At 43.8% G+C, this 68,137-nt stretch overlaps 1 protein-coding gene across 2 annotated transcripts; it reads right to left on the bottom strand.

Moving 5' to 3' along the window:
* Positions 1-10,398: 10,398 nt before the first annotated feature.
* On the bottom strand, positions 10,399-60,235 carry FBXO32 (F-box protein 32). 2 transcript variants are annotated; one of them, XM_049853806.1, is made up of 9 exons: positions 59,835-60,235; positions 52,327-52,439; positions 51,404-51,453; positions 49,947-50,039; positions 35,355-35,448; positions 34,346-34,530; positions 28,788-28,970; positions 27,278-27,421; positions 10,399-11,843 (listed from the first exon to the last, which is right to left on the bottom strand). In XM_049853806.1, the coding sequence occupies exons 1-9, from the start codon at positions 59,948-59,950 to the stop codon at positions 11,733-11,735; spliced, it is 1,089 nt and encodes a 362-aa protein (XP_049709763.1). In that variant the 5' UTR covers positions 59,951-60,235; the 3' UTR covers positions 10,399-11,732. The 2 variants fall into 2 exon arrangements, with proteins under 2 accessions (XP_049709763.1, XP_049709764.1); XM_049853807.1 differs by lacking the exon at positions 10,399-11,843 and adding an exon at positions 18,279-26,526 and having other exon boundaries at positions 59,835-60,232.
* Between the last annotated feature and the right edge of the window lie 7,902 nt (positions 60,236-68,137).

The following is a 68,137-nucleotide window of genomic DNA, read 5'->3' as shown; positions in this document are numbered from 1 at the left end:
TGATGGCGGTCTCATCTCACCCCTACCTCGAAGTAGATAGTAGAGGTTGTTTTCCCAGATTTTAGAGTTCCTGGTAGCTGGGCAGTGACTCAGGGTAGTTGTAGGTGAGGAAAAAGGCAAGGAGCCTGCCAACTAGCACAAAAAGTTTCCAAAGCTAAGTAATGTGTTATCAATCCTGACCTCTCCTTCCTCCCCTTTACAAAAGCAGAGTTGGTGAGATAGCTATTTTTTAAAAATAATATTTAATTGTGTTTTTGGCAAAAGTTTATACAACAAACTAGGTTCCCATTTAACGATTTCTGTACATATTGTTCCTGGAGCCCTGGTGTTGCAGTGGTTAAAGAACTTGACTGCTAACTGAAAGGTCAGCAGTTCAAATCCACCAGCTGCTCCTTGGAAACCCTATTGGGCAGTTGTACTCTGTCCTGTAGGGTTGCTGTGAGTCAGAATCGATCGGATGGCAATGGGTTTGGTTTTTTTGTTTTGTGTTTATACATATTGTTTAGTGACATTGATTGCATTTTTCCCAATGTATCAATATTTTCATTATTTCCATTCTGGTTATTCTGTTTCCATTAGTCCAGCTTGCCTGTGCCCCTTACCTTCTCATCTTTGCTTTAGGGTAACTGTTGATCATTTGGTCTCTCAGAAATGATTTTTTTTTTTTAAAGGAGTACAATACTCAGCGATATTGTTTATTTATGAGCCAATCTGTTATTTAGCTGAAAGGTGACCTCCAGGATTAGTCTTAGTTCAAAGTTTAAAGGATATCTCAGGGCAATAGTCTTAGGGGTTTCTCTAGTCTTCACCAGTCCAGTAAGGCTGATCTTTTTTAAAGAATTAAAATTTTGTTCTACATTCTTCTCTCATTCTATCCTTCTATTGTGTCCTTGGTCAGAATTGTTGGTAGTGGTAGCTGGGCACCATGTAGTTCTTCTGGTCTCAGGATAGATGAAGCTGTGGTATCTCCATCTCCTTGAGAGTTAGTTTGCTTTTTTTTGTAAAATGGGGAAAATAAAATTGTGTCTAGTAATTTTTCCTTTGTAATTTATAAGTATCTTGGAGAGAGAACTTTGAGACTATACAAATTTCTTATTTCTCATACTTTGGCCCACTAAATTTAGCATCTATAAATGGTTCTTATTACTGTGGTGTTTGCCTATTGGTGATTTTCTAGTCCTTTAATTCCTTCTACATTCATTAATTGGAATTCTTCAGTAAGGAAGAGTTGTCCCTTCTCTCCCATTTATTTATTTATATTAGTATGGACTCATGAATATTGAGTCCATACAACATGCCCCCTTGGTTTTGAATGCTTTCTTAGTGCTGCTGTAACACAAATACCACAGGTAAGTGGCTTTAAAGAACAGAAATTTATTTTCTCATAGTTATAGAAGCTAAAAGTTCAAACAAGGGTCTCAGCCATGTTGCTGCCTTCCTAGTTGGTAGCCCTCAGCATCCCTTGACTTTCAGACAGTCCTCACATGGCATCTGTTTTTCCTGTGTGTGTTCATATCTATTCTGATCTTGTTATAACTCAGAAGTGATTAGGTTTAGAATCCACTCTACACTGATATGACCTCAACTGATTGATTGATTACATTAGATTGCATTATGGAAAGTGATTACGTTACATTTACTACATTACATTATGGAGGTCATCTGCTGTACTTAAGGTCAACTGATTTAATTGTATATTAACTACTCCATGACAAACAACTGGGAACCATAGCCTACCCAGGTTGACACATAAAATTAACCATCATAAGTACTTTTTATTTTTTAGTACTATCAGATGTTTTAGGCTCATCTTGTATGTTTTCTGCTCCAACTGTGAAATCAACCTTTTCTCCAAAAAGCATCAGTTCCTTTTATTTGAGAACGGATTTAGAGACCAAGATCTTGGCACTGGGTGTGTTCATTGTTGCTGGAGTGGCATTGCTTCTAGACCTTCTCAGTGGACATAGCTAAGGAATATACATATGTATACTAAAACATGCATATGCACTCACCTATATTTATTTCTGTCTACATAAATATTAAAAACCATAGTGAATACATTTATTCTAAGATAAATGCATGAGTATAAGGCGTACTTCTATTTATATCCCAATGATAAAGAGAAGAGGTCCATTGCAATATTGCAGAGTCCATATTTGTTTACATTCAGTTTTTATGTTGTGATTCAGATAGCTGAGGTTGTCAGAAAAGAGATCTAGCCTCATGTAACTCTGGAACCAGAAAAAAGAAAAAGTTGTTAGGTGCTGTCAAGTTGGTTTCGACTCATAGCGACCCCATGTGACAGAGTAGAACTGCCCCAAAGGGTTTTCAAGGCTATAACCTTTACCAGAGCAGATCACCAGGTCTTTTTCCCACAGAGCTGCTGGGTGGGTTTGAACTCACTGACCTTTAGGCAGGCGAGTGCGTAACCATTGTGCCACCAGAAAAAAAAATAGATGTCTCCAATCCACGTTTCGTAGACTGGTATTCCACAGAGCATGTCTACTGGGAGGTGTTTACGGGCTTACCATGATGAAAGGTTTCTGTGGCCCCATAAGTTTGGGAAGTGTGGCATACTAAATGTTCCACACTTACATAACAGTGCCTGAAGATTGTTAAAGGAGTTTTTAAAAACATATTTTCTGGAGAAATTATGTTCAAAAGAAAATATTTATCAGGCAATTTTACACAGCCAAAAGTTATGAGGAGAAGAAAAAGAAAACTGTCAGATCCACGTGCGTTTTCTGTTGCACAAATTTATTTGGGGCTTAATGTTGGTCTGTGTGATTACCTGAGAAAGCTGCCATAATTATGTCTTCAAGTGGCTTCTAAAAACTGGGGGTAGGGGGGTAGGGTGGGGGTGGGGGTGGGGGGTAGGGTGGAGGTGGGGGTGGGGGGTAGGGTGGGGGGTAGGGTGGGGGTAGGATGGGGGGTAGGGTGGGGGGTAGGGTGGGGGTGGTGGAATTACACAAGCTTTATCAAGGGGCAAATATACTCTTGAGAAAAATGGTGTTCCGTATTCCTGCCGTTGAAATACAGCTTCACAGGACTTGCGGAAAAGCTAATGACGAAGACCCCCCGCACCCCCCCAAAAAAATCCTGTTTCAAAGTAGTCATTTTGTGGACTAAGGTAGAAACCTACAATCTATCATCCACCACCGCATTTCATATTTAAAACTTCTATTTTTAACCTGATGGTGGGATTCATGGTTAATGCTTATGAGGTCGGTGTCTAGACAGTGGAGAAAAACAGGAAATGAGTTACATTGTCATAGCTTAGGAGAATTTAACCTTTTGTCTTCTAGCTCCAAGTTGTGCCTGCTTAAAAAAACCTCCTTTCTCTCCTGAGAATTTCAGGACATTTAAGGAACTGTAATAATCCAAGGCCTCTTCAGGGAGCAGAGATAGCTATTTCGGTGGAAAAGGAAATGAGAACATGGGTTTACTGTGCTTGGACCCTGAAACGAACATAGTCGTTTGGAGGAATATGTTTGCCCTTCTTTTCTGAATTGCAAGTATCTGCTTGCAGCTGTCTCTGCATGCTCCCAAAGGACAGGAACTCGGCCTGGGTAATTCATTCTCTTCCGGCTGGACACATTTTTTGATGCTGTGAGATATGAAATGGCCACAGAAGAGCAGGTTAAAAAGAGGTTGTTGTTGTGTGTCCTCGAGTCTCTTCTGACTCATAGAGATCCTATAGGACAGAGTAGAACTGCCCCATAGGGTTTCCTAGGCTGTAATCTTTATAGGTAGTACAATGATTAAGTGCTTGACCGCTGATGGAAAGGTCAGAGGTTTGAACACACCAGCTGCTCTTTGGGAGAAAGACCTGGTGATCAGCTCCTGTAAACCTTAAAAAAAAAAAACAAAAAACCTTACAGCCTAGAAAACCCTATGGGGTAGTTCTACTCTGTCACATAGGGTTGCTATGAGTTGAAAATCAACTCAATGACACCCAGCAACAAAAACTACAAAAGGGAAGACATAAGAAAAAAAAAAAAAAGTGAAATTATTACAAATTGTGATAAGTGCCAGAAAAGAAATAATCAGAGGGCTGAGACATAAAACAATGGAGTTGGAACAGGGTGAGAGGAATCCGTATCTATTCTGCATGGAGTAGTATAGGAAGACTTCTCTGAGGCAAGTGAGGAGAAAGAGCCAGCCATGTAAAGAGCTGGGAGTGGGGTGGTGGGAAGATCTTTATAGGAAGCGGGAACATGTACAAAGGGTCTGAGGTGGGAGACAAGTAGACAAGTTTAAGAACATGAAAGAAGAGGAGTGTGGCTGGAGCCTAAGGGGGAAGGTGGGATGAGACAAGACTAGAAAGAAAGGCAGTACCAGGTCATGTAGGGCCTAACTGGTGCATGATAAGAAATTGGGTTTTATTCTAAGTGTAATGGGAACTCACCAAAGGGTTCTAAATAGGTGACTGACATGATCAGTTCTGTTGCCATGTGGAGAATGGACTAGACAGGACAAGAGTGACTATTCAAAGGCTGTTGCCATTGCCTGTACAAAAGAAGATGGTGGCTAAGACCAAAGTAGTGGCTATGGAAAGTAAGAAGTGGACAGATTTGAGAACTGACAAGACTTGATGAAGGACTGGAAGTGAGAGAAAAAGGGAGAAATTAAGGATGACGCCTAGATTTCAATTTTGGTAAATATAACATCATGGATATTATAGTAATAAATAAATATATGTAATATTATTACTATGTTGGTGAGTTTTTGTTAGGTTATACTCTAGTAACAAATAACCCCCAATTCTCTATGGCTTACACAGTAAAGGTTTATTTTCCTTTTGTGCTGTATGTCAATTGTGGGTCCACTGTGGCTTCTTTAATCAGGGTCCAGGGTAAAGAAGCATACCCATCTGGGAATGCCAATCTTGTGGCAGGAAGAGAAGAGCTGCAGTGGAACCATGCAATGACTTTTAAAACATCTGCTTGAAGTGGCACATTCACTTCTGCCTATATTACATTGGCACCAAGTAAGTGACACTCCCAAGCCTGATGTCAGTGGGTAAGGTAGGCTTATCCTCTTATATGGAGGAAGTATAAGTCATTTGGAATAATACAATATACCCCAATTTCAAATTGTTATGGGATTCATCACCAGGACATGGCTTATTAAGTTAGAAGTAGCACTATGTTTAAAAGATTCCTATGTGCCTTACCTAAGGATAGAAACATGATATACAGAATTTGGGAGTATATAAATGAATCTTTTATGGATTTTCTTGAATAAAGGAAAATAAACAATTTTTGATTTTTTAAAAATTTATTTTTGAATATGTTTTCCATTTAGTAGTGATATGATTAGATATACGTTCTAGAAAGAACTCTTGAGCAGTAAAGTGAATGCATTGAAGGGGTTTAGCCTGGAGATAGAGAGCCAGGCTAAGCACCTCTTTCAAACTTGTAAGCAAGGGATGCTGAGAGTTCTAGTCAAGACAGAGGCAGTGGCAAGAGGAAGAAGGGGTTGATCATGGAGAAGTTTAAGAGTAGAATTGTTGGGATACATGTGTCTCAATCATGTGTATGTTATCACTGTGTTCCACTGAATCTAAGATACGACAGATTGTAAGATACAACCTGAATTCACATATATTAAAGATGAAAAAATGTTCATCTTAAAATTGATGAAATACTGTATAATTGAAAGCTGGAACTGCCAACTCCCATGGGAACCCTGGGCATGAGCTTGCAATTATTATTGTGTAAAAGAGAATCCTGACACTCAGTGCAGATTTAGGGTTCTCAAGTTGAACTCATGCTGTTCTTGATTAAAGAACGTATCTTGAGGGATTTGTGTGGTTGGGAACTCTACAGGCACTCTCAGTTTAACAAACTGCTAGCCAGATACAGGGGTGGATTACCCAGTAAACCAGATAAGTATGGGCGTATTTGTGCTTGTCCAGGCAGGCTCAGATGACTTGACATTTGCCTCTGAAAATGGAGGGTGCCGAGAGACCAAAGAGGCAAGCAACTCTCTTCTCTCTTGTGGCAGCAGAGGAATATATTAAGGAGACTTAGATATGAAGCAGTGGTTGCTAGTAGCTGAAGGACCAGTGCAGATCTCCACACCCTCTGATGGGAGGGCAGAGGTTTTATAGTGGTGGTGGACAATAGTGGCTCTATGCCAGGGGCTTACATAAGAATTTAAACTATAGTGAACTAGTGGACCACATGGGGGTGCCCATGTTCGGCCTTGCAAAGCCTATTTACCCTTCAGTCTACCCCAAGGCTGGCTCTTACAATCTGGCATGCTCCCCCTCTTGTGCTGTAGTATGATAGACCCCATTCCCTCCTTGCTGGGAACAGATATAGAAGTGGGGTTGGCCCAGTACTGCATGGTGCTTGTGCATGTGTGGGAGAGAAGGTTACTCTGTGCCCAGAATAGGGGGAAGTCTTCTCTGATAAGGAGAAGGAACTGGGAAAGAGAAGGTGACTCAGTTCCCAGCCTCCTTATCAAAGAATGTTCTGGGCCCAAGACCTTTACTTGGGAAGCCTGGATGGGCAGCGTACGGGCAGACTATTCCCCCAACATGCTTATTTACTGATCTGTAGTGACTGATTTCACATGGGTTTCACCACAGCTGTGGTAATACATCCCTGTCAGGGATTGTAAATTTGAGAAGAGGCTTTGATTCTTTAGGAAGAAGCTGTGGTTTTGGGAGAGAGACAGGTGCCAGCCATATCTAGAAGCAGAATCTTTGCCATGGTGAAAAAATGTGGAATTGTTCACTACAGATGATCTGGTAAACAAAGTAAGCACCATACACACCTTGCCTATTGGATAATCCGCCTCTGTCCAGATGCGATGATGTCATTTACAAGGCCATGGTCACACTAAATAAACAGATTCTGTTTATTTAGTAAAAATGGATGTTTTGAATGGCAGTGCCGGGGACCTGGTCCGCTACTTCGTTTTCCAGGGGCTTCTGGAGGGAGCTTGGATTCCACAGGCAGATGGAGCTGTTAGCCATGTTTTCCCTCCCCAGCGACAGGCTGGCTGTAAGCCCATAATTACAGGGTGCTGGCATCCCGTGTTTTGGAGCTGGAATGGTTATATAAACACCAAGGGCAAGCGTAGGCTGCCCAGGTCCCACTTGGAGGACCCAGAATTCCCACTTGGAGGGCATGGCAACCAAATCAAACCAGGTATCAGGCTGAGGGGGCCAGGCTCCAGACTGCTTTCTGCAGAAGAGATTGAAGGGTTCCAAGGTTGAAGTTCCAACATGCCAGGGTGGGCATCTATCCATCACACCTGCCAGCGAGCTCATGTCTGTATGCCCAGGACCCCATGATGAATTTATGTCTTTTCTGATTTGAAATTGGATTGAAATTCATGTGAATGTTTTTAAAAAGTTCAGAGCCAGACCTTTTGGTTGCAAGTTATTTTAGGACTGCATTTTATCAGTTGCTGTTTCGGAAAAAATAGTTTCGCCTTTGCGTTCCCAGAAGTGCCCAGCAAAACTGGCCACTCTTAACCTCTATGTGGCACTGGGAGCAGGGGCTCTGGATTCGGACAGCCTGAGTTTGAATCTCAGTTCCCCTGTGTGTCCCTGGGCAAGTTGCTTATCTTTCCTGTGCTTCAGTTTCCACCTCTGTAAAATGGGATGAAAAATAGTACCTCCTTGGTAGAATTGCTGAGATAATTAAATTAGTTAATGTATGTCACGTGCTTAGAACAGTGCCTAACCGTTCAATATGAAAATATGAATAACACAACACCGAACACCTGCAGATGTCTGTAGCATCAATACTGCCACTATGGTTGATTTAAAGTGACCGACATGACGTCACTGACTGTGAATTTGGAAAGAGATGCACACCATCAGCTCATGGATCATAAGCCAGCTCTAGCACACCACGGAGTAGGATTTCAGGCCAGTCATTGAGTTTTTCTGAGCCTCCTTCAAGTTTCAACGTTTGAAGAGTGGAGCTAATACTAGTATCTACCTTACAAGGTTGCTATGAGAGTTCAAAAGAATAATGCATTTGAAAGGACTTGGCCAAGAGGATTCAGTTATTGTTGCTGTTGCATAATCTGGGCTTTCTTATTCCTTACTACCTGGGAGTTTATAAAATTTAAAGGATTTTTACCCACGAAAACTTCTATTAACTGGTGGAGGGTATGTATGTGTGTGGGGAGTGTAGGATGTCAGGAGGTAGGAAGAGGGAAGGGTGTTTTGTGTTCTGGTAAAGAAGAAAAATAAGAAATAAAACAACAATACAAGATTACATAATTTTATCTGAACTAATATATGATTAGGTGCCATGGTATCACAGTGGTTAAGGGCTCGGCTGCTAACCAGAATGTTGGCAATTCAAATCTGCCAGCCATTCCTTTGAAACCCTATGGGGCAGTTCTACGCTGTCCTATACGGTCCCTATGAGTTGGAATCGACTGGATGGCAATGGGTTTTCTTTTTTTTGGGTAATGTATGACCAAGGAGCCCTAGTGGTAGAGTGGTTAAGTGCTTTGCTGCTAACTGAAAGATCAGTGGTTTGAATCCACCAGCCACTCCATGGGAGAAATATGTGGCAGCCTCCTTCCATAAAGATTACAGCCTAGGAAACCCCATGGGGCAGTTCTGCTCCGTCTTGTAGGGCTGCTATTAGTTGGAATCAACTCAGTGGCAATGGGTTTGGTTTAATGGGTTTTTAACGTATGACTTCCTAAAATCACTGGAGGATATTTGAGCTAAAAGAGACCCAGAAACTAGCTCATCCAATACATCTTCGCATTACTAACGGGGAAACTGAGGCAGAGTGTTGAAGTGGCTTCCCCCAGGTTCAGCTCAGCAGTGGCAGAGCCCTGAGTAGAAGCCAGCTCTGCAGACTGGCTACGCAGGGCTCATTCTGCGAGCCTGCCCTTCTCAGCAAAGATCTTTTTTGGCTTTAGCAAGGACTTTCCCCCAAAGAGTGATTGGAGAAAGAGGGACACTGGTCAGGGACAGTGATTTGACTTAATCATCAGAAGAGCTATTTAAACCACTGGTCTCCAAAATAAGGTGCACTGAGGTGCTGGAAGAAAAAATAAATAAATAAAATTTCCATTAGTTTATTTTAATCTTAAAAAGTAAGACCCAAAGCAATTATCAATGAGGTTCTTGTCAAAAATAATATTCCAGTGAAGGAACTTTAATGAAAGGATTATTTGAAGAAGTGTGAATGGGCTCCTGGGTGGTACAAGTGGCTTGTGCTTGGTTACTAACCTAAAGGTTGGTGATTTGAATCCACCCTGCAGTGCCATGGAAGAAAGGCCTGGTGATCTGCTTCCTAATTGACTTGAATGCAGTGGATTTGGTTTTTGCATTGGGCAGGCTTAAGGGAACACGAAGGATGCTGAGGTTCCCAGAGGTGAGCAACAGTGAGAATTAACTCCCTTAGGCATGGAGAGGACGAGTCCCTGTGTGGTGCAAATGGTTAAGCACTTGACTACTAGCTGAAAGGTTGGTGGTTCTAACCCATCCAAAGGCACCTCGGAAGATAGGCCTGGTGATCCGCTTCCAAAAGTTCACTGCGTTGAAATCCTCTGGAGCAGTTTTCTTCTCTGCCCACGTGGGGTCTCCATGAGTTGGAATCAACTTGATGGCACCTAACAACAATAAGACATGGAGGGGAACTCAGTGATATCTGGAGCCCTGAAGAAAGCTGGCCTGGAGGAGGGACACAGCCTCTTCCAGAGACAAAGGGCCAAAGCCAGGAAAGAGTGTGGAAAAAATAGCCTGAACTCTCCCTCCCTCTGCTGTCCTGTCTCCTGCCAGCACTCCCATTGGCCAAACCCAGTCAGAAGCCAACTGGCAAGGGAGTCTGGGGGATGCAGTCCTTTGAGGTCAGTCCCCCAACCCCACACCTGGGAGGGGGCACAGAGCTGGGCTGAGAAGTGGGGAATAGATTTTTGGGGACAAACCAAGAAGGACCAGCACAAAAAGTTTACAAATATTTAATATCTGGATGGACAATGGTCTTCGCAGTCCACCTGATGTATATGAGGTGTCATGAGGCACCTTGACCTCAGTGCAAGTGGGGGCCAGTGGCACCTTCAGCTGGTCATTTGTTTTAGTGTATTGTGACGAATTGCAACTTGTGTGTGCCTGGCCAAATGGACGCACGGATTGTATAATCTGGTTTTAGTTAAACTAATCTCATGAAATGAACGAGGGCTTTGAAAAGATTCTTGCGAGGAAACAGCAGACTGAAGATACTACTATTGTGGGCACAAAGGAACAAGAAAATGTCAGCACTGCATTATCGGCTGCCTTAGCAGGTTAAAGAAATGATAAGCTAATGAAATCCAACAAAAAATTGGCCAAAATTTCAAAATAAGCATGACTATTTAAAAAAAATTTTTTTTATTTGAAATATGAATTTATACTCATTATTGCTAATGATGACTCTCCTCCTAAAAGTACATTATGCTTTGAAATGTTGATGTTGTTGAAAGGTGCCATTGAGTTGGTTCCAACTCATAGCAACCGTAGGCACAACAGAACGGAACAGTGCCAGGTCCTGCTCCATCCTCACACTCGTTGCTGCGTTTGAGCCCATTCTTGCAACCATGGTGTCAATCCATTTTGTTGAGGGTCTTCCTCTTTTTTGCTGTCCCTCTGCTATATCAAGCATGATGTCCTTCTCCAGGGACTGTCAGTTCTGATAACATCCCCAAAGTATGTAAGACGAAGTCTTACCATCCTTGTTTATAAGGAGATATTAGTTAATGATAATAGTATCTGCATATATTTCATAGATAAATGAATAAATACACTTATATTGGTTTTATGCTTGAAAAATGTTTACTAATGGGATGGTTGGAGACCACTCATTTTTAAACAATAAGTGGAGGCCAGGATGATTTGGGGAGCAATGATGGTTCAGTGGTAGAATTCTCACCTTCCATGCAGGAGACCCGGGTTCGATTCCCAGCCAAGGTACCTCATGTGCAGCCACCGCCTGTCTGTCAGTGGAGGCCTGCATGTTGCTATGATGCTGAGCAAGTTTCAATGGCGCTTCCAGACCAAGACAGACTAGTGATCTACTTCTGAAAATCAGCCAGTGAAAGCCCTGTGGATCATAAGGATCTGATTCCTAGCCTATCATGGGGATGGAGAACTGGGTAACATTTTGTTCCATTGTGCATGAGGAAGCCTGCAGCTAACGACAATGACGGGATGGTTTAATCATTGTGCCTTCTCTTTATAGACGTTGAAGGCTACATGGTTTTTTTCTGCTAGGACTTGTTGTTGTTAGGTGCTGTTGAGTCAGTTCCTACTCATAGCAACCCTATGTACAAGAGAACGAAACATTGCCTGGTCCTGTGTCATCCTCACAATTGTTGCTAAGTTTGAGCCCATTGTTGCAGTCAGTCCATTGCATTGAGAGTCTTCCTCTTTTTTGCTGACCCTCCGACCCTCTACCAAGCATGATTTCCTTCTCCAGGGATTAGTCCCTCCTGATAACACGTCCAAAATATGTGAGATAAAGTCATGCCATCCTCACTTCTGGGGAGCATTCTGGCTGTACTTCTCCCAAGATAGATTTGTTCGTTCTTCTGGCAGTCCATGGTATATTCAATATTCTTTGTCAATACCATAATTCAAAGGCATCAATTCTTTTTTGGTTTTCCTTATTCATTGTCCAGCTTTCCCATGTGTATGAGGTGATTGAAAATTACCATGGCTTGGGTCAAGTGCACCTTAGTCCTCAAGGCGACATCTTTGCTTTTTAACACTTCAAAAGGTCTTTTGCAGCAGATTTGCCCAATGCAATACGTTGTTTGATTCCTTGACTGCTGCTGCCATGGACATTGATTGTGGATCCAAGTAAAATAAAATCCTTGACAGCCATAGGAGGCAAAAACAGAAAATAGAAATTAGACTTAAGGAATAATAATAGCAAATATTTATCTGAGCTTACTATGTGTTGGAGCCCTGGTGGTGCAGTGGTTAAGAGCTTAGCTTGGGTTTTTTTTTTTTTTTTTGGGTGGGGGGAGCTATGCATTAGACACTGCACTAACTACATCAAATGTATCTAATCATATAAAATGTATCAGCTCAGTTACTCCTCACAGCAATTCCACAATGTAGGTACTGTCATCACCCCCATTTTACAGAGGAGAGGCCTGAGGCATACGGGCATTTCACACAGTCGAATGCAGTTATAAAGTGGCAGAGCTAGTTCGAGCTCAGACAGTCTGACTTCAGATTCTCTGCTCTCAATCACTGTGGCATGCTGACTTTTTGAAAGAAGTAGAGCTTCCTTGGAAGTAGTAATAATTTTTTTTGGAAAAAAAAAAAAAACGAAAGTAGTAAAATATAACTAAAAGAACTGAATACAGATTTAAAAAGTACAGAGAAGGGGGAGCCACACAAACAGTTTATGTGGGTTAAGAGCCACCGTTTTGTTGCCCTCGGGCATCTGCCAGATACAATTTCTCCGGATGTGGTAGCTGGCTGTGGAAACCCTGGTGGCGTAGTGGCTAAATGCTACAGCTGCTCACCAAAAGGTCGGCAATTCAGATCCACCAGGTGCTCCTTGGAAACTCTATGGGGCAGTTCTACTCTGTCCTATAGGGTCGCTATTAGTTGGAATCGACTTGATGGTAACGGGTTTGGTTTTTGGTTGATAGCTGGCTAACTGCCCCGGCGGCCACTTGCTACAGCTCTACCTCAGTTTTCTTCTCCCTTTCGCTCTGCCCTCTGGAGCCTTTCTCTAGACTTTGTCTGCCCTCCTTCCCTGTCTAGGAGGTTTTCAAAGTGTCCTGGGGTTCATTTGGGCTTTTGATAGTTGTCTAGAATGCTGGCGAAGCTCAAGCACTAGGACTCGAGGGGACACAGAAAACTTCGGTTCCCTCCAAAAGGGAAATCATGGTTTTATTTATTTTTCTCAAAGAATACTATCAACAAATGCCACTGAATGGGCTTGGGTGGTAAGCCTTGGTCTCTGGCTCTCAAGCCGCACAGTCTCTAGTTTCCAGAATCAGGAAGTGTGTGGTGGGCTTATGTCATTTCCACATGATTCTCCCTATTTGAACTCTGCGAGTACTTGGTACCTCACTCAGGGCGCTGGGAACCTCACTCAGGGAACTGGGAACCTCACTAAAGGCACTGGGAACCTCACTCAGGGCGCTGGGAACGTGGGATCTTGTGTTGCAGTTGGCGTATACCTTCCGTCCCCCTTGTGCTCCACCCTCCCCAGGTGGTAAGTTCCTTAAGCACAGGCCGTGCTCCTATTCTGAATTGGCTGCTTGGTGCCCAGCACACAGCTGCTTCATGAACACTGCTCCCTGGAGAAATTTGTAAATCTTATTTTCGGTGCATTAGTTTCCTGGGGCTGCTGGAACAAGGTACCCAAAACTGGGTGCCTTATAAGAACAGAGATTCCTTGTCTCACAGTGCTGGAGGCTAGAGGTCTAAACCAACACGTGGCCAGCCATGGTCCCTCTGCAGCCTCTCAGGAAAGATCCTCATTGGTCTTTCCCAGTGTCTTGTACCAAAGGAGTTTTTGGCCTTGCAGCTGCGGCATAACTCCATCCATGCCTCAGTGTTCACGTGGCCATCTTCCCTCCATGTTTGTGTCTTCTCTTTTATAAGGTCACCACTCAGATTGGATTATGGCCCGCCTTACTCTAATACGACCTCATGTTACTGACAACATCTTTAAAAAACCCTGTTTCCAACAAGGTCACGTTCACAGGTACCAGGGGCCAGGCCTTCTACCTATCTTTTTGGGGACACACTTCAATCTATACCACCCCGCAGTGTTTCTTGGGCAGAATCGTGACCGCTGTCAGCCTCAATTAAGCATCTGCAGGATGGGAAGGAAAAAATGGCATGCCTGTTACCGACAGAGGGCCCATCTCTCCTGTCTGCTTTTTTCGGTTCCACACAACTGGGGTTGGGGGCACGGGCGTCAAAATAATTCTTGTTGCCGGATTAGGCCGTGAAGATGGTTGTGACTTTCATTTGTAGACAGACCCTCGCCCAGCTTGGGGTGGGGGACATGCAGCCTAAGTGTCAGTGGGAATTGGTGTGAAGGGACAGAACCGGTAGGGAAAAGTTTTGCAGGGATGGGCTGCTAGACATACCAGAGAGTCTCTCAGGCTAGCTATATTGGTTTCCCACTGCTGCTGAAACAAATTAACACACATTTAGTGACTTAAAACAATGCACGTTTATTATGTTACAGCTCAGGAGGTCAGAAGTCTGACCTGGGTCTCGCTGGGCTAAAGTCAAGGTGTCTGCAGGGCTGTGCTCCTTTGTGGAGGCTCGAGGGGAGAACCTGTTTCCCTGCCTTTTCCAGATTCTAGAGGCTGCCATATTCCCTGGCTCGTGGCCCCGTTTCTCCACCTTCAAAGTCAGCCACGGTGGATTGAGTCCTTCTCGCATCATCTCACTCTGACCTCGTCTGCTTCCCTCTTCTGCTTTGAAGGACCCTCGTTTTTTGGAATCCCTGGGTGGTGCAAACGATTAATGCTTTCAGTTGCTAACTGAAATGTTGGAGGTTTGAGTCCACCCAAAGGTGCCTCAGAAAAAAGGCCTGGTGATCTGCTTTAGAAAATCAGCCATTGAGAGGTTCATGCGGGGCAGGTTTACTCTGAAAGGCACGGGGGCGCTGTGAGTCGGAATCAAGCTGATTGCAGATTTTTTTTGTGATTATATTGGGACAACCTGGGAAATCCAGGGGAATCTCCCCATCTCAAGGTCCTTAATTTAATCATGTCTGCAATGTCCCTTTTGCCATGTAACATAACATATTCACATGTTCTGGGAATAGGATGTGGACATCTTTGGGGGGCCATTATTCTACCTGCCACAATAGCCTTATGATTTCCAGTTAAAATATGCCATTAGTGTAAGATTGGGTTTTAGGTGAAAGATACAGTCATTTGGCTAACTGTAATAATGTTAGATTTTTTTTTTTAGAGAATTTTAAATCCAATGTATTTATTTTCAATTTATTAAATTTATGAGTTGTTAATTTACTTGAAAATGTTTTGCTTGTTAGTGTTGTAAGTTTACCTGATCAGGTATCTGAAGTGCTTAAAAAGAAATAGTTTAGCTCAACCAGTAAAAAAAAAAAAAGTCTGCCTTGAGCATTATGCTCTTTTAAGAGGTTTTTATATGGGATCCAATTGACAACAGTAACTTGAACGACTAGACAGGAACCTTAGGGGCCAGCGAGTTTACGTTAATGGGGGAGGAACGACTCAGGTAAGGACTGTGAATGAATGGTTTTGCACAACCCAAAGAGCATAATCAGTGTCGCTGAGTTGTCCATGTAGAAACTGTTGGGTTGGTGTGTGTTTTGCTGTGTATATTCTCCACAACAACAAAATAAATACAATTTAGAAGAAAAGTTTAAAAAAGAGAAGCAAATGCATTAGATTTATAGTTGCAGTTTTAAAATGTTTAAAGGAATTTTTATTAAGTCTGTAAAAGGAACTTATTTTTTAAGGGGACTTCGTTCAACTTGAATTTATCAAACATTCATAAAAAGCCCTCTTAGATTGTATTAAAATTTACTAGACTTGTAAATTGAGTATCAAGACTTGTTAGTGGATCTTGAAGGCTTAATGAAAACTGGGTCTCTACATTTGTTACTTATCCACTTAGATTAATTTTAAACCAAGAAGCTGTAAATAAGTCTAACTATGCATATAAACTCTCGTTGATTCTGGTTCTAGCCAAGCCTAAGTATGTGAACATCAGCAAGGCTTTCAAAAGCATTGTCTGAACGTCTGTTTATTCATTCCTTTAGTCCTGGCACTGTGCTGGGTATTGGTGATAGAACCTCAAATAAGAGTACGGTGTAACCAAGTCCATATGCAAAAATGTGCTATGGGAGGTGAGATTTACTCATTTGGGGAAAGCCTCAGCAAGGAAGTCTGTTAAGGAGCAACGGGTGCTTATCAAACAGGGGTGGAGGGTCAGGAAGGAAGAGCATTCTACATAGACAGAACCTATACCCGTTGCTGTTGATTCCTACTCATGGCGACCCTATATAGGACAGAGTTTCCAAGGTTGTCATCTTGGGCCGTAATCTTTATGGGGAACCCTGGTGGTGCAGTGGTTAAGAACTTGGCTACTAATCAAAAGGTTGGCAGTTAGAATCTACCAGCTGCTCCTTGGAAACCCTACGGGGAAGTTTTACTCTGTCCCATGGGGGCACTACAGTTTTACTCTGGACGGAGTAAAACTGTTCATAGGGTTTCCAAGGAGCAGTTGGTAGATTCTAACTGCCAACCTTTTGATTAGCAGCTAAGCTCTTAGCCACTAGGGTCACTGCAAACCCTTGTGGCGTAGTGCTTAAGTGCTAGGGCTGCTAACCAAAAGGTTGTCAGTTCGAATCCATCAGGTGCTCCTTGGAAACTCTATGGGGCAGTTCTACTCTGTCCTGTAGAGCCAACTATAAGTTGGAATTGACTCGACGGCAGTGGGTTTAATGGGTAGGGTCACTATGAGTCGGAATCGTCTCCACCGCAATGGGTTTGGTTTTTGGAACCTTTATGGAAGCAGACTGCCACATCTTTCTCCCGCAGAGTGGCTAGTGCCTTTGAACTGCCGACCTTTCTGTTCGCAGCTGAGTGCTTTAACCGCTGCGCCACCAGAGCTCCTTAAGTAGACCGAGTAGTGAGAGCAAAGAATACATGGAATACTTAGGAAATGGTGAAACTTTGTGATCCTAGTGGAAGTTTAAAAAAAATTTTTCTCTAATCATCCTCAGGAGTCCCTGGGTGGTACAAATGATTAAAGTGCTCAGTGGCTAACGGAAAGGTTGGCAGCTCGAGTCTACCCAGAGGCGCCTCAGAAAAAAGGCCTGGCAATCCACTTCTGAAAAATCAGCCATTGAAAACGCTGGGGAACACAGTCTTTCCCTGACACACGGGGGGTCACCACGAGCCAGAGCCGACTCTGCAGCAGTTGGTTACTGGTTCAATCACACATAAAATGTGCCTTTTATGTCATTTTCTGACGAAGAGCTAGTGGCAGAATCAGGTGGAATTCCAAAGGGAAAGTAGCCTGTAAGTCTCTCATCCACAAATAAGTTACCTGAGTAAATCCTTCCCCAGCTGGAAACTAAGTGCAGTTCCTAACCCAGCTCTCAGACTCTTGTCACTCAGAGAATGTTTTATTGTCTAGCACTGTTAGAACAGAAATACCACAAATGGGTGGCTTTTTTTTTTTTTTTTGAAGTTGGATGCTTTCATTAAAAAGTGAATTTTACCCATATCTTTGTTTGAATAATATATGCACTTATCTGTACATAATTTGAATAAACATGCAAATCATAAAAAAAGGGTTAGTTTCTTTTCCAAGCGTATAAAATCGAAAATAAACTTTCCTGGTGTTTATGAGGTAGGATTCTTAATAGAGAGCGATAGAAAACTATTAAGACTGCACCCTGTCAAAAGCGGAAAACTTCCGAGACCCGGAAAAACAACGCAGTCCTGTTGAGTTCCAGCTCTCACAACTTTCACTGTATTTGCGTATTTACTGAGCAAAAAGAGTCTTGTAAATTTAGGTATAAGCCACTGATTTTGGTGGGTGACATGTGGAAACAGATCCTGTACCTTCTTTTATAATGCAAATATTTATTTCAATAAAGATAGCTTATATTGGGCAATGTTTTTGTAGCCTTCTGTGGGGCAGGTACTTTGCCATTTATCATGTCTGAAGTACCTAGGACAGTATTTGTCAAGCTTTCAGTGAATAAATGAGTGAGAATCTTTATTCCAGACTTTCGATGGTGTCAGAATAAGTCAGAACCAGCTTTTCTTCCAATGTTGAGACAATTGAGGGCTTTCATGTTTTCTGGTTCCAAGTGTCTTTTCCAGGTCTTCTTCCTCACTTCTGAATGAGTGTTCACATGTGTGACGTTACCTACAAGTGGATGGCTTTAACAAACAGAAATTTATTCTCTGGCAGTTTAGGGAGACTAGATGTCTGAATTCAGGGTGCTGGCTCTAGAGGAAGGCTTTTTCTCTCTGTCAGCTCTAAAGGAAGGTCCTGGTCTCTCTTCAGCTTCTGCTGGTGGGTGATCTTCATGTGGCTTGGCATCTCTCTTCCCTCATCTCTGCTTGCTTCTCTGTGTGTAATCTGCTCTTTTTATATCTCAAAAGAGACTGATTCAGATACACCATACAGTAATATCACCTCATTAACATAACAAAGAAAACCCATTCCCACATAGGATTATAACTATAGGTATAGGGGTTAGGATTTACAACACATACTTTTTTTTTTTAATGGTAATTTAGATGAAGATTTACCGAGCAAACTCTTATCTCATTAATTAATACACATATTGTTTTGTGATATTAGTTGCCAACCCCAGGATATGTCAACACACTCCCCTTCTTAACCTTGGGTTCCCCTTTACCAGCTTTCCTGTCCCCTCCTGCCTTCTACTCCCTGCCCCTGGGCCAGTGTGACCATTAGTCTTGTTTTGTTTTATGGGCCTGTCTAATCTTTGGTTGAAGGATGAACCGCAGAAGTGACTTCATTACGGAGCTATAAGGGTGTCCAGGGACCATTCTCTGGGGGTTTCTCTAGTCTCTGTAAGACCAGCAAGTCTGGTCTTTTTTTTTTAAGAGTTAGAATTTTGTTCTATATTTTTCTCCAGCTCTGTCCAGGACCCTCTATTATGATCCCTATCAGAGCAGTCAGTGGTGGTAGCTGGGTACCATCTAGTTGTGCCGGACTCAGTCTGGTTGAAGCTGTAGTAGTTGTGGTCCATTAGTCCTTTGGACTAATCTTTCCCTTGTGTCTTTGGTTTTCTTCGTTCTCCATTGCTCCTGATGGGGTGAGACCAGTGGAGCATCTTAGATGGCTGCTCACAAGCTTTTAAGATCCCAGATGCTACTCACCAAAGTAGAATGTAGAACATTTTCTTTATAAGCTGTGTTATGCCAGTTGAGCTGGATGTTCCCAGAGACCGTGGTCTCCACAGCCCTCAGCCCAGCAATTCGGTCCCTCAGGGAGTTTGGATGTGTCTATGGAGCTTCCATGAGCTTGCCTTGTACAGGTTGTGCTGGCTTCCCAGTGCAACACATACTTTTGGAGAATACAATTCAACCCATAACAGAGAATAATAATTAACATTTGTTGACTCATGTGTCTCTAAGCTCGTTACGGAAACCCTGGTGGTACGGTGGTTAAGAGCTACAGCTGCTCACCAAAAGGCCGGCAGTTTGAACCTACTGGCTACTCCTTGGAAACCCTAGGGGCCAGTTCTACTCTGTCCTTAAGGGTCGCTATGAGTCAGAACAGACTCTATGGTGATGGGGTTTTTTTTTTTTAAGTTCCTTATGTGCATTAGCTCATTTAACCCTGACAACCATATGAGATAGATACTCAATCATTATCATCATTTTAGGGTCCAGGAAATTGAGACAGAGAAGGGATAAGTAAGATTACAGATAAGTGGCATGCGGTGTGATTTGAACATCGCACAAGCTGTTTCCTCTTCCTGGAATGCTCCCTCCCTCACTCTTCTGAGGCTGGTTCCTTCTCACCTTTCAGGTCTCAGCTTAAACATCACTTTCTCGGAGAGGCCCTGTGCTGAGCCTATCAGAAGCAGGTCTCCCTTGTTATTCTGAATCTTTTGGTCCCTTCATAGCATTTATTACAAATTAAATTCTTTCCTACTTAGTTTTTAATCTTCCACAGTAGGATCTAAATCCCATTAAAGCAGGGACCATGTCTGTTTTGTTCACCACTCTATCTCCAGTACCTTGCATAACCAAACCAAACCAAACCAGTTGCTGTCCAGTCAATTCTGACCCATGCGACCCTATGTGTTGCACAGTAGAACTGCGCTCCATAGGGTTTTCAAGGCTGTGACCTTTTGAAAGCAGATTGCCAGGCCTTTCTTCTGAAGCACCTCTGGGTGGCTTCGAATTGCCAACCTTTCTTAGTAGTTGACCAATAATTGTGCCACCCAGGGACTCCTGAACCATGTCTTATTGTTGTGTGCCATTGAGTCAGTTCTGACTCTTAGTGACCCTACAGGACAGAGTAGCTCTGGCCCATAGGGTTTCCAAGGCTGTAAATCTTTACAGAAGCAGAATGCCGCATCTTTTTCCCAAGGAGCAGCTGGTAGGTCTGAACTGTCTCCAGGGCTCCTTGTACCTTACGTAGCGCCTGGCATATAGTAGCTGTTCAATCAATATCAGTTAATGAATAAATGGGCATTGACTTCAAAATTCATGATTCATTTTCCTGATCATTCTACTATATAAACGGTATATACAAATACCCCATTTAAGCATAAAACCAAAACGAAACCTGTTGCCACTGAGTTGATTTTAACTCACAGTGACCCTATAGGACAAAGTAGAACTGCCCCATAGGGTTTCCAAGGAGCAGCTGGTGGATTCAAGCTGCCTGCCTTTTGGTTAGCAGCTGAACACTTAGCCACTGTACCACCAGGGTTCCAATACTGTATTACTGGCTCAGGTTGGTACCCAGCAACAAGCTTGTTTTTCTGTGTATTCCTAGAAAAATTTAAACAACAATAACAGATTTCTGGAAGAAGAAATATACATTCCAACAGGCAAAAAAAAAAAAAAAATTCAGCATGATAAAAAGCCAACTTGAACTGCCATACACACAAAATGCACCCGGGTACGTTGTTCGAAACACGTTTATTGCAAGATTTCAGTGTCAAAATTTTTTTTTACAAAAATATGCCACCATCTGGTACAAACAACTATAAAAAAATCAGTTCATCATGCAAGAAAAGTGTGGAAATAATTTACACAGAAGGACTCAGCTCACGCAATATTAAATAAACATCTTTGCATGTAATTGGTCTAATGTTATACTTTCAGTTACAATGTTCAACTCCATAGAATTTTTTTCATTAAAAAAGTACATTAAAGCTTCTAAGCTTAGGAGATGGACTGTCAGATACACCCCCCTTTAGCCAGGGTGATTGGCACTTGACAGAATAAAGATGGTGCCAGCGGTTCCCACGTGTAGAGCACTGCTTGGAGCCTTCTGCTTAACAGACTTGTGCATGGTTAATTAAACAAACACATCTCTACTCAAAGACAGAAAAAACCACATTCAAACTCCAGAAGTAATGTTGTAGCAGACGGAATTTCAAGGGAGTTCAGAGTTTTTGAGCAGCCATCCATTTTTGGGCAAATGGAGCAAGGCAGAAGTTTTGAGAGATTCGTCAGGAAGATTTTTTTTTTTTTTGCTGCGTGAGTTCAAGGACATATTGAAAAACGCCCAGCAGATGGTCATGAATATCGTAGTCTTTTGCTCCTTGCTGCCTCCTGGAATAATTCCCCTTGGCTTAACGAAGGCAAGGTTTAGCAGAGAGTGAACTTCTACTGGAATGGAAGCTCGTTGGATCTCACAGCTGGTACCAGAGGATGGGGAGATAGAGGGAGTGGATTAAATGTGCCTCTTAGCCTGAGGGGGAGAAGACAGACCTGCCTGGCTACCCTCAGAACCTCAGTTTAAAGAAAGCTGGCTGTTCAGCCTTATCTTTATAACAGCCACCTTCTTAATTAAAATAGAAGTACCCGGGGGAAAAATGAATTTGTCAAAATACACTGCTTACTTTATGGAAACAAGTTGTAGTCACTAAAATGTTTCCTCACAACAGCATCAGATGTCTGTAAAAATGTTAAGAGCCTCCTTATTGTTTCCAGTAAGAATGAGGAACTTAAAATGTTTAGAAAAGTTAGTGGCCAGGCACCCAACACTGAGCAGTCACGGGTGCCCTCCACAGTGGAGGTCTTGAGAAGACTCACATCCAGGTTCTCCCCCAGAAAGCCTCATTATGTCAGTAATAAACTTCGGGGGGTGGCGGAGAATCACATCTGGACTTCACATGTCTCCAGCCATGTCCAAAGGTGCTGGGGTGGGAGGCTTCAGGAGCCCCCAGGTTTACCCTGAGCCACTCAGGTGGGCTGAGCCAAGTCCCCTAAACATTCGAGGAATGTTTCCTCATCTTCAGAGGCAGACTCCACCATCTCTAATATTCCCTCCAGGTATAAAGTCTGGGGTAGAATTTCCTTCCCTTGGAAAACCATGGAGTGTTTATTCTCCTTAACAGAGAAGAAAGCATCTACAGAACATGTTAAGTTTAAAGGGATTGTGATCCTGTTTGTGAAAGACAACGACGGCCTAAGATATATCAAAGAGCGACATCTCTACATTTGCCTGAAGGTTCAGAGTGTTTCTGAGGTCTGTTTAAACACTAATAGAATTTTAGGCCAGCATCCAGTCAGAAGGGATGGTTCACAGACCCAGATACTTGGAAACAGATAAAAAACAACAGATGTCAACATATAAAACGATGATATGGTTTAGTTTAGAAAAAAAATCACGCATAAAATTACAGTTAGAAAAATTCACACATAAAAGAGAGTGTTTGCATAGCAAGACATTATCATCCTACAGCCTGGCAGAAAAATATAAACTCAGGTGCACATTTTATAATAAACATGGTATTGAACACTAAGAAGTATATACTGTAAAACATCTCGTGAAGTGATTTACCTTCTTGTAAATCACACCATTGCTTAGACAAATGAAATACCAAGCTCTTTCTCTTCTCCCATATAAAAACACCAGAAACAAGGAGCCTCTGTTAATAGCAAGCTCCTTATGGGAAACGGTTTGTGAATCCACAAAGATGAGACCTGTGGCAATAACAACACATACCCATTCCCTTACTTCACAATTACAAGTAAAGCCCGCTCTTGTGTTGAGTTTTGCATTGTAAACCGAGTCCATCTAAAATATCTCCTCTGGTCACCAAGTCACCAAGCCACATCAATATAAAATTGATCATCACCAAACAAATGGCATCTCAGAACTAATAGACCCAGGAGTTTTTTTTTTTTTTTTTTTTTTTTAACCTCCTACTTATCTGATTCATCTGCTCTAAGTAACAATGTTAAGTAATAATGCGATCTTGTTTAAAATCTCATTGGACTGTTTTCTAGATCTTGCTATATAGTGAGCACTCCTAAACATCACATATTCTTCCCTCCCCAAAGGCTGTGCCTTACTCTCTAGAGACTCTAGGCTCATTGCTCAGAACCTCTGAGTTGGATCAAATCCTAACATCCCTGTGGATCTGCCCATACTGCCCTGGGCAGAACTCTTTCCTTCTTTGGAAGTCTGAATTTCTTCATATTTGACATCAATTTCAAATTCGGATTTATAAGATCCAGGGTGAGGGCAGGTGGGGACAGTAAAGAGAGTATACAGCATTCTATCTCTTCTAGCAATTTCCATTGACGTGACCTTTCTGGCTTTTAGACCAGCAGTTCTCAGACAGGGATTTTTGTTTTTGCATTTTAGATCAGGTTGTTCTAGGAGGTTTGCCAGTAGAATTCTAGAGACTCTTAGTGCCCAGGGAGCCAGAGTTTTGCCTTTTTAACTCACTTTACTTACATAGGAGGCTCTGGTCATGCTTAAACGGGTACCACGTGGTGCTAACACAGATATTGTGTTGTTGTGACCTTCCTCATTCTCCCCACACAAACCACAACCTCAGAGATACACCATTTCTACTCCTTTCCCTCTCCTTCTACACCTGCTATTTCCTTCTTTATCCTTCCCTTCCAATGAAAGAGGACCACAAATGTTGGTTTCTTCTTCTTTTCCTTAAAAAATTTTCCTTGACTCTGTCCTATACCAACTCTAATAACTCCAAAGCAGCTGGGGAGAACCCAGAGGAACCATCTTGGTAAACGTTTTAGAAAACTGTAACCCTATCACTTGGGGTGGGAGTCCCTGGGTGGTTCAAATGGTTAAGCTTTCAGCTACTAACTGAAAGGTTGGTGGTTCGAGTCCACCCAGTGACACCTTGAAAGACATCAGGTGATCTAGTTCTGAAAGGTCACAGCCATGAAAACCTTATGGAAGGCAGTTCTACCCTGAAACACATGATTTGGAATTGACTCATGGCAGCTGCTATCACGTCGGGGTAGAGATCAGTCTGCACAAATGTGCATTGTTGCCTGTAGTGTGAAATCATCTGCATTGTGGTGACCATCCAAGCAGGCAACACTTCTGGGACTGCAGACCTGAAGGTGCCAAGGAGTTCCACATACTTGATCAGCAAGGGGTAGAGGCCATGACTGGTGGGAAAACATGGAAGGACATGAACCCCTAAGCCTAAAAATGTCACTCCAAGTCCAAGGTCCCAGAGCTTTTACACCAACAGCAGACCCAGCTCTACCTGACATCCTTACGGAAGTTGAGAAGTTTGAGAAAACCTGGCTGAATCATGGAAGAGCTAGCTTTTATTCAGTAGTCCAGGCCAGGCATTCTCAATGTGAACTTGGTTCTTGCGGAGACAAAGAAAAAAAACTTGGATATTACAATGGTTTGTGGCCCTCCAAAAATCAGCCATACCTGACAAAATCTTTTTTTTCATATTTAATGTATCTCATTAGAGAGAATTTAATTTCAATGTAATTTTTCTTCTTATGGCAGTGATAATGAAAAACAGATTGAGAAACACTGGTCTAGGTACAAACGTTGCAAAGTGAGGAGGCCTGACTGGGATTCACTTCCCTTCTCAATGCTGGTACTTGGGCTGTGCATTATTGAAGGAAAGGGTATGAAGAGAGTATTGCATGCTGAGCTTGTCTCTTGCCTTGGTTCTGTACTTGCTTAACCATTTTCCCTCTCTGCCTGGTCACTCCAAGTCCAGGTTTAACCCCTAAAGACACACTGTTCCTCAACATGAATATGAATCAAGTTCCTATTTCTGCTTCACGTACTTGCCAAGGGCATGCAGGGTGGCAACTTTTTTTGCACCCCACCTCCAAAAAAAAAAAATACTACTGCAAAAATATGTACATTGTTGTAGAAAAGCAATGTTCTATAAAAAGTAAAAAACAAAACAAAACAAAAAACATCTCCCACTCTCCCAGGAATATTCGACAATGAAGTCTTGAGATTTCCATCCTCTGCTTCGCAAGATCCCCTGGGGTCTACTTTAACTACCCAGCCCTCAAGCAAGTTAACATGAACTCCTGTACCTTCTCTCCCTGTCTGGCTGGACCTCCAGCCTTTATTTAATCATCCCGGTAAGAAGCCCTAGCTCAGGATGACTAGATTTTGATGTTGGACATAGAGAAACCTCCTCCGCTCAGCTCACCAAGGGAACAAGCAGCTGGTAAAAGGCTCAACTGGCTGATGCGTAAAACCTGTCTCACAAGCCCTTCTCAGCACTTGGGCTTCAACCCGTCTGCTGAGATACACCGACCCATGAAGATACCAAGGAAGCCCAGACAAGCCAGGAAGTTAAACAGGAATAAAGGAAGTCTTCACAGCTTTGGAGGTGACTAAGTCTCTTTTTTCTGCAGCAAGATTTCCTTTGGGACTGTCTTTAATTGTCATTCAGTTTCCCCCAATGAGCTACGTAGAACACGAAAGGGAAAAAGGCACGAGCTTTGGGGTTGTTCTCTGAAAGAGGCAGCTCCAAAGAGTGCCCAGTTTCCCTAAAAAGGAAGTCTGAAACAAGATGAGGATTGCTTCCAACATCTCTTTCCACTTTAAATCACTTTTCACAATGATGAGAAACTTAGAAGCAAAATGGACATGGCCTACTGGACAAGGTACTTTGTCAGAAAGAGCGCTGTACGTTTTCCGAGGTAGACTATTGTGTGGTATCTTTGTAAGGTAAGACCCTAAGCGCCAGGCAGGTTAACAATGGGCGGTGCTTCCTTTGCCTTTTCAAAACGAACACAAAATCAAAACCAAAAAGCCCAGGAATTTCTCATATGCAGTTGAAGTTGTTGTTGTTCTTCTTTTTTATATAAATATTCACATTGTAAACAAAGAGTGTTCTATCTTGTATTTGTTTTGCTCTTTTCTTCCACATCTCTAGGGAACTATAAAGGAGTTTCGGTGAACATACAGAGAATTCCACGTTCATCGCTGAAATAAAATGCCTGCCCTGACAGTCTTGCTGGCAAATCGTTAGGAAAAAAGTTTATTTACAGTATTTCTGCTTTTCCATACCAATTCTACTGAGAAGTCCATATTCTTAAACTCCCAGTCAGCAACTGCATCTCTGTCCTCCAAAGCCCTCCCATCATCTTATCTCAAGAGTTTTGAGCCAATGTGTAAAGTATGGAGGAGCTGTGGTGGCGCAAGGGTTAAGCGCTTGGCTGCTAACTGAAAGGTTGGTGGTTTGAACACCAGCAGCTCCATGGGAGAAAGATGTGGCAGTCTGTTTCCATAAAGATTTACAGCCTTGGAAACCCTATGGGGCAGTTCTACCCTGTCCTATAGGGTCGCTATGAGTTGGAATTCGACTTGACGGCAGTGGGTTTTTTGTTTTTGTATAAATATACACTATTTACAAACGAAGCATCCAAACTCCGTATTCCCAGCTATTCTTTCAGCAGGGGACATTCTGAGGTGCTGTCATGTACTGGGAGTCAGAACTTGAACAAGTTGATAAAGTCCTGGGGTGAAAGTGAAATGGAGCAGCTCTCAGGGTTATTGGCCGTGCACGGATGGTCAGTGCCCTGGAAAGGAACATGGAGGTTAGGTTTGAGTTCTCAGAGGCACCCTGCTGGCTTTTAGCACCGTAAGGCATTGCCCAACCTCAAAACAACATTCCTCGGTCAAGAATGTCACAGGCCTGGAAAAACAAAAGAGCTGTGTGCATGTGCGTGTGCACACACACGCCTGTGTATACAGAAACAGGAGAACCTGGGAGTGGATGAAGGCATTGGTGTTTCAGGAATAGAATTTTCACCTCCCATGCGGGAGACAAAAAAAAAAAAAAAAAAATGCGGGAGACCTGGGTTTGATTCCTGGTCAACACGCCTCAGGCGCAGCCACCACCTGTCTGTCAGTGGAAGCTCGAGTGTTGCTGTTTTAGTTTTAGTCGAGCTTCCAGAATAAGATGGAGCAGGATGAAAGGCCTGGCGATCTGCTGCCAAATATCAGCCAACAAAAACCCTATGAGTCACAATGGTCTGATCCGCAACGAATAATGGGGATGAGGCAGTGTTTCTTTCCATCGTGCATGGAGTTGCCATGAGTTGGGGGCCAACTCAAAGGCAGCTAAAACAATAACAACGAGTTGCAGGAAGAAATACATTTACTGGAGTGAAACAGATAAAGGTGTTTGAAAGTTTCTCCCCAGGGTCTGCATCAGTTGGGGGATTCAATAAGGATTAATGGGGAAGGGTTTGACAATGCAACCTAGGACCCTGGTGGCCCTTAGGGGCTGAGCTACGTGTCTGTGGCAGCCACCTCTGAGACACGTACCTTCCAGGAAAGGATGTGGCAGTGTCTGCAAAGTTGAAGGGTATCTCCATATTGCTCCTTCCTTGGGTAACATCGGACAAGTTTAAAATACATCTTCTTCCAATCCAGCTGCCCTTTGTCAGACAGAATTAATCGCTTGCGGATCTAAAAAATCGAAGGAATAAAAAGAGATTCAGTAGAGTCCATTGACAAGATGGTCTGTGGTTTTCTGGTTCTGAAAATTTCTACCCTCGTCCCCCATTTTCATCTCTGTCCTACAGTAGCCAGAGGAGAAAAACAGCCAAGATATAAATAAGTAACTTCTTGGCTCTCCCAAGTTACAGAGTAGCTCTTAACCAGTCTTTAAAAGAAAGAGATGGCTGGCGACATCTTATTAGTGACCTCTACTAAATCGCATTTAGATGTTCCTTTAAAGTTGAGATGATCTCAGTAAACAATTCCAATCTTTTCTTTGCTATAGACGGGAGTGATTATTTCCAGGGGGAATGTGGTAACTGCTTGGCACCGTGGCTCTATTTTATATCTAAATATTAGTGGCTTCATGAACAGAACTTGTTGAATTAACACGTCTATATAAAGAAGCTGAAAAAAAAAAAATCCAAAAAACCAAAATAACATTTGAGGCAGCGTGACAAATGGAAACAAGCCTAGACTTGGTGTCACAAGGCCCAAGTTCAAATTCAAGGCCAGTTTCCTCACCCAGAGAGCCACTCAACAATTTGGATATGTCACTTAGCCATTTGTGGCCTTTGTCTCATCTGTTTAAAGTGGGCACGACGGCACCTACTTTCCACTGGGCTGTCAGAATAAAATGAAATAATGTCCGTAAAAGCACTTTAAACTATAAAGCACCATACAAGCATAAGTTATTTTGTTATAGGAAAAGAGGACTGGTGCCAATTTATGAATTTTTTTGAGCAAGTTATGAAATGTGAATTTTTTTTTTTTAATCAAAGCCACCTAAACACACACACACACACATGCAGATTCATTATTTAGAAACCCTGTGGACCGTCGTTTTCCAGTTAAACCAGGAGCTCTGTAGGGTGGGCACCCACACCTCACATTCAAAAAGGATGCACAGGAAGCTTGAGGATGGGGGAGAGAAGTAGAGCCAGGGAGGATGGGGGTGAGAAGGGAGAGCAGGAAAGCCAGGGAGGATGGAGGTGAGAAGGGAGAGCAGGAAAGCCAGGGAGGATGGGGGTGAGAAGGGAGAGCAGGAAAGCCAGGGAGGATGGAGGTGAGAAGGGAGAGCAGGAAAGCCAGGGAGGATGGGGGCGAGAAGGGAGAGCAGGAAAGCCAGGGAGGATGGGGGCGAGAAGGGAGAGCAGGAAAGCCAGGGAGGATGGGGGCGAGAAGGGAGAGCAGGAAAGCCAGGGAGGATGGAGGCGAGAAGGGAGAGCAGGAAAGCCAGGGAGGATGGGGGCGAGAAGGGAGAGCAGGAAAGCCAGGGAGGATGGGGGCGAGAAGGGAGAGCAGGAAAGCCAGGGCCGCTGCTGGGTCCACCAACCTGGCGCTCGGAGAAGTGGTACTGGCACAGTCTCTTCCATAGGAGCCGGTCCTCGCTGAGCCTGTGCAGGTCGGGGGCCGTCTGGCCCAGGCTGACCAGGTCTCGGCCGTCGCTCAGCCGCTGCATGATGTTCAGTTGTAAACACAAGGGCAGGTCAGTCAAGGTGAGGCCTTTGAAGGCAGGCTGCGAGGAGAAGGGTGATGTTGAGTTGAGGGGGTGAGAGCGGCAACTCACCAGGTGACGCCCTCCACAGACACAGCTAGACCCTCACTTGCCATTGGAGGTGGTGTAAAAAGGACACTGTCTTGGTGAACAGCACAAGCGGATTCCGGGCCCTCCTGGGAAGGCTGGGACTCAGCTGCCCCGTGTGCAAGATGAGTGGCTTTAGAGGATGCTTAAGATCTCTTCCTGCTCTGACAATCGGACTGGGAGCGGCTTCAGCCTCCTATTTCATCAGAAGTGTCTGACTTGACAATTTATACTGCTCATGCTACCTCAAGGAGCCCAGGTGGCACAAGAGTTAAGCGCTCGGCTGCGAACCCACCCAGCAGCTCCGAGGGAGAAAGACCTGGCGATCTGCTCCAGTAAAGATTACAGCCAAAAAACCCTATGGGGCAGTTCTACTGTGTCACATGGGGTCACCATGAGTCAGAATTGACTCTACAGCACCCAACAAAAACAACTGTTCTACCTCAGGCTGCTGGGCTGAACTTTCAATTGTTTGCAAAATTCAAGATTTTGCCGGACTGCCGAAGGCCTGAGACTTATTTGTTATTTATCACCTGCTGCTGATCATATGAGCTAATAAAACTGCCATGAGATTTTCTTTCTGTTTCTAGTACTTCAAAGCATCTACTTTTTTGGTTAAAACTCCCAGGCCGATTACTCCATTAACTCCTATTAAAGGCAAGCCCACTTGGCAGAGTGCACGCCTGTCAAATTTGCAAACCTGACCTTTTCCAAAATCCTTGCCCAGACCCCATGCTGAGCCCTGACTCCTGATAAACGATTAACTCCTTGCATGCTTTCTTCTTTATTAATATAAACATATAAAACAAGTCACTTCTCCAATCATGCATTTGGCTAAAATCCATTTATGTCCATCCGGCAACCCCGACATGCTTCAAAACACTGTCTTCACACAGTGTGAAGTGCCCTGTGTGAAGTATATTTGACTTTCTTTTCCACAAACCGGTTATCTAAATTTTTTCCTTCATTCTTTACTATGTAAATTATTTTTGCCAATATTTATAGAATTAGATACGAAAAATTTGAAGGAAAACATGATCATGTGTTAAGAAGATACTGAAAGAACTTGGGCAAATAGAAAGCAATTACTATAAATGTCACCTTAACATTTTCATGTAATAACATATTTTTTTTTTTTTTGGTCCAAACTGCTAAAGCGTAAGCTTTAAAATACGATCCAGACTGAAGTAATTAAGTCCTCTCTCTGGTTCTTTCCTCTGGAGGATGGGGCTTTGTGTGAAAAGCTCTTCAGGGCTCCAGGGGTTCCTAGCGCTGGTCTCAAAATACTGTAGCTCAGAGCTAAGACTGAGAAGGAGGAGGATATAATGGAGTGGGGTGTCATGGTCAAAAACACAGTCCCTGGAGACAGGCCTGGGTTCAATCCCTAAGCTACATCTTATATAGGCTGTGAAGCTCTGGTCAAATTATTCCTTACTACTCAGGTTAATTTTTCTCTTCTATGCAATGAGGAAAAGTGTATCTTATAGTGTTGCTGGGCGCAGTGGATGAGATAATGTATATAAGCACTTAGAACCCATACTCCTTGCTGTTGAGTTCATTTCAACTCACAGGGACCCTATAGGACTGAGTAGAAGTGCCCCATATGGTCTCCAAGGCTGTAATCTTTACAGAAGCCGACTGCCACATCTTTTTCCCATGGAGTGGCTCGTGGGTTTGAACCACCTGCCTTTCGGTGTGCAGCCAAGCACTTTAACCACAGTGCTACCAGGACACCTTAGTACGTAGCACAGTGCCCCCAAAATATGAGCTATTATTATGACTTCCACCAACAATTATTCATTAGATGAGTTAATTAATACATGTAAAACACTTAGAAGACTATCTGTCAAGGAGCAAACCCTTGATGATAACAACTGCTAACACATTTAAAATACTATACGTCAGGCACTGTTCTGAGTGCTTTCTATATACAATGTATACACTGCATCCAAAAAAATACCCAGAGCCGTCAAGTCGATTCTGACTCATAGCAACCCTATAGGACAGAGTAGAACTGCCCCATAGAGTTTCCAAGGAGCACCTGGCAGATTTGAACTGCCGACCCTTTGGTTAGAAGCTGTAGCACTTAACCCCTACGCCACCAGGGTTTCCACTCACTACATGCACACTGATTAAATCTCACACCAGGCCTATGAGGTAGGTATTATTGTCCCTATTAATAATCCATTGCCATTGAGTTGATTTCTGACTCATGGTGACCCCATGTGTTACAGAGTAGAACTGCTCCATAGGGTTTTCTTAGCTGTAATCTTTGTGACAGCAATTTGCCAGGCCTTTCTTCTGCAAAACTGCTGGGTGGGTTCAAACAGTCAGCCTTTCAGTTAGCAGTCAAGTGCTTAGCCATTTTTGCACTACCAGGGCTCCTTATCACCCATAAGACAGAGAGCAAGTACTTCAGGTGGGCAGTGGGAGGAGACTCCCATTCAAACACTAACATGTATTGATGCCTCGTACTCTGCACCAGGTACTGGGGATGCAGCAGGGGATAAGATGGGCTAGGATCCTTGTCCTCGTGGAGCTTATAAGCCAGTGGATGGTTACAGAAAACTGAATACAACTATGAGGTAACTTCGGATCACAATAACTGCTCTGAAGAAGGTGATATGATAGTGGCTTCATTAGACTGGATGGTTAGGGAAGGCTGCAGTGAGGCATCATTTGAGCTGAGTCCCAGAAGTCAAGAAGAAGCCAACTGTGCCAAGATGAGCAGAAGGAAGAGGCTGAGCAGAGGGAAGAGCGAGCGTAAATACCCCAAGGCAGGAACAAGCTTGGTGTGTGCGAGTAAAGGCCAGCTTGGCTGGGGTTCAGTGAACAGAGGCGGAGTGTGATAGACTTAGGTGTTTGATCGGTTATGCATGGGATTTTACTGGATTAAAAAGGTTTGGAAAAAGCTGGATTATTGGATAAAAAGTTGGAAGAAAGATGGATTGCAAAAAAGTTTGGAAACCACTGATGTTAAGAAAGCCTTGCCATTTTAGGAATAAGGAGTCCAGGGTTCTGGCCTCAGTTCTGGCCCCAAATACTGGGAAAGTCATTGGGCTTTCCTGGCCCTTGTCCCCACCCCAATCCCACTCCATTAAGGGGTAATAGCAACTGTAATGGGCACTTCCTAAGAGTGTTTGTGGACCAGCTAATGGGGTCTCTGTGGAAGTTCAAGTTCAGATGTGGCTGAGGGGGCCCCTATGAGGCAGACAGAGGGAAGCCTGACCATCTAAATGGATATACCAAGAAGTTGGAGGGAAGATGGCCTTAGGACAAATGGGACTTGCTCATTTCTATCACTGGCTGGGTAACTCTCTTGGGCTTAGAGAAAACAGTAAGTATTAAGTCCAGGCCACAGAGAGAATGCCAGGAATCTGGTAGAAGGTGTTGGTGGGTTTTCTGTGAGAGAGAATCTGGGAATTTGGGTCTCAAATTCACATTGTCAAACTATGCCCACAATTGAGAGATGGGAATGGAGTACATTATAAGAATAAATCAGGTAAACGTTCATAATAAATACATTTTCTTAAAATATCAAATCACTTAGACACATTTTGAAAGATTCTGTTTTTGTGCTCTGCTATGTATATGTGTGTATGAGTGAGTGAATGGAAAAGAGAGAAGGTCATAGCCTTGGTGACTCCCAGGAAGTCACGTAACTCTGAGGCTTCTAATTGTTCTCTCTGCTTCAGCGTTCAAGAAACTAAGGCACAGAGAAGTTATTAACATGAAACTCAAGGACACTGCATTTTGAAAACTTTACAGAATAAAATAATTTAAAAGAGGTCAAAGGGGCTTCTTCATGCTATCCTCTCTCAAGACAGGGCAGCCCCCAATTTTATCAGCTTGGGTCCCGGAAACCACTTAGAGCAGCAGTGCTGGCCAGTGATTAGATACGTGAGCCAAGTGCTAAGTGAGCTGCCGAAGAGCATCTGTCCATTAGTGGACCTTCCGCGATTACGCCAGCATCCTTCTCACATTTTTTGTGGGCCTTAGTCTCCCTACTCACTAAGAAGACGACAAACACAGAGGGGTAAGCTATGCTTTGAAAACCAAAAGAAACTACTGATACAGTCTTGTTTAGCTGGGAATATAGGCCTCCCCCGCTTTTTTATTGTTTTTGCTTTGAGTGAGATTTGCTCATCTCTTATCTACATATGTGTTCACAGTCTTTAATCAAAGGCTGCCTTTGTCACAACTACCAATAAGTAGAACTAGAATCTGGAAGGGTTGGTACCAGTTCTCCACGCCACGGCCATCATAACTGTATTGAATTTGAGGCAGCCTACCACTAGCCGCTCTGTGGCAACCCTATGAAGCAGTTCTACGCTGTCCTATAGGGTCGCTATGAATTGGAACCAACTTGATGGCATCTAACAACAACAACTAAAGCTATAAAGGATTCCTGGTGGTGCAATGGTTAAGCGCTCAGGTGCTACCTGAAAGGTCAGTGGTTCGAACCTACCAGCTGCTCTGTGGGAGAAAAGATCTGGCGATGTTTCCATAAAGATTAAACCCATTAAAAGTATGTGAAGGATTGGAACATTGTGGGAAAATTGGAAACTGAAGCCAGTTGAGACACTGTGGGAAAACGGGAAACTTGGCATTTTGGGAGATGCTGATTGTACCGCTGAACTCTTCAGTGGGTTTTAGAGATCTCTTCTCTTTGCCCATTTCCTGTTAAAGAACTTGTTATTTATAGCTTTGGTGGTGGTGGTGGTGGTAATGTGTGCCGTAAAGTTGATTCTGATCCATAGCAACCCTACAGGACAGAGTAGAACTGCCCCATAGGGTTTCCAAGGCTGTCATCTTTATGAGGAGCCCTAGTGGTGCAGTGGTTAAACCCTGTGGGATATTTCTACTCTGTCTTAAGCAGGGTTGCTATGAGTTGGAATCGACTTGCCGGCACACAACAACAACACTAAAGCTATAAACAACAAGTTCTTTTAAGAGGAAAGGGGCAAAGGGGGAGAGGTCTCCGAAACCCACTAAAGAGTTCAGTCAGCATCTCCCAAATGCCAAGTTTCCAATTTTCCCACCATGTCTCGATTGGCTTCAATTCCAATTTTCCCACAATGTTTCAATCTTTTATATACTTTGACCCTATTTTGTCAATTTCTTCCCACTCTCCCCTCATCTGGAAGCCTCCCACCCCACCCTCAGCACTCAGTATAGAGCATCCAACCAGAACAGCCCAGGCTTTCATCATCGTGGGATTTCAAGTCCTGGGGAAGCTACCCAGCATCTTTCTGGGGGAACCAACCGAACCCTTTGCTGCTAGGAGGAATGTCCTGGTTCCTGCTCACCCGTGTGATCTGGATGTTGTTCAGCTGCTGCTGCCAGTGGAGAATGGTCTCCATCCGATACACCCACATGTTAATGTTCCCGACCAGCACAGACTTGCCAACTCTTTGGACCAGTGTACATAAGGATGTGTAGAGAGTCTGGAGTAGTTCTCTTATGAGCCTGATGTTTTGCTGGTCTTCAAGGACTAGAGTGGGGAAGAAAATAAATAAATGAACGTTATGATACTGGAACACGCTGTATTTTATAAGTGGGCTTTTCTTCTTCTCCATCTGCTTGTGTTACCCAGGCTCTGCCTCTGGGGATAAGGGTTGTCTTTCTCACAGGTGTTTCTTCTACACTTGGCCAAGCTCCTGCACTCCAGGTTAAGGGCTGGAATTTCCATTATCTAGGTCTCTCTTTGTTTTCTATAAAGCCTTGTTCTCTTTTATTGTTCCACCAGCACCAATGGCTCACCTGACCTGAAAGCAGTTTCTTTTTGCCCTGCAGCAAATGGGGAAAGGGGAAGGAGCACCGCCTGGGAGCCAGGAGCCTGGGCTCTCCTCCTGTCTGTCTGTGTGATCATGGGCAGATCTCTTTCTCTCATGAGCCTCAGTTGCCCTGTGTGTACAATGACTCAACTGAACCAGAGACCTCAGGTTCCTTCTAGTTCAAATAGCTTATGAATCTATTCTGCCCTCTATACAGCTTGATCTTCTAGGAATTTGGAATCCTGAGGCTCAGAAGCCAAGGCCGGGGCACGCACCTCCAGTGAGAAGCGCAAGAGGCTCCTAGCAGTGCAGCTGGATGACCCCAGTGCAAGGGCAGGAGGGTGATGGCTTCACCCTGTGTTATGGGCATGAGTTGCACCCGTTTCTGAACTGGGATCTGGCACCCCTGAAATGCATCCGGAGTTATTCCTTTCCATCCACTCATATTCCTTTAAATTGAATGCCATGTGCGCTCCATTGGAAGATCCGCACCCCACCCCCATGCTGATAAAAAGAGCTGAGAGAGTGCAAGAGAGTTCACCTTTCAGTACCACTTTTTCCAAAATGTTCATGAAGTTCTTTTGGGCGATGCCACTCAGGGATGTGAGCTGTGACTTTGCTATCAGTTCTAACAGCTGTGGATAAAAATAGAAGTTGCCAGGCTTAGAATACAGAGATACTTTTCTAATCTTCACTTTTGAGTCACATGACACGTAGATACAGGCTGGGGGGGGGGGCGGATAAAGGGACAGGCGGGGCCCCGGTGCAATGAGAAGCAGATGTTCAGAGTGAAAGACAAACGGGCATAATTCAAAACCCAGGAATCAGGCTGAGCATTTAATGCTTTTTTGCTTTTAAATATAAAGAGTTTTGGCTTAAGCCAAACATTCTACTTGTCCTACTGCGGCAAGTGGAACTGACATACTTTAAGGTAACAAAACCTCTCATGACCTGTGAAACACCTGATTTCTGCCTAATCATCCCCAGCGGGAATTCTGCACCCACATGAACCTTTTCCCCACTGGCACTGCCTGCTCTGAAGTCACCTAACACCTCAAGCGCCGCAGTGATGTGTGTTGCCCAAGGAAATGGCCATTCTGATCTAGATAACACCCGCTTATGCAATATCCAGTAGAAATGTCTATTAATTAGAATCTCTCGTTGCGCTTAACTTTCTGGAAAGAGAAGCCAATCACAGGGAGTGAGAGAACATTCAGGGAAGTAGGGTATACATGGAGTCTCTGGGTAGTGCAAATGTTTACATGCTCAGCTGCTAATGGAAAGGTTGGAGGTTTGAGTCCACCCAGAGGTGCCTTGGAAGAAAGACCTGGCGACCTACTTCCAAAAAGTCAACTACTGAAAGGCCTATGAAGTACATGAGGTCACCAAGAGTTGTAGTCGGTCAACTCGATGGCAACTGGTTTATTTTGTTTTATAGTATATATACATATTTCTGGAAACCTTGGTGTGTACTGGTTTAAGAGCTCAGCAGCTAACCAAAAGGTCAGCAGTTCGAATCCGCCAGGCGCTCCTTGGAAACCCTATGGGGCAGTTCTGTTCTGTCCTTGAGGGTCACTATATCAACTCGACGGCAACGGGTTTGTTTTTTTTTGGTTGTTGTTGTCATACATATTTCTACTTAAAGGCAGTGATATTACAGCAGCTAAGAGCTCAAAAGAAAAAAAATTTTTTTTTTTTTTTAAGAGCTCAGGTTCTTGTAGCTCTTATCCTTGAGTTCAAGTCTTGATTTGAAAACTTATTAGCTCTGTGGCTATGGGCAAGTGACTACATTTCTTGGTGCCCCAGTTTCTTTATCTGTACCAATAATACTTAAGAGTCCCCGAAGTTGTTATAAGTTTTAAATGAAGAATGCACATAAATCCTTAGCACAGAGCCTGAACTAATTAGGTGCTAAATAAAGGTTGGCTTGTTTGTTGAAGGAGTGTATCTCATTCCTACCGCTCTTCACCATCCCCAAATGAAAAGAAATAAAGACAATAAGTTAAGTTGGTGCCTTCTTAGGCCAAACTTTCTTCCTTTCTACAGCAAAATTCTTTACAGGTGTGGTAAGATTAAAAAAAAAAAAAATCAAAGATTCTGTTGTTGAAATGTAAAACTTTAGATTGGAAAAGGTTTTAGAGATCACTTAGTTCAACCCACTTAACAGATGAGCATAGTAAGGCTCCGAAGACTAAAACCTTACCAACCACCCCACGTCAGCAAATGGACTCAGCAGAGTCCTCAACACAGGAAAATAAATGGACACACCTCATGCTTTCAAAGAGTTATCAAACAAAAGAGGTTGCTATAAAGCAAATATGATTGATTTCATCAGAACCTACCAGCCCCACAACCTAGTTTATAAAGTAATCTGTATATAGAAAACCAACACCCCGCCTCCTTTGCATTAGAATTTGAATCTCTGCTCCTACAAAGCTTTGCAAGGGAGTTTCCTTTCCTAGTCAAACCCCAGCCCAATCTCCACTTCAAGGAGAATAAACACTGAATATGACATTGTGCTGGGTGCTGGCCCCAAGACTGAGAGAGAACCAGGAAAGTGAAATGGTTAAAATTGGACTGTAGAAGAGATCAGAAATTTTTGGATCAAAGCCTCAGCAATTCAGAGAACCTCTGCTTCCGAGGCATATGTTTAAAAATTCTGTCCCCAAGGAGTCCTTTAGGAGGCTGTCAAGGCACGTATAGATTTTTAATTTCTTGGACACAATTTTTTTCAAATCATTACTGAAAATATACACAGCAAAACATACACCAATTGAACAATTTCTACACGTACAGTTCAGTGACTTAGATTACATTCTTCAAGTTGTGCGACAATTCGCACCCTCCTTTTCCAAATTGCTCCTCCCCTGTTAACATAAACTCATTGCCCCCCTCCAAAATTTCCCATCTAACCTTTTGAGTTGCTGTTGTCAGTTTGATCCCATATAGGTAGTTCTTTAAAAGAGCACAATGCTCAAGGCAGATATTCTTTACTACTTAAGCTAAACTATTGTTTTTAATAAAAAATTTTTTTTTTTTTTTATTGTTTACTACTTAACTACTTAGGCTCAACTATTGTTTGGTAAATGATATTTCTGGTTTAAGGTTTAAAGATTTATCTAAGGGCAATAGTTTCAGGGGTTCATTCAGCCTCAATGGCTCTAGAAACTTGGACATAATTTTACTTTACATTTGAAAAAGAAAACAAAACCCTGTTTCTGCCTGGCTTGTGTATCTTCCATACATGCAGGGAGAGAAACGGTCACCTGACTGGGAGGCGGGGAGAAAAGGCTGAGGCTGGCTTGTTAAGGTTAGTACTGGGGATCCAAGGTTGGAAGTCAGGTGCCGAACCCGGTGCCAGCAAAGACGGGCAAGAAGTCAAAACATCAGCAGAGACCAACCATGTCCATGAGTAGTAACTGCACAGAATGCTCTCTGCCTGTCTGGATCAGCTCTGCCACCAGCCAGCACATGACAGTCAAGAGAGGAGGGAGAAATGGCAAAATAGGACTGGCTAAACCGTCCATCTATCTCCCTGAACAATAGTGAGATTCAAGAGGCTCAGCCGAGGGTCTATTAATACCCTGAGCCTCTCATGACCAGTACAAAGCAAGACAAAAGAAAACAAACCCTCAAGCAGTGGTTGGAAGGGCAGCCTGCTGTGCCCTGTGACTCACCATTGGGTGGGAGGTGGGTCAAAGCACTGGGAGGAGGGTGGGGCAGGGCTCAGAACGAAATCCATCCCAGACCCAGATTCCATGTGACCACCACCACATGAGGGTGTCTGTTTTAATCTTGTCTAAAAATGCACCAATCACAAGGACAAGAAAACTCTGAAGGCTATGACCATGCATTTGAGGAGACGAAAAAAGCCCTTTGGTCTGAACTGAGATGATCTTCTGTGACTAAGAAGAAGGAAGAGGAGAAGGAGGAGAAGAGGAATATACAGCAAAAATTTGTCAATCCATAGTAGAATGACATGTGAACTCTCCTATGTTTAATTCTATCACAAGGGAAAGTCCCTTTTTTCACTGCCAGGCAGCTGTGGGGTCAGGAGGAACAACCCTAGAATAGAAGGAGATCTGGGTTCTCTAGCTGGGTGACCTTTACAACTGTCATTTAGTTAGCAATAATCACTGAGTGTCCACTGTGTCCTAGCTTGTGGTAGGAGATGGGGATGTGGTGAAAAAGACACCCAGTCCATGGACTCATGGAGTTTACTGTCTAGTCTATGGTATATGTTTAACTTCTTATAATCCCAGCTTCTTCATCTCTAAAACGGAAATAAAAAGCCTTTACCTACTTCAGACGGTTATGATGAGAGCTAAATGACATAAATATGTAAAAATCTACTGTAAATGCCAAATAGAAAGGCCTGGAGATCTAAAAAATCAACCACTGCCAACCCTATGGAGTGCAGTTCTACTCTGACACACATGGGGTTGGCATGAGTCTGAATCGACTCGTTGGCAACTGGTAGTATTACTAAAAAAAAAAAAAAAAAAATTTAAGGCATTATTTCTTCCCCTCCCAATCCCCAATCTCTCAGTAGAATTTAAAGTTGCTATCAGGGGCTGGGGAAACCCTGGTGGCGTAGTGGTTAAATGCTACTACGGCTGTTAACCAAAAGGTAGGCAGTTCGAATCCACCAGGCGCTGCTTGGAAACTCTATGGGGCAGTTCTACTCTGTCCTATAGAGTCGCTATGGGTCGGAATTGAATTGACAGCAACGGGTTTGGTTTTGGTTTTTATCAGGGGTTGGTAGACTTTTTCTGTAAAAGGCCAGATAGTAAACATTTTAGGCCTTGTGGGCCATATAGTCTCTGTCACAGTTATTCAACTTTGCCTTTGTAGTGCAAAAGCGACCACAGACAATATATAAATAGATGAACATGGGTGTGTTACAATAAAACTTTATTTACAAAAACAGGTTGAGGGCCAGATTTGGCCTTTGAGCCATAGTTTGCCAACCTCTGGCCTATATTACAGAGTTTAAAAGTGAGAGGGCTCCAGGGCCAGAATGTCTGCCTCAGGTTTTCCATCTGTAAAATATGCATAATAGCACTTACTTCAGAGTTGGTGTAAATATTAAATGTGTTTGTAAAGCACTCGTAACAGTGCCTGGTACAAAGAATATACTCAGTAAGTTATTACCATTAGCTTTTATTATAATAGAGAGAGCACTGTTAGGTAAAATGATTGCCATGCAGAGAATGGTGAATTAAGAGCTGGTTTAAAGACCTTTCCACACCCTCCAAAAAACCAAACCCATTGCTGTCAAGCCAATTCTGACTCCTGGCTTTTAGTGACTCTGTAGCACAGAGCAGAACTGTCCTGTAGGGTTTCTAAGGCTGTAATCTTTACGGAAGCAGACTGCTAAGTCTTTCTCCCATGGTTTGGCTGGTGGGTTTGAACCGCCGACCTTTCAGTTAACAGCCAAGCACTTAAGCACTGTGCCATCAGGGCTCCGTTTTAGACTCACTGTATTTCAACTTTATACATCCTCAACCAAACGCTTAAGTGATTTCAAATTTTAATATTCCTTTTTGTCATTTTTATTATGTTTGTGAGACAACTAATAGGTCTCTATCTCTTGAGAAAAGTTAATGATATATTCTATGTCTTGGTATAGCTGCATCTACCATGAGGTCTAAGTTTGCTCTAAAAAAATATAGCAAGACCACATATTGTTAAGCTCTGGGGAAGCAAAGTTGGGAGATATTTATATGACTATTACGTTGTGACCGGTTATCAGCTTTTAACATTATAGAAGAAATCGTACCCAGAAAATGTTAGTAGCATGTTTTTTAAAAAGAAAAAAAAACATTGCCATCAAGTCAATTCCGACTCATAGCAACCCTATAGGACAGAGTAGAAGTGTCCCATAGAGTTTTCAAGGAACACCTGGTGAATTTGAACTGCTGACCTTTTGGTTAGTAGCTGAGCTCTTAACCACTACGCCACCAGGTTTTCCAGTAGCATGTGCAGTATGAAGCAATTGCTTTGGGTAAACCATTTAGATCTATTTTCCACATCAATATAGGTGGCGCAGTGGTTAAGAGCTTGGCTGCTAACCAAAAGGTCAGCAGCTCAAATCTACCAGTTGCTCCTTGGAAATCCTATGGGACAGTTCTTCTCTGTCCTATAGGGTTGCTATGAGTCAAAATCAGCTTGACTGCAATGGGTTTGGTTGCTTTTTTTGGTTATAACTCCACAGGACCAGAACCAGGAAGCAGTACTGTGTGGAACCTGTAGTGAAGAGGACAAAATTTATTAATTTTATTTCTGTGTTACAAGAGAATGCTGTGTGCTTGCAGGAGCAGGATTGTATCTAGCAATTTGCTTACCAAGATGACTTTGCCAATTGGATTCATTGCCCCTAGCCACAAGAGAAAAGGAGAACAGAGAAAAATGTCTTGTTAGGAAACGGCTGTTTTCTGCTGGGCAAAATTTAGTTCAGGTGCCAGTCATCTGTGGCGGTGTTTAAGGAGAAACAGGAGAAGGACGAAGGAGAAGGAGGAGGGCTGGATGTTCCTCCTGAATTCTATGGTATAGTCCTGTGGGGGCAGCCTGGGTATCCGGCAGGATCTGCAGTGACTACAGTGTGCTGTAATAGGAACGGCCGGGGGAAGGGCTGGTGGTCACTGCATGCAGAAACCACATCCTGCCCTTCAGCTTTGGCTCATGCTCTTTTTGGAGATTTTGAGGAGGAGAAAAGTTTGGTTGCAAGCAATATTGTGTAGCAAATCTTGGAGAGAATATCAACCACGGTTTCAGTCATGGGTGGAAGATGAATGGGCAGAAAAGAGATTTCCCTTTACCTGCACGGCAAGTAAGTTTCTGAACTTCTCTTCCCTTTAGTTCATCCTTGCATTCATATTTTACAAAATATATCAGTTCACGTCACTTCTCTATTTGTTGTTAGTTGTCACCGAGTTGATTCCAACTAATGGTGACCCCACATGTGCACTGTAGATTTGCCTCATAGGGTTTTCAAGGCTGTGACCTTTCAGAAGCAGGTCACCAGGCCTGTTTTCTGAGACATCTCTAGGTAGGTTCAAACCGCCAACATTTCGGCCAGTAGTCAAGCACTTAACCATTTGCTTCACCCAGCGACTCCTACTTCTCTACTTAAAACCCTCAATAGCTTTCCTTTACACTTAGAAAAAAAATCCAAACTGCTTACCATGACCGACAAGGTCTTCCCTGATCTAATTCTTGCTCCTTTCCAATATTGGGAAGCACAACGCTTCTCAAACTCATTCCCCTCCAGCCACACAGGCCGACTTTAAAGAGGCCAAGCTCATTCCTACCTCCTGGCCTTTGCTCTTGTCCTTGCTGAGATCCACATCTTCGTGTGGTCAGCTCTATCTTGTCCCTTTGGTCTCACATCAAATGTCACCTTCTCAGCAGGCCTTCCCTGACCACCCTATATGAATACTGCCCAGTTGCTATCTTTATCTTATTATGGCATCATTGTTTTTCATGGCACTTATTAAGAGCTTGGAAACCCTGGTGGTGTAGTGGTTAAGAGCTATGACTGCTAACCAAAAGGTCAGCAGTTTGAATCCATCAGGTGCTCCTTGGAAACCCTATATGGGGCAGTTCTACTCTGTCCTATAGGGTCGCTATGCGTTGGAATTGACTTGACGGCAACAGGTTTGGGTTTTGTTTTTTTATTAAGAGCTTGGCTGCTAACCAAAAAGGTAAGCAGTTTGAATCCACCAGCCCCTCCTTGGAAACCCTATGAGGCAGTTCTACTCTGTCCTACAGGGTCGCTATAAGTTGGAATCGACTCGATGGATATGGGTTTATACATGTCTGAAAAAGTCTTGGTTATTATTTGCTTATTGTCTAATTAGCATATAAACTCTGAGACAGCATGGGGCTTGTTTTGTTCCTACTCTACCCCCAGCCTGGCACATGGTAGTCACTCAATAAATATTAGCTTTTAATACATTTGTCTTTGAGAATCTCAGAGTGTTATAGCTAGAAACAGTTTATCCAAACTCCCTCCTGCTAGGGATGAGGATGGGGGCAGTGGTGGTTCAGCGGTAGAATTCTTGCCTTACATGAGGGAGACCTGGGTTCAGTTTAGGGCCAATGCACTGCAGCCACCATCCATCAGTGGAGGCTTGCGTGTTGCTATGAAGCTGAACAGGTTTCAGCAGAGCTTCCAGACTGAGAGGGACTAGGAGTAAAGGCCTGGTAATCTACTCCCAAAAATCAGTCAGTGAAAGCCCTATGGATAACATTAGTGTGATGTACAACTGATCATGGGGATGGCGCAGGACAGGGCAGTGTTTTGCTCCTTTGTGTGCATGGGGTTGCAGTGAGTTGGGGTCGACTCGATGGCAGCCAACACTACAATGGATGAGGGAGCTCACAATGGTCAAGTGACATAACCAACGTCAGTGGTAGACTGGACTGTTTGGACTGTTGGTGTTCACATGGGGCTTAGTCCCAGGCTGATGCCCCACAAGCGGTGCTTGGGCCTAGGAGTAAATTACTTATGTTATTGTTGTTGTATGCTGTTGAGTTGATTCCAAATTGAAGAGACCCTATAGGACAGAGTAGAACTACTCCATAGGGTTTCCTAGGCTATAGTCTTTATGGGGAGGTGCCCTGCTAATGCAGTAGTTAAGTGCTTGGCTGCTAATGATAGGTTGGTGGTTTGAACCCACCAGCTGCTCCAAGGGAGAAAGATGTGGCAGTCTGCTTCCATAAAGAGTACAGCCTTGGAAACCCTATGGGGCTGTTCTACTCTGCCCTACAGGGCTGCTATGAGTTGGAATTGACTTGATGGCAATGGATTTTTTTTTTTTTTCGGTAATATTTATGGGAGAAGATTGCTAGGTCTTTTCTCCTGCAGAGCCGCTGGTGGGTTTGAGTTGCTGACCTTTTGGTTAGCAGGCTAGTGCACCATAAAGGGCCCCTGAAATTATTTACAGTGCCAGCATATTGCAAACACTTGCCAGGAGGTCAAGCAGCTGAGGTCTAGAGGGACACTAAATGATTGGGGCTTCAGAAGCCAACAAAAGGCAGCTTCCCCTGCCTGCTAGTTTAATGAGGCAAAACCACTCCAAGGCTGACCACAAGGCCCAAGGCCACTGTACTGCGAGGGCTCCCTATCTCACCTAGAATACTGTTAAATTCCTCCATCTCCTCTGACAGTGGGTTCTGCAGCCTGAGGTACTCATTTGATTGGAAACCATCCCATGGGGTCCCAGCTTCAGAAGCTCCTGCCATGTTTCACATGTTCAATATCCAAGCTGGGTGCCCATCGGAAGACTATGTGTTTTGCAATAAAACCCTCGGTTACATTTAGCAGTGCCTTTGCCTGCGCCGAGTGCCGTGTACTTCCAAGATCCTTATTTACTCAATGGATAACACAGATTAAAAACCTGGAAAGCTTTGTCCTGACTTTGAGCTTGAACACTGACAAGTTGGACAAGGAAAATTTTCAACCACATTAATAATCTTCAGGCATGTCAAGATTGGGTAAATATTATTTGCAAGTGAAACATCTCACTAACTCAGGGAGTTAAAATCCTCAGGATGGCCAAGTTTACACAATTAGTTGTATTCTCAGCCGAGAGAAACTTGCCCCCCTGTCTTCCATCCATCTCAGATACTTTTGAACTTACAATGGTGTTCTACTTCCTAATGCATCAATCTGAGCTCTGTCGGGCTCAGTGATTCTGCTCAAATGGGGCTCCCCCTCTATCCCAGCACTCCCCACCTCTACCCTATGATGCCAGGAGGCTGCTATCACCCTCAGCCCCTGGCTCACCATCAATCCGCTCCACCCCCTCCTTTCCCATCTCCAAGCTTCTGCTCATGCCATTTGTCCTTGACAAGCTTTCCATCTGCCTCTCCACCAAGCCAAATCCTAGCTACCCTTCAGAGAAGGAGAATCCTCTTCCAAGAAGCTATCTCTAATGCGTCCTCATCCATTCCCCTAGACAGTACCTGTTATGAGTTGATCTATGCCCCCCAAAAAGATATGTTCAAGTCCTAGCTCCTGGTGTCAGTGAAGGTGACCTTATTTGAAAGTAGTGTCTTTGCAGATGTAGTTATTAAGTTAACATGATGTCATACTGGAGTAGGGTGGACTCTAATCCAATATGACTGGACACTCCCATGTGTGTCCCCCACTTCGGTGGTCTTGCCCCCAGATCTGCGAGTATCCCCTCTACTCTTGCGGGCACCCAACATTCACCCTGCTTGCCTGAATGCTTATTATGACTGAGAATTCTGAGAGACCTAGACTTTCTCCTTTCAAATAATTAGCAGTCTAGTCAACATCCAGAGAAGGACCTGCCCTGGGCCTCAATGTTAATACTCTGCAGTTGATTCTCACAACTCGCAATCATTTGTGCAAGTCAGTTTCAAATGGGCTCACAGCTCTGGTCTTTCGATTCTTTTGCTGCTGCTGTGGTTGGCCTCCTTCTCTCTGTTCCAGCTTCTCTGTCCCAGTGGGAAAAGATACCACTAATTTTAAGACCCAGGTGGCAGAGGCTGCCCTCTGTCAGAGGAAGGCCACTGAGCGTGTGCAATGCCAAATTCATCCAAGGTCCTTGCGGCAGAACTTGTGAGAAGGGGCCAGACTGCTCCCGCATGCCACGATCCACCAGGGGCTTGGCAACAGCACGCCCTTCATTTAAGGCATAGGGTTTAAATTTGACTCACGGTGCCGTATTTCAGCCCTTCGTTTGCCAAACCACCAGTCAACTTAAACTAAAACATGTTTTTGAAAAATGCTTTCAGGGGTGGTAGAAATGCAGGAACTTGCTGGAAACATTCAAATGGATGAGTGTAGTAATGCAGGAAAAAATAAGAGTGTGCCTTGATTTAGGTTGTGGTTTGACAGCATAAAACAACAACAACACTCATCTTTGCTGCAGAGGGACAGAGGGAGTAGGGCTGCGGGTGTTTGCCTGTCCTTCATGGGCCACTAGCACGTATGGATCGGTTTACTCCAGCCAGGAAACCAGTCCTCAAGGTTCTCCATGACCTTTCTTGACCTGGTGGTGGCAGCTACAACTACCATATGTTGTTGTTGGTATTAGTTGCCATCAAGTCCGCTCCGACTCATGGCAACCCCATGTATTGCAGAGTAGAACTGCTCCATAGGGTTTTTTTTTTTTGCTATAATCTTTATGGAAGCAGATTGCCAGGCCTTTTTTCTGTAGCATCACTGGGTGGGTTCAAACAGTCAGCGTTTAGGTTAACAGCTGAGAGCAAATCATTTGTGCCACCCAGGGACATGGCTACCATATAGATGGCCTCATTCTCATCTCAGAGCATGCTGGGAGTGACAAGGTCAAAGGTCATCCTGGTGTTATGGCCTGCTCCTTTGAGGAGGGATGTGTGTGCACACAAGCATTTCCATGATGATGAAAGACGGCAGGCTTCACTCTGCATTTTGTCATCCAGGCAAAGTAATGGAGGGAGAGACCACTGGACCAGGAGTCAAAGGGCCAGGATTAAGCCCTGCCTCCACCATCACCTTTTTTCATTCTCACAAACATGCTTCATCTAGGGACGATTATCCCAGGGGAGTTTCCAAAATGTGTTGGTCTTGAGGCATAGGGTAAATCTTTTTTTTTTTTTTTTTTTTTAATGGCCTTCCACAAATGGGTAAGTTGCTGCTTTTAAAGATTTGAAGTCATCTTTAAAACTTAAGCCAATGGGGGGGGTCATGTAGGAGAGAGGGCAGGGGCAATGAATGTAGCCTGAAGGCAAAGAAAGTACAAATGTGGTATAAAAACCTTTCCAATTCATATTAAAAAATTTTCTGATTCCAAAAAAATTCAAGAAAATTTTCATGCTGACTAATAAAAATGATAACATTTTGAGATAGCGGGCTCAACCTCACCTCTGCATGTCTCTTTTTTTGAAGATGACAGCCAGCATGAATACAACACAGTTTTGAAAAATGTACTTCGGCTTTAAAAAGATGAAAAAAAAATTTTTTTTAAATGTTTCCTTACTGGAACCAAGGAATCATTGTAGGCTTAAAAGACCATTAGGTCAGTGTAGTGAGATGGGGATAACATACTGGCAAGCGACTTTGCAGAGTTGCTTTAAGGATAAGAAGCACAGAGTAAACGTGTATTGAGTTCCTTAGAAGAAAAACCTCAAAACACGGTGCCTGTCATTAAAATGTTTAAGGTCTTTGTAAAAATAACATATTATTTCTCAAATTACAGAGGGCTCTGAGAGTAAAAGAGAAAAAAGGTTGTTCTTTCCAAAATAGGAATATTCTTCCACTCTTTCTGGACCTAACAACTTTGAAAGCATTTGGTAGTTTCTCTAATTTTAAGATTATTGAAGGGAAAGCACCCATGATGCACTTGACTGAGGCTCACCCCAGAGAACCTGTGTCTGATAGTATCTAATTGTAAAAGTGTAAGATTCCCTGGTTAATTATTATTTTTTTAAATAGTAAAACATTTACTTTATCAATTAAGTCGAAAAGGCACATCATTTGGGGGGAATCAGCAATAATTATGTTGTTGTTGTGTGCCATGGAGTTGATTCTGACACATAGCAACCCTGTAGGACAGAGTAGAAAGACCCCATAGAGTTTCCAAGGTTGTAATCGTTACAGGAGTAGACTGCCACATCTTTCTCCTGCAATAATTATGATGTTGTTGTTGTTAAGTGCCATTGAGTTGGTTCTGCCTCATAGTGACCCTATAGGACAGAGTATAGCTGCCCCATATAGGGTTTTCAAGGAGCAGCTGGTGGATTCGAACTGCTGACCTTTTGGTCGGCAGCTGAGCTCTTAACCACTATGCCACCAGGGCTCCAATAATTGTGATAGATGGGTAATAATAAACATTAGTAGCTACTTTTGCATCGTAGATCCTAGTTTGCAGAGTACTTCCACATATATTGCTGCTTCATAGCTACCTACAAAGTTGAGCTTATTATAAGTCTGTTGCAGAGTGGGAAACTGAGTTTTAGAGAGCCTGAAACTGCTTGAAAGCAGTGGAGCTGACATCTGAGTTCAGGCCATTTTACTTTAAATCTTCTGCTTACATAGAACTTCTTGTAGCAGACAAAAGTGTGAACTCTGAGGCTCTCCTAATTTCAAATCTGGAATTCTTCACTTATGTAGCTTTGTAACCTTGGACAAGTCGTTTTACCTTACGGCGCCTCCATCTCTTTAAATGGAGATAATAAAAGTACCTGCACTTCACAGAATTACTGAAAGGGTAAAATGAGATAATGCACAGTCAGTGCCTGAAATCGCTTTTAGTTATTATGACCCTTATCATTTGCATTATTCTATTTCTTGTGAAAGGAAAACTAGGTAGAAAGGAGAACCATGTAGCCATGAACCATTTTGATGGTCAGTTTTTGAGAAAGACAACAGATCTAGCCATCTTCCTCTAGCAAGTAGAACGTGGAAACTATCTATATTCTTAGCCACAGAGGTTTCCAAATCCAAACCAGCCTGGACTAAATTGTGGGTGTTGGTGAACTTCCTGAAGCGGTGGTTGTTGGGTTCTATCAAGTCGATTCCAACTCATAGTGGCCCCACGTGACAGCAGAACTTCCTCATAGGGTTTTCTTGGTTTTTTAATCTTTACCAAAGCAGATCACCAGGTCTTTCCCATGGAGCCACTGGGTGGGTTTGAACTGCTAGCCTTTCAGTTAATAGCCAAGTGCTTAACTGTTGTGCTACCAGGGCTCCCTGAAGTGGTAGTTATACTGAATCACATGAACACTTTGCCCAAGAAGGTCTCTTATGTTCATCCCTTTCACTGGAACAAGGGCTCAGCTGAAGAGCAAACAGATCTGCCCATGTGGTCATGGGCTCGGCTTGAGCTTCTAACTGACAAGAAGGACTGGGTTTTTACCAGGTCAATTCAGATAGCCAGGCTGCATCTGCCAGCTGACAGGTGAGCCCTCCAGGCCTCAAGGGGGTTTGAATGTCATCTCTCTGGGCTATGGTTCAGTCTTTGGAATCATCTGACTTGATGGCACCGTGCTCAGAAGCACAACAACCCAGGAAAAAGAAAATAAAAACCCAACCAACCCAATCCCTACAGGGGAAAATCCCCTCCGACTTCAGAACCCACAACCCAAATAGCTGCTACCTCCTAGGCTGAACCACTGACAAAAATGCCCAAGGCCGCTTAGGGGAAAAAAACAACAATAAACTAATATAAAAAAATCACTGGCTTGAAAGTCATGCTTAAAATGATTGGCTTTCCTACCTTCATCAGTAATATTTTGCTAAAACTCATTTAAAATGCTTTAAAATCTTTTTTTTTTTTCTTCAAAATAAGGTTTAAAATGGAAAGCAGCTGATGCAAAGAGGTAGTTCAAGTTTTAGGTAAACATGGGACTGGTATTGCTATTACATGGGGGTGAGGTGGAAGGGGGGGACTGAGGTGCTTTGACCTCATACAGTTTTGTGGCCTAAACCAAGAATGCCTTCAGGTCAACCCAGAGTCAGCTGAAGCAGGACAAGGGAGTGGGGGGACAGTGAGAGCAATCTGAGGTACAAAAAGTTTGTAAAACAAGCCAAAGTGCTTTATGGCTTGCTGACTGCGAATTCTCTCTTGCTAACGTTACTGCCACAGCCTGTGTTGCCTGCAACATGTTCCCATTTATCCATGGAGCTGGCTCCAAAAAAAAAAAACAACAAAAAAAACCCTGTTGCTGTTGAGTCTATTCTGGCTCATAGTGGCCCTATGGGACATGGCAGAACTACCCCACAGGGTTTCCAAGGCTGTGATCTTTACAGAGGCAGATTGCCACATGTTTCTCCTGTGGAATGGCCAGTGGATTTGAACCTCCGACCTTTTGGTTAACAGATGAGCGCTTAACCATTGTGCCACCAGGGCTCCTTATCAAAAGGGGCAGAGAGTGATATTTTCACTGGGGAGGACTAAAAAGGTATCATGGCAGTCGCTGCCTATCGGCTGCAGGGACATCTTATAGGATTCACACAAGAATTAATGTGTGCGTTGGGGAGTCTTTTTTTTTTTTTTTTGCTTTCTTCAAAATTCTCAGGGTCCTAAAAAGTTATTTTGGGGAAGCTACTCCAGGACAACCCAAAGAGACAATTCAAATTGAGAATTGGATCAGCCTTTGGATTCTTGAGACTTACCCGAACTACGTAGTTAAACCTTCTGGAATCCAGGATAGCAGTTGAGAAATCCAGTCTATTGAAAGCTTCCCCCAAAGTACAATATCCATGGCGCTGAACATGAAAACAGAGGGTCACTCCAGAGTGCAGGGCTCATTCTCCGTAACAAACTGTTGTTGTTAGGCGTGTCGAGTTAATTTTCGACTCACAGCAACCTCATGTGACAGAGTAGAACTGCCCCATTGGGTTTTCTAGGCTGTAATCTTTACTGGAGCAGATTGCCAGGTCTTTCTCCCGCAGAGCCACTGGGTGGGTTCGAACCACCAACCTTTTGGTTAGCAGCCGAGCGCTTAAACGTTGTACCTAAACTCTACTGAACAAGCTTGATGCCCGTCTTAGCTGGCCTACGGCCATGTGCGTCCCCCAGTGTATGCTCTTTCTGGGAGTGGGTAGTCCAGACTGGCACCTTTAGGCCGTGACTCACATATTAAACACCCCCTTTTCATGACTTGTACCATCTGGGGCCCTGCTTTCTGTACGCTCGTCTGGAAAAATCATAAGCAGTTGCTTATCAAGGCAGGGTTGGGAGTTGCATTTATGATGTGTGGTCTAAAGATGGCTGGTGATTGTAACACACTCCCGGGAGAATGAGATGCACCTGCGTGGACTCTGTGCCTACCACCCTGCATTGCATCTCTACTGCTTTACTTACCGTGATGATCATACTCCTGAGGCTTCATGAGGATGCAAAAGAAATTTTGACCTTTCCTCTATGAATGCACAGGGAATTGGGAGAATAGACGCCTGACTCACAGTGCCAGCTCTGCTCTCTCTGGGTGATCTCGGGGGTACCATTGACCTTCTCTGGGTCTCAAATCACTGAGGGAACTACATGCTCCCCAAAGTCCCTGACAGGGATAGAAACTCTATTATTCTATCCGACTCCCTTGTGTCATAGTTATCTGAGGAAATGCTTGTGCCAAGAGAAAATGAAGGGTTACAAGAGTTTTATAAAGTGCCATATGAATGTAGTTATTATACTGTCTTGTCTCCTACGTCTACTTCAGTGCCTCACACTGAGCAGACGACTGAAACCTGCTATATTTAGAGAGTAGCCCTCCCAGGGTTAAGACTTAACTGAGTTGAAGTCTGAGGTGACTTTAGACAAAAGGGAGGCAAGGTCCCGAGGCTTGACAAGAATACATTTGAAGATAGCCCATTAACCTTTATAAAGCTCTCTGTATACATTATCTCACTGAATGATTAGACAGTCCACCTAATGACTTTTGCTTCTCTCTGTCTCTCCCCAAATTCTGATAGCTGGCTAGGTAGTGGGCTGCTAGCCACCACCACCCACACCCAAGAAGACAGTCATAGGCACATGATTTGAAGTAATATTGTTGCTCAATGTTCCCCCTACCTCACCATGGGGGGGCATCAGCTAAGCATGACTGTTTAACGAATGGGTGGATGCTTACCTCTTTTGTACTTCCTTTGTGAACATAGATCCATTTTTCTTGGTGGAAATCTGTACAAACCAGGAAACAAAACAAAACAAAACACAAAGCTTTAAAATTGCAACATGCCCAAGGTTTTAAATATTTTTTTTTCCATTTATTCCAAAGTTTTAAGTTTTGACGAAAAATGCAAAGACTCTACTGAAAATCTAAGGTGATGCAAATACCTAACTTCTGCAGTGTATAAATACTGGAGCTATAATTGATTTTATCTGAAGCACTCCAAATCTTTCATAGCCAGATTTAGTATATCAATGCTTTGAATTAAAAAAGTCTAAAAAAAAAAAAAAAATTAGAGCTTGCTTTAAATGCTGAACCTAAAACTCATACAAGGCCATAAAAAGTAGAAATAAAACAGATAACATGAAGAGACCACGTAGTGCAGATAGATGAAACGAAAGCTCTGTAATTCACGCTTATTAATAGAACTCTATCCTCTCTGTTAATACTTACACACAGCATCTAAAAATGTTAACCGTATTTATACGAGGAAAGGTTAGAAACAAAATCTTTTGTCAAAGCCTCAAAACACAGTTCAAAATAAAAGCATATGGTGGAAATGATTCAGCTAACCATATCACTGTAAAAGAGCCAAATCACCTAGGTCAAATACAAGTGACAAGCAGGGAAAAAAACAAAAACAAAAACAAAAAAACCAACAGGTAGTGAATGACTTATAAACAAGACTATAAAGAACACATAAATCTCCCTTGTAAAATGCATAGCCAGGTTTCTGAGTGCAAAGATCCCAGTAACCTCTGTCAGTGACACTGTAAACATCAAGGCAGATGTTTAACATGCGAGGTGTGATTTTTTTTTCCCCCACAAGAACCAATCATAACCATCTTCAAACAGCTTTCTTAAATTCAAAACAAAGGGCTTACACTGAGTTTTGGTTTTGCTGTTCAGTATGTCTTTCTTTCTCTTCTTGGCTGCAACATCATAGTTCAGGCTGTTGAAAAGATTCTCCTTATTGTATACCTCCTTGTTGCAGTAACTATGAATAACAGAAGAGAAGAGATGATGAGTAGAACAGCTATACTTTAATATGAGCTGTTTCTAGAAATAAGGAGCCCTGGTGGCACAGTGGTTAAGTGCTTGGCTGCTAACTGAAAGGTCAGAGATTCGAACCCACCGGCTGCTCCGTGGAAGAAAGATGTGGCATCTACTTCCATAAAGATTACAGCCTTGGAAACCCTATGGGGCCTTTCTCCTTTGTCCTGTAAGGTGTCTATGAGTCGGAATCCATTTGAGGGCAAGGCAGGGAGGGCTTCTATAAATAACTCACTGGGTTATAAAACACACAAACACACACACTTCTCAAACAAAATCAAACAATAAAATAATCACTCAGAAGAAGTCTATACATGCACAGACTTTTCTCTTTTAGGATGAAGGATTGTCACATCTGTGTGGAAGGCAGGGATAGGGGCTCCTACTTCTTTTGAATTCCCCAACAGTGCCTGCCATTGTATTCCGCACCCAGCACCATACTTGTTAACTAGGAGGAAGGCAGCATACTACAATGTCACTTTAAGCAAAAATGATGAAGGAAGAGGAGTGATTAGTGGTATCACTGTTATACACAGTGATGCTTTTTGCTCTACCTCGAGCTTTTTTTTCCTCCTTTTTCTTGTAATAGCTTTACTGAGATATAATTCACATGCTATACAATGCACCCATTTAAAGTAGACCCAAGCTGCTTTTTAACTAACATGTTCCTGTCATGTCTTTAAAACATGATAACATTTACAAAAATCTGACTTGTGAACTCCATTTCTAGGAGACGGTTAGTGTGTAGTGCCAGTTTTGGTTTCATGTTGTTCCTTGACTAACACTAGGTACCATGCTGGGAGGTGAGGACTTTGGTCCTTACTGGAGCAAGCTAAATTCATAATTCATGAACTTATAAGACATAGAATGTAATCACCCAGTTCACAGGTCATTGAAGGGCGGGCAGGTTCAACTCGGGTTAGGTGTATATTTCTCTTCATCGGCTGAGCTATTATTTGAGGGGTTGCTGACTGAGCTCTGGAAACCCTGGTGGCATAGTGGTTAAGAGCTACGGTTGCTAACTAAAAGGTTGGCAGTTTGAATCTACCAGGTGCTCCTTGGAAACCATATGGGGCAATTCTACTCTGTCCTATAGGGTTGCTATGAGTTGGAATAAACTCCACAGCAACGGGTTTGGTTTTTTGGTTTTGACTGAGCTCTATTCTACTAGCTGATGTAACTTCCAGGTACACATCTGAAGAGCTTCCACAGAAGGGATCCGGGAGAAATACTGAGCTATAATGAGAAGACAGATGCCCTGCTTCCCCAGCCCCATGGGATATGTACATTCAAGGCAGGGTTTAGAATGCCAATTAGTAAAACAAATATTAGGGTTTTTGTTGTTGTTAACGTTGTTCTACACCAGTATATTAAAAAATACCAAAAGAACAGTATATTAGAGTCCTTTAATTTCCTGTGTTCCCCTGCTGAATTTAATGTGATTTTATGTATACTTTTTTTGGCTATACATCTGTTGGGTAAAATGACACATACCTGCACATCTCCACTGGCATTGTGTAAATGGAATAAGAGAAAAGAGAGTTTGAAACAATTTTCAGTATCCTTATTTACTACACTCTTTCAAGTACCATGTCAATTAGTACAATATGTATCTTGCTAAAATGCTTACACATGATATCACCAATAATATACTCAGTGTTGCTTTTCTCCACCCAGCGGGATAAGCTTGATGGATAATCAGTCCTTAGTTAATCTTCCTTCCAAAGGCCATGCTTGATACCATTTATTGTGTTTCCTAATATCTGTGGCCCTCTCTTTTTCATTTGGGAAATGGAGGATATTTTTAGGTTTCAGATGGATTACCGCAGAACGTCCTTTTCTTAGCGGCACTTTCTTAAGCAAGCCAGGGGTGAATGTTTGGGGTCAGGATTTGTGTAACTCATGAGTGTGTGTTTGTCTACTCGCATGACTATATGGTACAGAATTACTGACCAGTCCGTTGTCTGCTCCAAGGTCAACAGGGAAATAAGGGCAGGACAAAGGAGAACAGAACTCTTAGTCCCAGAGGCTAACTTCAGAAATTTTAGTCCAAGTTGAGGAAAAGGGAAAAAGATGGAAGGTCACTTGACTGGACCATGATGTACCAAAGCCAAGAACAGCTTCAGAAAGCAAAGCTAGGACATCTTGCATGTAAAAATGCCACACCAAGATTTATTTTAAAAGAAACAACACGTGCACACAGCAAACAAAAACCTACAGTATATATTCCACATATAGAGAATCATAAAAATAAGCTGTCTTATTCTCAAGTCCACATTTAAGGTTCAGCAGAAAATTTTAGAAGTCTGCACTATAGACTGTGACCATTCCTTAGATGTTTTAAACATTTATATTTCATCTTATTCTTTCCTAATTGAAAACATTCCTCCAAGGAATCTCAGTGCTTGGTTTCCTCTCAGAAATGAACAATAACCTGCTTTAAGCCCAAGTGACTCATTTCAAAAGCTAGTTTAAGAATAACTTTACATAATTGATGATGCTCTCCCACTGCAGAAGAGAAAACTTTTCACCAAAGAGCAACCCTGTACTGTTAGCTTGGTGTTAGGTTTTGGACTCCAACGGAAGGACCTGGAAGGAAAGGCTATTTGTGTTGCTGGTTATGTTTTCTTTCAAGCACTAATATATTCAGTTAGAGGCTCTTTTGAGGGTTCAATTATGTCCATTTCAAGGAAATGCAAAGCCCATGGAAAATTACAACTGAAAATTTTAACAAGAAAAGCCACTGCCATTTAGAAACTGCGGCATTTATTTTATTTTTTTAAATAAGAAGCAAGCATAACCATCTTAAAGAGGTTCTTCACTCAATTCAGCAATAACCAGCAAGTTGCTATGTTGTAGTCAGTTCTTAGTAATCCTGGTTTTTATAGGCACAGGCCTGGAATAAGAAAAAGACCTCCCCCAGCTTACAAGACCATCACACACATACCAAGCTACTTGAAAACAATTTTAGGAAAGGTGGAAAGATTTCAAAATAAGACTTTGGCAACAGAGATAAAGGAAGGAAAAAAAAAAAAAGTCCTATTTTGTCATTTCATTTGCAATAATAATAGGTCATTTAAGAAAGCTGTGGCCTGCCCCAAAGGGCTTAGTTGTGGTTGTTGTTAGGTGTCCTCAAGTCGATTTTGACTCATAGTGACCCCACGTGACAGAGTAGAATTGCCCCATAGGGTTTTCTAGGCTTTAATCTTCACGGGAGCAGATCGACAGGTCTTTTTCCTGCAGAGTTGCTGCGTAGGTATAAGCCACCAACCTTTCAGTTAGCAGGCAAGTGTTTAACGGTTGCACCATCAGGGCTCCTTATACAACCTCAATTAAAGCCAGTGAGATTTGTGTGCTGATTTGCTCCAGTACTTACCCAGATTGCCAAACTCACATGGCTAGTCCCGGGACTGCTCTGGCAATACAAACAACCTAGTGAATAAAGCTCTTAGAACAGTGCCTTGCACAGAGCAAGCACTCAGTAAAACCTTAGCTATTATTTTTATTTAATATGCATTACTCATCCAGAGGGAGCCCTGGTGGCGCAATGGTTAAGAACTTGGCTGCTAACCAAAAGGCTGGCAGTTCGAATCCAACAGCTGCACCTTGGAAACCCTGTGGGAGCAGTTCTTCTCTGTCCTATAGGATTGCTGTGAGTCAGAAATGACCCAATGGCACGTAACAACAACAACAACTCATCCAGGGCACCAAGGTAAACTTCCTGCTTCCTGGTTCAGCCTCGGCTATACAGTAAATCAGCATTGAGTCAGAAGTAGGCTTGGAGAAGAGTGGCTGAGGCTTGGATGTCTTAAATTACTCATCCTGGGGGTGGGGGGGGGGGGAGTGGAGCTGAGAGTGTGTGAGGAGAGCTGGGGAGGGGACTCACCCACCACTTCCTTGAGGCATTCTTGGACCGCCTGCCCCCATGCTGAGCTCTTTCTCTTGAATTTTTCATCTGCTCCATTAAATTGAACACTTATTCCCCTTTTGGAGTCCCTCGGTGGTACAAACAGTTAATGCATTTGGCTGCTAACCGAAAGGGTGGAGGGAGGTTCGAGTCCACCCAGAGACTCCTCAGAGGAAAGGCCTGGTGATCTACTGAAAAAATCAGCCATTATAAAACCTACGGAGCACGGTTCTACTCTGACATACATGGGGTTACCATGAGTTGGGGTTGACTCTATAACAACTAGTTAAAAAAAAAAAAAATCCCCCTATATTTTATGTAGTTTTAACTTTTTGAGAGAAGGAGCCCTGCTTTAAGTTTATCTGAAATCCTCCCATTATCTCAGTTCTGGGCACTTAGCTGGGATGAGATGTAACATTCTGCTGTCAAAGGAGGACAGGGCCCTGGCCCACCGAGAGAATGACCACAGAGTTTAGAAAAGGTGTGCTGTGCAGACAAGCTGTGCTTAACTGTAAACAACAGCCCCAGAACTAAAACCACCGAAAGCATCCTTCATCCTGGACTCTGGTTTGGGCAGCTCACAGAGTTATACGTGGAACTAGAGAAATATACCGTGCCTCTGTAGCTCTCTTTTTCACAGGACACCTCTTCCTTTTTTTTTTTTTTAAGGTCTGCCTTTTGTCTTCACACAACAAGAGAGGTATTCAGCATCACCTGTGCAGCCAGGCACTCAGCCCAAACCTGACATCACAGGGGAACGTCATCCAGACCGAAAACAGTGGGGATATTTGAGATTACCAACCCAGGCCTCAGAAGGCCAAGTGCTTTTAAGAAGTTGGCAGGCTTCTCATGCTAAGTAGGGAAGGGATTATTTACAATTGCTGAAAAAACCAAAAACAAAAAACTGCAAATAGCCAGCTGCTTTGCTAGGAGGCTACCCAATGACCCCTAAACTCTGGCTCATCAAATGACCACAGGTGGTCACTACTGGTCACCACTGGCCGTAATGGCAGTGCATGTGACAGCTCTAGCCCAGAAAGCATGAAATGAGAGGGTAAAAAGGAGGTTTGTGATGGGGACAAAGGGCTGTGAAGCTACTTGATCCTGGCCTAGTCCAAACTTTTAAGGTAAGTGAAAACTATCTTCAGGTCTTCCATGGTGTTGGGAGAGAGGCATCCTGTTTATTTCTAAAGGGGAGTGATACCAGCTTATCTCCTGGAGCCAGGACACTCTGAATATTCATACTGACCAGAAGCTCCTGCTGAACCCAATAGTCTTCTCCACACTGAGGAGCTCCCAACAATTATATGTGAGTGAGCCAATGGGGCGCAGCTTGGCAGACCACTGCTGCGCCTCTTTAAAAGAACCTTAAGAGTTATACAGAAGTAAAGCACCAAAGAGTCCCTGGGTGGCACAGACGGTTAAGTGCTGCAGTACTAGCAAGAAGGTTGGCAGTTCGAGCCCACTCAGAGACACCTAGGAAGACAGGCTTGGTGATCTGCTTCTGAAAGGTCATGGCCTTGAGCAGTTCTACTCTGCACACATGGGGTCACAATGAATGGGAATTCACTTGATGGCAACTGCCAACCACCACCATCAACAACAATGAAAGTAGTGAAATACTAGATCACCAATTACTTAGCAAAGAGGTGGAAGGAGGGAAGCTTCTAACTCTACCCCTTCCCATTTATTTAAGCGGGAATAAGGCACAATTGCTAACTTGAGTCCTTAAAGGATATGATGTAGCCTGGTGACACCAATTGGACTTTTTTTTTTTCCTTTCTGTAAATAAATTATCTAATTTTCTGTAAATTTCTTTATAACCTGTTGCTAGTGGAGTTGATTCTGACTCATAGCAACCTTACAGGACAGAGGAGAACCTCCCCACAGGGTTTCCAAGGAGTGGCTGGTGGATTCAATTTGGTTAGCAGCTGAACTTTTAACCACTGCCCCACCAGGGCTTTATAGTGCTCCCCCAAACTCCCATGGCACTACCTCAAAATATCTCTGACATAAAGGTCAATCTGCTCTTGTCTCTCTTGACAGACCCCAAAATTAAATCATTTGCTTCTTTTTACTGTGAGACAAAGGGAGTTTGACGCATTAAAAAGGAGCCCTGGAGGTCAAGCTGTCAAAATAATCACATTTTCTTGATAATTTTCTTTAAATTCAGAGCCAAGCGTTCATCCAAACAACCACTGATAAATCTCAATAATTGGGAACCTGGCCCATTTATAGAACCTTCCACTGAAGCCAAGCCTGTTGCCGTCGAGTGGATTCCGACTCATAGCGACCTTCCACTGAAGCCAACTTAAACGGGGTGGGGGTGGGAGAGTCCAGTAGTTGTAACCAATTGCAGCGGGAAAGGGGACCCAAGGGCGACCCTGCAGGACTTATCCTCGCTGGACTCACTTTCACCTCCCTTTTTACGCGGGCCAGATGGCGGAGATCTGAGAGTCAACCTTCGGGAGGTCTGGGACCAAGAGATGCCAAATCACGGAATATTATTAGCCTGCACTTGTTTTTATTAACCTTCCGAGGCTGAGCACCGGGCTCTGAGGACTGGTAGAGCTCAGGGGAGGCCTGAGGCCAGAGGCTCACCGGAGCCAGGTAGGTGGACTTTCTGCCGCTGACAGGCACCACTGGAAATGGATGCACATTCACTATACGGAGAAAGAAAGCAGACCGCAAAGGCCACTGAGGAAACAGGTGAAAACGCTCCGTCCTCCAAGCAGAGGGCTTGTGGTTTCATCCAGTCCTCTAGGTGGGCTCCATGCTTTCCCTCCCCCGGAATCTCTGCGTCTCTCCTTGTGGTTGCCACAGCTCAGCCGCTGCCCCAGGGACCATCTGGCCCGTCTCCTGGCCGCTGCTTCCCTGTTATTCACCCTCCTGCCCACCCCGTGGTCGCCTGTGCGTGGAAGAGCCTGGCAACACTCCGGGAGGGGCCCACGTCGTATCCCATCTCCGGGTTCTGCCCACTGCGTCTCCGGCGCTCGGGGCCCAGCCACCCCCACAGTGAAAGGCGCGCAGCCCACTCACCCGCGCAGCCACACATGCAGACTGCGCGACGATTCCGGTATCTCTAAGGCAGGGGACTTAATCTGGGTTCAGAAATCGTTAAAGTTGTGGACTTAAGTTTGAGCACTTGGGAACAAGAACCGCGATTGTCATCAAATTCTCAGAGCGGTCAGGGCTCTGTAAGGAGTCGTGTCCACTTGGGGACGCTGACCTTGAGCAATAAGAGAAACCAAGCTCCCTGTCTCCGGTGCTCTGGCGACCTCTGCAACGATCCAAGCAACTCACCCCAAACTCTAGTCAGGGCCCCCCTTCCCCCCCTGTTCCAGCCCTCTCTGTCCCCCCCCCCGCCCCCAATTCAGCTGCTCTGCGCCCTCAGCCCAACCTGGGCTGGAAGTTGGTGGCGGGTCCCCTCACCTGCTGAGGTCGTTCACGAAACTGCCGGTCTTTTCATCCAGGAAACGCTTCCAGCCATCGGCTGTCTTCACCCAGCTCTGCCCGGGGGACCGCCAGTCCTGCCCGAGGAATGGCATGGCACCCGCGAGCAGACGCGACGGACGTACAGACGGGATCGACTGATGGACGGGACCGGCCTGGCGGCCTCGGAGACACGCTGCCCTGGGCGGGAGCTCCGAGTGCTAAAGACCGGCGAGGGGGATGCGTGCAGGGAACTGGCGCAGGGGCCTGCGGTTTGGGGGTGCAGAGCCGGGTACCCTGGGGTTGCAGAGGGCGCGGGCGGGGCGGAGGGCCGCAGGGCAGTCGGCTCTCTGGAGTGCTGCGTCGCTGCGGCGGCCGCACTATTTATGGGGCGCCCCCGGCTGGGCTCTTTGTTGCCGGAAGAGCCGCCTGCACTTGGCCCGGCCCCCCGGCCCGGGGCCACGTGGCTTTGTTTATGGGCTCGGGGTGAGTGTTCCCAGCCACCCGCGGCTGCCGCTCCTCGCCGTTGCACAACCGCGCGCGGTGGAAACTTGAAGACGCGCTGCCAGGCGGTCTCCCACTGCCCAGCGCCCCTGGCACCTCCGTGCGCCCTCCCTGCCCCAGGGCGCAGCTGCCGCGGCACCACGGCCAGGCCTCGGGCTGGAGCGAGGCTGGAGAGGCAGGGAAGCGGAGGCCAGAGAGGCATTTGGGTGACTGGGGGGCCTGGGTGGGAAGGAGGGACAGCCTCCCTCCAGTCCCCGAGCTGTCATCATCGAACCTTGCAGTCAGATCAACTATGGGGCGTCTGCAAGCGGGACCCGGCATAGCGCGGCCAGGAACACTGTCGGGGGCGCAGTCTCCTGGCCTTTTTCTCTGCCCAAACTCTCTCTAGGAGAAAGGTCAGAACCCATCCCACGCAGGTCCGGAGCTGTCATTAGCGAGTCGGCTGTCTGGCTCGCTTCCCCCGGGGGCGAAGGGAAGGGAAGCAGAGCAGGGTGGGGTGGAGAGCAGGGACAGTTCCCCACACCCACCCAAGCACCTTAAGCGAGCGGCGCCGGTGGCGCCTGTGCCACCAGGGAGCAGTCAAGGGGTCTCCTAACTCCTCTCACTGTCCAAATCCCGCTCTAGGGCGCCTGCTCTGGGCTTTTGTTTTGAAGAACCACTACTCTTGGCTGGCTAATGAGGCCTCTCCCGGGAATATTAGGCCCGGCGTTTAAGTTTAGTTTTGGTGATAATGAAGACAGGGGCCCTGGAATGTCCTTCCCCCATCAGCACCCCAACCCCCAACTATGGGAACTAAACAAACTGCAGTGAATCCTTAGAGAGAGCAGGCAACAAAGGATGGTGCCAGAGGCCCCACATACTTCAGCTTACTAGCCTAATCCCTCCCGAAGGCCAGCGATGGGCCTTGGGCACGTGATCAGCCTGCTTTCTGCAAGAGGGGATGAAGGCCTCAGAGTGAGGTTGAGCAGTGACGTTACCCAGGGTCACTTGGCTGGTTTCTTCACAACTTTTACTGTTGTTGTTAGGTGCCCTGGAGTGGAGTCTGACTCATAGGGACCCTATGTACAACAGAATGAAACACTGCCTGGTCTTGCACCATTGTCCCAATCTTTGTTATGACTGAGCCGGTTATTGCCGGCCACTGTGTTACTCTATCTCATTGAGGGTCTTCCTCTTTTTTGCTGACCCTCTACTCTACCAAGCATGATGTTCTTCTCCAGGAACTGGTCCCTCCTGATAGCATGTCCAAAGTAGGAGAGACAAAGTCTTGCCATCCTTGCTTCCAAGGAGCATTCTGGCTGTATTTCTTCCTGTGACAGATTTGTTCATTCTTCTCGCAGTCTCTGGTATACCCAGTATTCTTGACCAACACCATAATTCAAAGGCATCAATTCTTCAGTCTTCCTTGTTCATTATCCAGCTTTCGCATGCATATGAGACGGCTGAAAATACCATGGCTTGGGTCAAGCGCAATACCGGTAGCATAGCCTCCAGCATCACAGCAACATGCGAGCCACCACAGCCCAACAAACTGACAGATGAGTGGTGGACAAACCTTCCCACACTCTGAAATTACTGTTTGCTTTTACTATTTTTTTTTTTTTGGTAACCGTCCACCCTTCCCCACAGAATGTAAGCTCCGTGGGAGCTGGTTCTTCTTGTTTAGGCGTCATCCCTCCACTACTTACCAAATGTTGGTGGTTGGAATCCACCCAGGTGCTCTGTAGACAAAAGGCCTGGTGATACACTTCTGTAAAGATTATCGCCAAGAAAACTTTATGGGGCTGTTCTACTCTGTAACAAATGGTGTTGCCATGAATGGAAATCCATTCTATGCAAGGTTTTTTTTTTCCCCTTTTCAGCTTTCAATCCCAGCACCGTGCCAAGCCCAAAGTAGGTCTTCAATAACTATTTGTTGTAGGAATGAATGAATGAATTTGGGCAGTAGATTACAGTAGCAGCAAACACCCCCTCTCCTCAAAAATTAGCTCCAAACTTGATTCTTCCATACTTTTTCTCTGAAGCCACCAGAATCTTCGGTTGCACTGACTTTTGTGAAAATCGTTAAGGCTCAGGGTATGCAAAGAATTGTTTTTACCCTGTGAGGGTACTCACTGAAGGGGAAAGAGATATTATTAATAAAGTCTGTTTTCAAGTAGCCAGGGTTTTCTGATTCAGGTTTCCCACCATAATCATTTATTAGTGTAGTAGTAGTAAAAATAGCTTGTAAAAACACTGCAGAAAATCCTAAACGAATGTTAAACATTGTGATCATGCTAAGGGATGAGACAATGTTGGGTCTGGCCTTGGTTGGAGAGACTTGTTGTCTCCAAGAAAGCCTAATTAAGGGATGGAATTATTAACAATGAGTGTCGGTTACATGGAAATCCTGGTGGTGTAGTGGTTAGGTGCTATGGCTGCTAACCAAAGGGTCAGCAGTTCAAATCTGCCAGGCGCTCCTTGGAAACTCTATGGGGCAGTTCTGCTCTGTTCTATAGGGTCACTATGAGTTGGAATCGACTTGATGGCACTGGTTTTTTGGTTTTTGGTCTGTTAACCCACCAAACCCACATGTTAGTAAATTAAATCCCTGTGGAAACCATAGAGAGCCAAAGTTTTGAGTTCTAATTCTGCAACATACTGCCTGCTTGGCCTTGGATGGATGGCTTTAACACCTGAGGCTCAGTTTTCTCAGCTGTCAAGAAAAAAGCGGAGCCAATAGCGCCTACCTTTCAGGGATGCTAGGAAGTGTGGTAGATTGGATTATTGGTACGAATTCTTCATTCCTTTTTACTAGTGTTATATACCCACTCCGTTGCCATGCCTCATGGTACATGATGTGTACCTTTCCTGATCCTTGACATTGGGCTTGACCATGTGACTTTCTTTGGCCAATGGGATGCTAGTGAATGTGATGTGTGTAGAGGGTATGATGTGTGTGCTTGCCTGGGTGGGTTTGTCCTCTTGTGTTTCTCCCTACAAAATCATGAAAAGAACACACCCTGAGTAGCCACTGGCCCTCCAGCCTCAGTCACAGGGTGGAACACGTGGAGCAGACCCTCCAGTTGACCCACAGATGTGTTAGCAAGAAATAAATGTTTATTGTTGGATTTGTAAAATGGGAGAATGTTGTGGCTCTCCCCTCTTAATTCAGAGTCTTTAGAAATGAGTGGCTGCTTTAGATTTCCCACACCATTAATAATCTGACTTGACACTTATTCAAGCACATGGTTTTTACGAGGAAGCTTTGTAATGCTGAGCCCCTCAAGATAAAGAATGTGCTAGGCTGTGTCCAGAACAGTTACCCTCACATCAGATGTTGGCTTGACTTTGCAAAAGCTCTGTGACTGGGAACCTTATCGTGGCTGTGCATTTGAGAATCCCCAAAGCAACGTATCTGTGTCACGGCTTCAGGCTGAAGACACAGGGGTAGATGGATACTCCCAGAGGATTTTCCAAGGCTCCGACTGGTTCGTACCCAGTGCGGCCTGATGGTTTGAGCAGCGCACCCAGTGTGAATGTCATGGTTGTGAGATCCACTGCCCGGACACTTAGCCGCAGCCTCTCCCAACAGTTTCTGTATGGTAGATTGTCCAGATTGCATGCTGGGTGCTTGATGTTTTTACATCCGCATTTCCCCTATAGGGCTGTAAACTCTTGATGCTAGAGGCAGATATTTAACTTTTCTGAGACTCAGTTTCTGCATCTGTAAAATGGGAATAACAGTTTCCAGCTCACAAGTTTATGCAGAGTAAGAAATGGGATTGTTTGCAAACTGCTTGCCACAATATCTTGTATTATTGGTACAATTTAATCCACTGTTTTATCAGTGCCTAGCATAGTGCTGGGTACATGACAGGTGATCAATAAATAACTCAACAAATGCCTGTTGAACAGACCTGGAATGTTGTTATTCTCACATCTTCACCTACTGACCTCTTATTATGTCAGGATGGGGGGTTGGCATCCCCAATTTCCCCCCATGTAGCTTCATCTCTCTAGTAGTGGTGCCTTACCAGTCCGTGAGGCAAATAAGGAAGGTCGATAAAGTCTTAGAAAAAAATGTTTTAATGTGCTTGTTCCCCTGATGACAAACATTATGATCTCTCACTTGCTGAAGACACCATGGCAAGCACTTTGCATACATAATTCTGTTTAATGCTCTGCATAAAACTGTGAGCTAGAAATTATTACTCCCATTTTTCAGGTGAGGAAACCGAGGCTCAGAAAAGTGAAATACTCTGCCTATGATCACCCAGCAAGTATGTGATAAAATCTGGATTGGTAGAAAGGGCCACATGAACCAGAGACTTACATCATCCTGAGAGCAGAAGAATTAGATGGTGCCCGGCCACAACTGCTGACTCCCCTGACAGGGAGCACAACAGAGAACCCCTGAGGGAGCAGGAGAACAGTGGGATGCGGACCCCAAATTCTCATAAAAAGACCAGACTTATTTATTTTTTTTAATGGTCTGACTGAGACTAGAAGAGTCCCAGCAGTCATGGTCCCCAAACCTTTTCTTGGCCCAGGACAGGAACCATTCCCGAAGACAACTCATCAGACATGGAAGGGACTGGACAATGGGTTGGAGAGAGATGCTGATGAAGAGTGAGCTACTTGTATCAGGTGGACACTTGAGACTGTGTTGGCATCTCCTGTCTGGAGGGGAGATAGGAGGGTAGAGAGGGTTAGGAACTGGCAAAATTGTCACGAAAGGAGAGACTGGAAGGAGGGAGCGGGCTGACTCATTAGGAGGAGAGTAAGTGGGAGTATGGAGTAAGGTGTATATAAGCTTATATGTGACAGACTGACTTGATTTGTAAACTTTCACTTAAAGCACAATAAAAATTATTTAAAAAAAAAATCTGGATTGGTACCCAGGTCTATCCCCCTGGGCTGATTGGAGCCATATTGCCAGGGCTCCAATCACAGTACTCCACTTAACTAGCTCTGTGACCTTGGGCAAGTTACTTAACCTCTCTGTGCCACATTTCCTTTGTAAAATAGAGTAATGATAATACCTACCTCAAAGGGTGTTGCGAAGATTTAGTGATATAATATGTATGAGGTACTTAATAACAAAGCCAATGTCAGTGGCAGTTATTGTTATTATCTTTATGCAAAATTTTCACTTCCATCTTTTACTTGGTTAAGTCCACATGCATCTTCCCCACCAAACTGCAAAATTTGAGGGCAGGGATCATGGCTCACTCAGCTGATTTCCAGAAATGACAAAACGTGTCAATAGGAAGCAAAAGTACACTGAAATGATAGCTTGCGTATCATTAGTTACTATCTATTGAAAGGTCACAGCCTAGAAAACCCTACGGGCCGTTCTGCTCTATCACCTGGAGTTGCTATGGGTCGGAATTGACTCGACAGCACTGCACTTGAACTGTAGACGTGGCACTTGTTTTGTTAACAAGGACTAATTTTCATAGGTAGACCTGGCATGAATTTAGCCTACCCACTGCCTCCAAAGGCTGTTAAGAGAAACTGTAGAACTGAAAACTAAACCAAACCCCCTGCCGTTGAGCCGATTCTGACTCGTAGCGACCCTATAGTACAGAGTAGAACTGCCCCATAGGGTTCCCGAGGCTGTAAATCTTTATGGAAGCAGACTGCCACATCTTTTTCCCTGGTGGGCTCGAACCACTGACCTTTTGGTTAGCAGTCGAGCGCTTCAACCACTGCTCCACCAGGGCTCCTTATTTGTAGAAAGGACCGTGGAAAACTCGGTTAAGTATGAAGTACTCCCTTGCTTCTAGACCAAAATGACATTCTTTTATGGCTTTGGCTGAGGGGCTGACTACTTCTCACTGAAATGCAATGCTATTTTGTTTTTTCATCGTTTTTCTTTCTGGAAGGGTGTTTTATTGTGAAAAATACTTATCAGTGGTAGTTGTAAGCTAAAAATAACTTTTGCTTGTGGGGTGAGGCAGGGGTAGGAATCAACCCAATCTGTCCCTTCACCCTGTTCAAGCTAGAGCTTATTTTTACAAAGAAAGCGCTAGAGGTGCTCAGCAGGTTAAATTCAGCCTGCCAGTGTTGTCACCAGGAAGGTATGTTTAATGTCCCAACAATTTGCATATGACCTTACACCTCATTTGTCTAGGGTGGGGCATCCATGAAACGTGCGAAATTCGTCTGTTAGGTGTGTTTGAGCAGGAACTGCCAGCTGTAGGTTATTTTTGGGTCTCTGGCAGCGAGGAGTCCTGCCAACTAAATTAAAGTTGGTCAGACACATGTCACTGAAAATATGCTCATTCCTTTAATGAGAATCATTTGGCATTCCTCAAATGTGGGCCTGGTCCTGCTTTTGAGAGAAGGTCAAGGGCATGTAGCTGTAATAGCTCAATAAAAAAAAAATAGCCCGGTTTTAATGAAAATTCTTCTCTCCTCTTAAGCAGCAAAAATGATTTGGACACAAGATACTAACTTTTCTATAATATAGGGAAATGAATGAAACTATAACATTTACATCAATAGCCCCAACTTCTAGTGTCTTTAAAAAATCATAGATTTTAAAATGACGGTGTTACTGTTCAAGGCAGACATTCTTTACTAGTTAAGCTGAACTATTATTTGGTTTTCAGAAGACTTCAGGTGATATTTTTGGTTTAAAATTTAAAGATTATCAATAATTAAGATCAGCAATAGTTTTCAGGAGTTCATCCAGCCTCATGGTTCCAGTAAGCCTGGGTTCCCTAAGAATTTGAAATTCTGTTCTGCGTTTTCTGCCTTTTGATCTGGATTCTTCTTTAGAATCTTTGATCAAAATGTTCAGTAGCAGTAGTCAGGCACCATCTAGTTCTGATCTCATGGCGGAGGAAGGCGTCATGGAGGCTATTAGCCACACATTCTGCCTATCCTCCTATTCCTGACTCTCCTTCTTCCTCTGTTGCTCCCGGTGAATAGAGACCAGTTGTGTGCCTTGGATGCCACCTGCAAGCTTTTAAGACCCCAGGCACCTCAAAATGAACTAGGAGGTAGAACAGAAGCACTAAACATGTTATTAGGCCAATTAACTGGGATATCCCATGAAACCATGACCCTAAACCTCCAAACCAAGAAACTAAATCTCCTGAAGTGTTTGGTTGTACGTAAGCAGCCTCAGAAGGTACTCTTTTTTTTTTTTTTTGTCGTTGTCAATATAGGTGGTCACCGAAGTATGAATCAGTTCTGTTCTTAAATATGTCTTTAAGTTGATTTTGTATGTAAATCAGAACAGTTAGGTGTGGTTCTTATCTAACATCAGTTAATTGAATGTCTTAGTATATCATAGTGTGCCTTTCTATGTGTAAAACTTTCAGATACATTAAAACATCTTTAACATAATAATACAGTAATAATCGTAATAATGATGTTTTGATTCGTGTTGAGAGGAGGACCTGTTTTTTATTACAAGCCATTGTACGTACCTCAGATTTTTAATATGACAGGCTTTACAGGGGTTGGTTCATGTGTATGGAAGTTGGATATTTGTAACCGAGGGACTGTCTGTATATCTATAAAACAACTTTTGCCAATGCGACTTTTTATAAAACAACTTTTGCCAATGCGACTTTTTAAAGGTGTACAACTTATTGACAGCAAATACAATAACCGCCTGTGCAACCCTACCCTTAGTGTGATTTTTCCATCATGTAAACCCCCCTTTTCCCTTTCCCTCCTACTCCTGGTAATCACTAATAAACTTTGGTCTCTATACATTTGCCTTTTCTTGTCTTTTTATATAAGTGAGGTCATACTATATTTATCCTTTTGTGACTGGCTTATTTTGCTTAGCATAATGT

Source organism: Elephas maximus, chromosome 15 (genome assembly GCF_024166365.1).
Source record: "Elephas maximus indicus isolate mEleMax1 chromosome 15, mEleMax1 primary haplotype, whole genome shotgun sequence".
Taxonomy (NCBI): Eukaryota; Metazoa; Chordata; class Mammalia; order Proboscidea; family Elephantidae; genus Elephas; species Elephas maximus.
This window is presented reverse-complemented; position numbering and strand designations above follow the sequence as displayed.

Bases quoted from the DNA above. Each gene is read 5' to 3' on its own strand.
- FBXO32 (XM_049853806.1), bottom strand. From the start codon at position 59,950: ATGCCATTCCTCGGGCAGGACTGGCGGTCCCCCGGGCAGAGCTGGGTG. The intron at 28,971-34,345 runs GTGAGCAGGAAC...TTCTCCTCGCAG, and splicing joins ACAACATCCAGATCACACGG to CCTGCCTTCAAAGGCCTCAC. The intron at 11,844-27,277 runs GTACGTGTCTCA...ATGGCTGTCAAG, and splicing joins GCCACATCCTTTCCTGGAAG to GATTTTATTTTACTTGGATC.